The sequence below is a fragment of the Vombatus ursinus genome, unplaced genomic scaffold (assembly GCF_900497805.2).
Source record: "Vombatus ursinus unplaced genomic scaffold, bare-nosed wombat genome assembly UNPS02015255.1, whole genome shotgun sequence".
NCBI lineage: Eukaryota > Metazoa > Chordata > Mammalia > Diprotodontia > Vombatidae > Vombatus > Vombatus ursinus.
Window position 1 is genome coordinate 3,325,514 of NW_020955033.1, and position 72,089 is coordinate 3,397,602.

The window sequence follows — 72,089 nt, forward strand, 5'->3', positions numbered from 1 at the left end:
GGAACTTAATAAATTTCTATTGATTGGTCGATGTAGGATGTACTAGAGTCCCTTCCCTAAAGGCTATTCTGGCTTTTCCTAAGACTCTCCTAGATTCACACTAGCCTAATTTTTCCTTAAAAGTTATTGAAACCATCCTGAGACTTAATTGGTACAAGGAGCTAAAGCTTAAACCATTAATTAAGTTGCAGAGAAGGTATAAATTTGCATTGGCAGAGGAAATTATTCATTCACAAGGAGGTACCTATGCCAATGAAATCAATCACAGGACCAGTCCCCCAAAATCAACAATATTAATACCTGCTTACAAAGACTTTAAATGAGGGGCAGCAAGGTGGCGCAGTGCATAGCGCTCTGGCCTTGGAGTCAAGAGGACCTGAGTTCAAATTCGGCCTCAGACTTATGACACTGATTAGCTGCGTGACCCTGGGCAAGTCACTTAACCCAGATTGCCTCACCAAAAAAAAAAAAAAAAAAGCAAAGACTTTAAATGTAATGGGTTTAGGCCTTCTATGACAATAGCAATAATTCATTGCCATGGCTGTTTAAGCTTTACACGGTACTTTCCTCTCAACAAACCTCTAGGAAAAAAGGCCCAGACGTCATTATCCACATTGTACATAGGTGGAAGGAAAGTGAGATTTGCTCAGAGACACATAGCTAATATCTGTCCAGTCTAGGATTGAAACCAAGACCTCAAGGAAGTAGACAGAGCATTAATTGTGTACTTATCATGTGCCAGGACCTGTGCCATATGCTGGGATACAAAGAAAGGCAAAAACCTGGTCCTAGCTTGAAAGGAGCTCACTATCAGTAAGATGGTAAACACTTGGTAACTGGTCCTCCCCTCTACCCCACCCCCTCCAAAAATGGACCTTAACAGCCTCTTTAATTTCCATTATTAACATTTTCTCCATCCCTTTCTTAAATCTGACCAATTAACAAAACAACAGATTAAGACTTAATTTGTAGCCTTTGCCAATAGAAGGGGCAAAATGCTCATGCTTAAATTTATCTACTGGATTCAGTTCGAGCTGGCTCCAGCACAAGCCTATATGGAGAAAACATGCAAATAACTATGTATATAAGATATATACAGGGTGTTCCATTTGTCTTACTGCAGTTTTAGGCTTTAATAGTTTAAAACTACACTAACAGTTTTGGAACAACTTGTACTATTTATAGTATAAATAGAAGGGAATCTCAGAGGGAAGGGAATGGAGGTAGAGGAGCTGGGAAAAGGCCTTCTGCTTCAGAAGCTGGTATTTGAGCTGCCTGGAAGAAAGCCAGAGAAGTTAGAAGGTGGAGTTAAGAGGGGGAAAGTCAGTAAAAAGGGATGGGGAGATCCAGAGTAGCTGGATTGTAGGGTACGTAGAGGGGAGTAAAGTGTAATAAGACCGGAAAAGGAGGTAGGGATTGAGCTGTGAAGAGCTTTAAATGCCTAGAGTTAACAGAGAGCCACTGGAACTCCGAGTAGGTAGCTGATGTGGTCAGACCTGCTTTAGGAAGATAAAGGCAGCTGGGTGGAGGATGGATTAGAGTAGGGAGAGACTTGCAACAGGGATTCCAATTAAAAAATTATTGCAATAGTCTAGGGGGGAAGTGATGAGAGCCTGTACAAAGAGGGAGAGGGATGGAAAGGAGAAATATGAAGGTAGAAAAAACAAGATTTGACAACATATTCAATATATGGGGTGAATGCTAATGAGGAGTGTTATGGGGTATTTGGAGAGGACTAGAATCTCTGGTATGAGGGCTTGCTGAGCCCTTTTCAGGGCTGACCATCTACCTTTGGTGTCCACCTGTCACCTAACTCACCCCAGTAAAAACCGTCTAGGCAGACAGGCTAACCCAGGTTGAGGGAAACCGACAGGCCTCAAACCTGTGGGTGAGTTGGGGAGGGGGTGCCTACCTCAACCACGTGAAGACTTCTTTGGGCTTTGTCAGATATTAAAGATGCCAAGGTCATCCACCGCATCCTGGGCCATTGCCAGTTTACTTTTGTCTTCCCACTGACTCTGGAAGAGAGTGAGGCTGATGACTTCTGAAACTTTGCCTCACTGTAATCCAATTTACAATGGAGTTGAACTGCCATTCTGTGATGTCACTGGTCTTCAAAAAAAAAACCCAGGAGAGACAACAACATCAATGAGTAGTCCAAGAGGAATTGAGGTGATTAGGTGCCTTATTTAATAACAGGAATGGTGAGAACAGTGTAGAGGTAGAGAGAGAGAGAGAGAGAGAGTGAGAGTGAGTGAGTGTGTGTGTGTGTGTGTGTGTGTGTGTGAATGACTTCAGTTTCGAACATGTTGAGTTTGAGATGTCTAAAAAGCAGTTGGTAATGTAGAAGTGGAACTCAGGGAAAGTTCAGGGATGATTAGATTAGATGATTTATACCGAGTAGAGCTGATAAGATCTTGAAAGGAGATAATACCGAGTTAGGAGAGGACTTGATAGAGATAGAGGACTAGATAGAGCCTAGAGGGACACCTGGTTAAGATCCAGAAAGAGCCTGAGGACCCAGGAAACAGGAGTGCCTGGAAAACCTACACTATCCAGGAGCAGAGGATGTTCAGCAATGTCAAAAGCTGCAAATATCAAGAAGGATAATGACTGAGAATAGATCATTAAGAATCTTTAACAGGACTCTTAAGCTTGGGGTCAGACTATTAACTTAATGCTTACAGATATGTAAATCTATATAAAAACACGGATAACTGTTTATAAATAGTTAAATTTACAAACTGTAAGAGATGACCCAGGTCAACCACTTCTATCATCTATCTTATTAATTAGTTAATTACAAGTCCTATCTAAGAACTTCCACTGCAGCTGGAAGCGTTTCCATCACTTCAGGGGAAGCTGAGTGAGGACTTTCCAAAACTGACGTGAAACTTCCCAAAAAGCGGTGGCAGAATCGCAGTTTGGCGAACGCCGGTCCGCTCCCTCCGGGTCAGCGGACTCTCGGCGCCCTGCTGGGCAGCGTCGCCCCGGGGATGGGAGAGCTGGGGCAGCTCGGGGCCGCCCCGCGTGCCTGGCAGACGGCACGCGCTCAATCTGACACCGGTTCTACTCCTCAGGACCTCGGAGGCAGGGAAGGCAAAGCACAAACTTTAGGGGGGGCGCGCGGCTCCGCCGGGAATCGGCGCCGATTTCTGTCCCCGCGCTCCAGCCCGGCCCGAGCCTCCCCAGCCTTCGGTCCTGTCGCTGCGGGGTGCCTGGGATGCAGCGGCGCGCGCCGCAACCCCACCGGCCACCTTTCTTCCCCCTCACCCCCCTTCGCCTCAGCTGTGCTCTCCCTGGCAAGGGTTAGAGTAGGGGGATGGGGGCGGGGTCCCGCTCTCGCGGGATCTGCTAAAGACAGCCCCCCGCCACACACCCCCCCTCCCTGCCCCAACACAGACCTCGCGTTATTTGGGACTGGCAGGTTGAGGCTACTCGCGGGAGGCGGAGCTGGGGGTGTGGGGGGTGGGGAGGAAAGGGGGGCGTTTCGGCGACTTGTTGATCTCCGGCGTCACAGCTGGACCGGTGCCCCGGGGCTCCCGCATCTCGTGCGCATGCTCCGCGCCCTGGGTCGGCGGTGAGGAGGCGAGCCAGCCGGGTCCTGGGCAGCCCTCCCCCCCCCTCCCCGGAGGCCGCCTGAGGCGGCGGCGGCGGTCGTCGTTGTTGTGGTGGTGCCGACGTCACGAGGGGCCCTGGCCGCAGACGTGGTGGGCTTGGCCGATGTTTTGGAGCTGCTGCACAACCCGTTTGGAGCGAGCTGGCGACGCCAGGTCCAGGTAAGGCTCCGAAACACCTTCCTTCCCCTCAGCCCCTGGCCGAAATGAGCAGGAATGGCGAGGTTGCCCGCGGCGGTGTGAGGACGAGGGCGCCCGGGCCGAGCCCCTGCCGAGCGTGACCGGGGTGACGGGTGGGGAGGGAAACTGGGGGGATGTGCGGGGCGGGGGGGCGGTGTAAGGATGCGGAGGGGGCGGGGCTGGCTCCTCTTCTTCCCCTGCCCCTCCCACCCCCATCTCGGCTGCATTTTTGGTGCGCCACTGACTGGGAGCTCTCGACCTGCGGATGCTCCTGGTGCTGCTAGCACAGCTGCTGCTGCTGCTGCAAGTAAACAAGCAGCTGGAGGTGCTGCGAGCCCTGCATTTTGTGCACCTAAGGCATCCCGTGGGAGGTGGGGCGGGGTGTGCAAACCTGGCCAGAGGAACCTGGGGGCAGAAGCGCACTAACTAGACTGTGACCCCTCCTCCCTCATCCCCCCATTGCTATACAAAGGCTATTAGGGAGTAATGCAAGATTTCTTAAAAGTGGAAAACCGATTATTGAACGGGTCTGGGGGTGGGGGGCGCGGTTGCGGCTCAAGGAAAAGATTTAAAGGTCAAGCAAGGGAGTAAAAGAAGTGCTTGCTCAATACAGGAGTAGAGTGAAAGTTACACCAACTGAAGGTACTTTCGGACCCACTCCCCAGCATTAGCGGTAGGTAAAAAATATGTACAACAGCAATTATCAGATGTACTTGTGAGGAAGTAATACCCGTTTGTATTAGATATAGCCTTTTTGAAAATGTAAAAATTTTAAAATTGCGTTGTAAATGTGAAAACTACCGAATGTGAAATTCTACCGAATGTGAAACTAAAACGAGAAACTTTCGATATTAAGGAAATAGAGCAGAAATTCTTGAAGTATTTGGCAGAACCGGGTCTAGAACTCGTTCTGTGATCATCTATCTATACGCATATACATGCACTACATTATGTAGCTTTAACTTATGTTTCATTTCTAGTGTTAAAATAAATTTGCCTTCCATAAGCTCAGATTTGTTAGTTAAGGAAAGATGAGAAAGAACGGTAACCTTAGAAGTATATTGTATTGCAAAGAAAAATAAGCAAAGGATTGAAAATGTTTATGAGTAAACCACAGAGTTATTTGGATTTGGATAAATGGTAGTTGACTTCTGTCTAATAAACGTCAGAAAACTAGCTGATTAAGATTGCATTGAACATTTCTTAGAAGAAATGCTTTTGGAAATTGCATTGATTGATACTTCATTTGCCTAATTTTTTGTTGTTTAACATTTTATACTATGTACTGAGTACAATTTTATGCTTTGAGGGCATGTTAATATGACTGATCTTTACTCAAGCTTAGGACAATACAGGCAACACAGTCTCATTTTTTAAAAAAAAACTTAATGTTAAAAGGAATTGTAAGCCTCTAGGACAGAGGTGGGACTTTAATTAATGGACATTGTGATGTACAGAATTGTGATAGACTTGATATTCTTTTGAAATACTTCAAAATCTGTAAATAAGTCAAAATAAATGAAAATAAAGAAATGAATAATTCCATTAGACTTAATCATTCTTGTACTCTGGAGCTTTAGTCCTTTGCATATCAACCTGATTTGAAAATAAAGAAGAGAAAGAAGACTGACTAGGTAGGAAACTTAAAATCGTTTTATGGAAGTTATCAAGATTTGGATGGAGGTGAAGAAGAAAGAACAAATTAGAAACTCGTTGAAGGAAAAGGCATGGGAATTGGATAGAACAAGGAAGATGCAAAGATTGTCATGGTTTCTGCCCAGGAGAATGAAAGAATGGAGAATTAGAGAAATGAGATAATTGGAAAGAGCTGATTTCAGAAGAAATTATTTGTTTTAGACATAGAATCATATAGTAAGTGCTGTGTCTTGGTTATGGTTTGTTTTGTATACTTTTAATTTTAATTGAATTGTTATAGAAGGAATTTCAGGATCAATCCAATTCAATTTTTTTTCGTTTAGAGATTAAGAAACTAAAAGCTAAAGAGGTTAAGTGATTTAACCAAAGTGGCAGAGCTGAGTCTTTGTTTCCAAGGGATTAGCAGCTTTTTAAGAGAGAACCAACAAATTCTCTGACATTGTAAAAATAACTTTTTAAATAGCATTATTACAGGGGAGGAGAATCTGCTGCCTCCGAGGCCACATGTGGCCCTCTTAGGTCCTCAAGTTCTGCCCTTTGACTGAATCCAAACTTCACAGAGGCTATATATAAACCTTTTTGTCTGATGTGTTCTTATCTCATAAGTTAACCATAGCTGTGAAATCTTTGGCATGAATTGAAAATTTTACATGTGCTTTTTTGTTGTTCCAGACCTTTGGTGATTTCATCCAGCTGGAGAACTTCAGTATGCAAACTCCCTCCATTGATGAAGATCAGCAACTTATCTATAATTTATAGTCTTGTAGAGTTGCCCTGGGGGTACTGAGAAGTTCTATGACTTGCCCTTAGTAACAAAGTGTGTGTTTAAAGTGGGATTTGAATCTTGGTGTTTGTAATTCTAGGGCAGGTGGCCAAGTTTGCTTTTCTAGTATGCAAATACAATTGATAAATAAGCAATCAGCTATTAAATATGTATCAAGAACCTGCTAGATACTGTTCTTGGTAGGAATGCAAAGTCAAAAAAAAAATTCCCTGCTCTTAAGGAGCTTACATTTTATGGAGTTGACAACTTGTATATTATATGGACAAAATACAAGGTAATTTTGAAGGTGGTATTTGTTATTAGCAGCTAGAGGGCATCAGGAAAGTCAAAATTTAGGTGGTTAGGAGGTGCCACTTTGAAGGAAACCGGTGATTCTTTGAGTTGAGGGAGTGCATTCCATGTATGTGGGATAGATAGCCTTTGCAAAGATGCAGATAAGACTTGACATTTTATGTGAAAGGAACATCCGGAAGGCCAGTTTGACTAGATTGTAAAGTGTGTGAAGGGAAGTAATGTGTAATAAGCTAGAAAGGTAAGTTGCAACTATGTTGTGAAGGGCTTTAAAGGACAAAAAGAGAAGTTTGTATTTGATTCAAATTTAATAGGGGCCCCCTGAAGTTTATTTAGGAACGGGTGAGGCCTGTGTTTTTATATCACTGACAGCAGTGTGGAGGGGGGATTGGGAAGGGGAGACACTTCTAATTGGGCAAGCAGCTTGATTGGAGGAAGCACCTTAAATGTTCAGGTAAAAGGTCCTGATACAGGGATATGTGAAATGAGGGAGCGAAAGAGTTGAGGATAACAACAATGTTGCAAATCTGGCTGATGTCATTCCTGCATTTGATAGAAATAGGAAAATTTAAGAAGGCCTGGGGGTGTAAGGGGGGGAAGAATCTCAGTTCTGTTTTGTACACCTTGAGTTTAAGATAATTACATATGTATTTTTATACATAGCACAGGTATGCATATAAATTTTACATGCATAATTTTCAGTTAAAGTCAGGGATTTAATATAGCTTCATGTTCTGTGTATTTTAATTATATAATTTATGAAAGTTAATACAATAGAAAATTATCTCTCTGAAGACTAGGAACTGGAAGTAGAGCGCTGAGGGAGAACTTCCTTCTATTAGTTAAATAAGTTCACATACTAGCTTTTTGTCACCTTGGAAGACAAGACATGAGGAGTTCTTGTTCTGAGAGAATGAGGTATAGAATAAGAGAGAACAAAGGTGGAAGAGGGAAGCCAGAGGGGATGGACAGTGACTTAAGATGAAGCCCACTGGGACACCCTCAGTAGTATCTCTGAGCTTTGCTGTGAAGATCAGAGAGCAGGGGACATAGGGCTAATCGTAAGACTGCCAGACAGCATGAGAGAAGCTGCTGGTCTTTTAAACGATTAGAATCCATTGTTTCTAATAGTAATGTAATTTGCCTGTTATTGTGATTAGTCCACATGCACATAGAGCAGACTTATTTTATCATTTTGACTATAAGAACTTTAGGTACATTCTTAAAGGTGCTCAGAGCCGCAGCAGCTTTATGATGGTTGAAATTTTCTTTTCCCTTAGCTTCTGTAATAGAGTACTCACTTAATTTTCCTCTTATCTTTTCAATAACGTTTAATGTTTCCTTTAGTAGCTCCCCTTCCTGCCTGCTAAACTTGAGATATTCTTTATAGTCTAGACCTATTCTCTGTGTATGTTATCCTATTATTTTATTCATTCCCATGGCTGCAACTATCAAATACTATGTAGTTGGTATAAATCTGTATCTATAGTTCTGCTATCTTTCCAGAGCTACAGACCTAATGATTCCAACTGCTTATAAAAACATTTGTGTTTGAGGTGTCAGCATATTTCATAAGTAGGTTCATCTTATTTCCTTCCCAGACCTGCCCTCCAGATGATTTTCTTAAACTGCAAGTCTGACCATCTCACTGGGCTACTGCCTAAATTCCAGTGGGTCCTTTAGGGAAAAATACAAAACTCTCATTTTGTATTTAAAACTCACCAGTACCTGGTCCCAACATATCTTTTCAGCCTTATTTTATTTCATTTCAGTCCTTTTCCCAAACTTTATGTTCCTACCCTAACTGGATTTTGTGCAGGTCCTCACAAATAACATTCAGTTTTCTAGCTCCATGCTTTTGCATTGACTCTCCCCCATGCCTCAACCTCTGCTTCTAAGAAAGGTAGGTTTCTTTCCTCTGGATTCAGTTCAAGTGTCATACCATAGCTCATATTCCATCTCTTCTAAAATCACATATGTTTTGTATATGATCATTTGTGTCCATGGTGGTTGTGTCCACCAGTAGTATATAAGCTTCCTGGGGACAGGAATTGTTTCATTTTTATATTTGTGTCCCTGGCACTTTGGACAGTGTTTAGCACATAGTAGGCACCTAAGAAGGGGGCAGCTCTGTGGCCTGGTACATAGAGCACTGGGATTGGAATCAGAAAGACTCTTCTTCTTGAGTTCAAGTCTGGCTTCAGACACTTATGAGTTGTGTGACCCAGGGCAAGTCACTTAACACTGTGCCTCAGTTTCCTCATCTGTAAAATAAGCTGGAGAAAGAAATGACAAATCACTCCAGTATCTTTGCCAAAAAAACTCCAAATGGGGTCAAGAAGAGTTGGATGTGACTGAAAGAACTCAACAACAAGCGCTTAAGAAATGCTTGTTGGTTTGGGTCCATTTCTATTTCTTCATACAGGACATTTTCTAAACCTATGACTGTTATATCACCAGACTCTCCCAGTTACTTACCTTTTGACTCCTCCATGTCTTTTCCCTTACCCATATAATCATTTTCTAAGTCTTGCTGATTCTACTAAAATATCTCTTAAATAGCCTCATCACTTTTAATAATATTTCATAAAATATTTATTTTAGTCAGCCAAGATCTGCCTTCTCCCACCCCCCAAAAAAAGCCCACATAAAACAGATTACAAACATTTATAGTCAATCAAAACATCTTTCTACATTGACTACAATCATCCCACCTCAAAAAAAAAATTTGTCACATTTTTCATTTTGAATCCTTGACCTCTATCAGGAATTGTGTAGCATGATTCATCATTAGTCTTCTATAATTGAGGTTGGTTTTGCTGGTAAGAGTTTGTAGCACAATATTATTCCTTCATATTTATTTATATATCATAACTTATTTATCAGTTCACCCCCCAAAATTACTATTCCTTGCCACCTCAAAAAAGAGCTGTATTTTTGTATGTAATTAGTACAAAGTTTGTTATGCAAAGAACTAATCCCTTCCTTAACCTTTTCTCCCCCCTCCATTTCTCTTTCTCTATTTCTATGTTGAGTAAAATGTACTATAGCTCAACTGTTTCTGTATATATTCTTCCTTTTTTGACCAGTTCAGATGAGAATGAGGTTCAAGTTTCAGCCCACCCTTGTTTGTATAGATATTTACTTGTGTACCCCATTCCTTCCTATTCCTCTTTTCCCTTTTCATTCTTTTCTTAAGATTATCAAGACATTATGTCTTGGTAAGTGGTTCTGTTTGAACCACTCTCAGGCCTTGTCATTGGATTTTCTCTGTGAACCTTGAAGATGGTAGGGATCAGAAGGGACATATGTATCATTTCCACATTGTGTGTGTGTGTGTGTGTGTGTGTGTGTGTGTGTGTGTGTATGTATGTATTTGTCCTGGAAACTCTGGATTTTGATTGTGATATTCCTGTGAGTTTTCATTTTGCGGTTTTCTTCAAGTAATGACTAGTGGATTTTTTTTTCTGTTTCTGCTTTGCTCTCTAGTTCTAAGAGAACTAGAAGTTTTATTTAATATTTTTTTGTAATATAATGTGTAGGCTCTGGTTTTGATCACGTATTGACATAGTCCAGTGATTATGAAGTTTTTTCTTCTGTTTTCAGGTCAGTTGTTTTTGCTGCAATATAACTTCTATTTTTCTTCTGGCCTTCCCCCCCACCCCCGACTTTTTTGGTATTCTTGTTATTTCATGGAATCATTAGTTTCTCTTTGGTCCATTCTAATTTTTAGGGAGTTTTTGCTTGGGCAAGGTTTTATACCTCTTGTGTCATGCCATTAAATTCCCTTTGCAGTTGTTTCTAACATTGCATTCATTCTTTTCCAAATTTTTTCTCAAGTGCTCCTTTATAAGAAACAGTTAAAAAATTTTTTTAAAAATCTTGTTTCATCTCTTCTAGGCATTCCAGTTGAGTTTGTGCCCAAGCTATGTTTTTCTCTGATACTTTGTAGATATTTTGGAGTCATTCTCATCTGAGTTTGTGTCTTGAACTTCCCTGCCTCCAATAATAGCTCTTTATGATGGAATTCTTTTGTTTGCTTATTCTTCCAGTCTGCCTCCTGACTTCAGATTTGATGTTAGAGATGTTCTCTCCTCATTTCTGGAGCTACTTCTTTGGAGTATTGAGGGTTGTGTTATTCCAGGATCTCAGGGAACAGTCAGGGAACTAAAAGTTTAGTGTTCCAGGGCAAGTCTGATTGGTGCTACCCCTGATTGCTGCTCTGCAGGTTCTTGAGGTGGGCTTGGGTCTGTGTAACAAGTTTGGATTTTCATTGAAATGCTGCTAGACCCCTACCAGCCAGCTGATTCAGAGTGGCAGAATTCTAGGGGCACCCATTCTGTCGGGGTTGTTCTGGTTATTCTTTTGAATGCTGGGCTAGATGCTGGAAATGAGATCCTGTTTTGCAGTGTTCTGCACCTGAAGTCTGAACCACACCACTATTGCTACTGCTGGTTTTTGAATTTCATGCTTTCTCTACCACCACCTAGGGCCTCCCTACCTGGGACTCCCACGCCTGTGTGCAGATCTATTTTGTCAGTCTTCACAGATCTGTGACATGAAACTCAGTGCTGGGCGACAGAATTGCCACCTTGCACCTATTCTGCATAAAGTCCACTGGTTTGGGTCTGTGGATGCCCTGGTCGGGATCTGGGACCTCCTTTTGTGTCCCCGGTGCACAGCCCCACCCTGGGCTCCCTGGGGTGCTGGCCTGGAGCACTCCTGGTTTAAGTGTCTGCAGACCTCCCTGTCCTCCAATGCCAAGCTGGGCTGGACAAATAATTTCCTGTGCCTTTTTCCTGGATTTCCTCAGGCTGGAGCATTTTCTAGATCTATTGAGAGGAGTTTTAAGGAGGTGAGCTTGCTGAATTGCTTCTTACCACTCCTCCCCTTATCCCCTTACTTTTCTACCACTTTAGTTTAAGCACAGATTCTTTCCCCTGGAATATTGCAGTAATGTGATTTCAAACTGCCAGCTGCCCTTCTTATACCTTTCCTTCTGTCTAGAATGCCCTTTTACCCCATTTCTCTCTGTTGGAAATCTTTAAGGCTCAGCTTGAACGCTACATTTTCCATGATGCTTTCCCTACTACCTCCAACTACAAGTTAACTCTTTAGGCCTAAGAGTTCTTGTAGTATCATATGCCTATTTGATAGTTATTTTTATTCTATCTTATATTGTAGTTGTTTGTGTATGGGTTTTAACTTGAACTTCCTTATCCCTTCAATAAATGTGTGAATGGTATCAGTGGGTAATTCCCCATCATAGACAATAGACTTACAATAGATGCCCTTGTTGGCTATTTAGAAATAACTTGGAGATTCTAAAGAAAGCACAAAGGTGGGAAAAAGAGCTGCTAATAGAGAGCATAGGAAGTGTCCCTCCTTTTGTGTACCTCATTCTCTCAGGACCCCAGAATCTTATTTGGAGGCAAATCTGAACTTACTTTGGCTTTGCCTCTTTTTACCTGTGTGAACGTTGAGGAGTCATTTAACTTTCCTGGGCCTAAATTTCTTCATCTGTAAAATTAAGGAGCTGGCTACAAAGCAAAGAACAGTGGCTTTGGAGTCAGAGCATCTTGGCTCATATTCTGCCTATGCCACTACTTGTGTGAACCTTGACGTGTAAATTGTTCCCTAAGCTTCAGTTTCCTCATCTTTAAAGTGAGGATGTTGGACTAGATGGTCCCTCCTAATTCCGTCTGGCTCTATGACTTGTCTCTAGTGTTCCTTCCAACTTAAAAACTCTCCTATAAAATCCTAAAACATTAGGGAAAAACATGTCATATCCCAGTTTTAGACTACCAGTTCATAAATGAAGACAGGCAAGTGAGGATGTCCTTTCACAAAGCACAGTATACTTGTGCCCATGTGTGACTGCAGAAGATTTATGCTCAGGATACAAAGGAGCTTGGAATTTTTCAGGCTGATTGTCACATCATAATTCTACAATTTTGCTGCAAGGAAAAGACACATACTTGCCTGTTTCCCTCTATGTGTGTACATCTGAGTCAGAGTCACTGATGATAAGAGTTCTTAAGGACTAGAAGCTTTTTAATGATGACTAGAATATTTTTATTGTGTAATTCAAGTGTATTATTTTGAATAAAATTAGACAGTAATCTTTGGTGATATCAGATGACTCTGATAAACAATCAGTTGTAATCCAGTTGGCCATATTGTGCAGAAAGCCTAGAATCTTGGTGACCATATATATTCGGTTGCTGTTGAATTGAGTAAACATTATTTTGAGGCAAAGTGATGTAATTGCAAGAGTTGTTGGAGATGAAGTCAGGAGAGACATGTCTGAATTATTATTTGTTTTTTGACATGGTAAATTTAATAATAATAATAAATATGTAGTGTTTACTATGTGCTAGACACTGCAAAATGCTTTAACGATTATTATTTCATTTGATCTTCACAACAAATGTGGGAGATAGGTACTGTTATTCCCATTTTAGATGAGGAAAGTAAGTGCTTAATAAATGTTTATTGACTGAGTGATTGAGTGAGGCAAAGTGACTTGCCTAGCTACTAAGGGTCTGAGGCCAGATTTGAATGAATGCTTCTTGACTCTAGGCCTTTACTCTATCCACAGTACCACCAAGCTGCCTAGTTCAGAAATGTAAATTAATTGCTGGTGTAAAGGTTAACATGTATCCTTTCCCTTTTGAGTATTTTTTAGTTTTCTTCTGAACTATTTCATGAGTTTGAATGTTCTAACTAGATGATAAAGCTCCCTCCAGTGAAAGCAGGGACTGTCCTTATTTAAATTTTGTATATTTGCAAATTTTTAAGGCACTATTATAAATGCTAGCTATTGCAAAAACAGTTGCCAGATTTTGTCATTTTCCACTTCCTCATCTCTTACTTCTGTCCCAGAGAACTAACCCAAATAGAGACCTTCATTACCTCTTCCTGGGATTATTGCGGTGGCCTTCTAATTAGCTGTTGTCTCCATCGTAATCCATCTTTCACATTGCTACCCATATTTTTTTTTTTTTAACTAGGCAGTGGGGTTAAGTGACTTGCCCAGAGTCACACAACTAGTGAGTGTTATGTGTCTGAGGCCTGATTTGAACTTGGGTCCTCCTGACTCCAGAGCTGGTGCTTTATCCACTGCACTCCCTAGCTGCCCCCTACCAATACCTTTTACCTGAAGCATATTCCTGGCCGTCACTCCTCTGCTCAATAAATTTGAGTGATCTTCTGTTATGTCATACTGCTTCTTTGTTTCACAGATTTCCCCTAATAGAATAGTTTCAGGGATGGTCTTTGTATTCCCAACATATCCTCAACAGTAACTATTAGGTACTTAATAAATGCTTGCTGGGGGATTGAAGTCATTTAGCCACTCTGAATCTCAGTTCCCTTATTTGTTAAATGGAGTTGACCACATGTACATCTAAAGTTTCTTCCAGCCCTCCATCTTTGATTCTGCTAGCAAATTTATTTTTTTTTTTAACTTAAGGAGTATAACCCAGTAGAGACTGAGAAGACATGATCAGTGGATCAATAGAAGGTAAAAGAGGGGCCACTAGGTGGCACAGTGGATAGAGCTCCAGCCCTGGAATCAAAAGGACCTGAGTTCAAATCTAGCCTCAGATGCTTTATATTTACTAGCTGTGTGACCCTGGGCAAGTCACTTAACCCTTATTGCCTCACCAAAAAAAAAAAATGGTCAAAAATAAATGAACGAACTGTTTTACACCTATGTTTGACAGAATGTGGCTTCAGTTCATAATAGGTGTTCTACATACACCTTTTTAAGTTTTTTGTGTATCCTTGCTAAAGGGGTGTGTGTGTGTGTGTGTATTAAAAAAAGTTAGAAAATGCTATTTCAAAGGAAACAAGGATTGTGGGGTGGCCGTTAGTACCTTGTGCATAATCCTATAACTTAGAAACATTCTTAAGCTGTGTTTTCTGTAGTAAAAGCTTAAAATAGGTGCATAGATGGAAGACTTAAAAAAATCTTTATAGATGGTCTTTTACCACCTGAAAACTTATTTCCTTCCCACATATTCTTGGATTTCTTATTTGTTAATGTGAGTTGCCCCATACATGATTTCCTGTGGTCATGTAGATTTATACTTTGGTTCCCCAAAGTCTCATCATATCCCCACCTTTTTTTTTTTAACTTTCTTATTCCTACATCCTTATTTACTCTTGGCTATCATAAGCTCTCCCATTCACATGTAGTCCTGAATTCCCTTTCTAATTTAGTCTAGTCTTAGAGAAGGAACATAGAATCATAGATAAAGATCTTAGAATAAATCTTTTCTAATCCTCCCATTTTGACTTATCTGTGGTCACACAATAAGTGGCAGAGCCAAGATTTGAACCCAGATTTTGTGATTACGGATAGGCAGCTGCAATTGGCTTGCCCACCTTCTGTCTCCTTCCTATCCAGACCTGCGTGCTAATATTTACTTGAGTGTTGGAAAAGTCCAGACACTGACAAGTGAAGTTTGGGCACTTTCCTTTCATGTGCTCCTAATGATTTACTGGTGCTGCCCAGCAAGTGTTTTTCTGGTCGCTGAATTTTGCAGTTTTCCACCCCTAGAAAGGGCCGGGAGGGTCTATAGATTGGCAGAAAAGTCAGATCTCCTCCAGGAAGGTGTTAGGGTTGTAGTAGAATCTTTTGGCAGTTAGCATAGCAATAATGCTGTGCTGTTCCTCTGTTGTAATCTGGATTAAATTTGTAGCTCTAGGATGAGGTTTCAAATGTCAACATAAAGTATTTTTAGACTTTACTATTTTGTATTGAAGTTGTGATTGAAATAATCTTAAATTCAGATGTATGGATAAATATATAAACTTGATAATACTCAAGGCTTTAAAAAGCATTTAAAATTATTTAAAAATTTTAAAAAATTGTCTCGAAACTTATTTAAATGCATGTCTTCAAAACATATTGGGCGTTTTGCCAAACTGGAAGGGCAGCTGGGTGATGCAATCCAAGCTGATAGACACTAGCTCTCCCTGTTTGCCTCAGGCTGCTCATCTGTAAACTAGCTAAGAAAGGAAATGGCATACTACTCCAGTATTTTTGCCAAGAAAACCCCAAATGGGGTCGCAAAGAATCAGACGTGACTGAAACAACTGAACAACATGCTTATTTCATGCTTGATGATATTGGCTAACCTTTGGATTCTATTTTTGTCCTTAGCTCTGATGCCTCATTTGGGTTGTCTTTTGTGAAAATTAACGTGATTAAACTTTGACTAAAGGATAAAGTCTTTAGTGAACTGAAAAGTTTAGTTATTGATTTATGTGATATCAAACTGGTTAACTGCATAACTGCTTATTGACTACTTTAAATGTTAAGTTTGCTAACTAGACTTTTCATTTGTTTGATAAATGATCAATATAAGGATATTGGATATTCCAAATATGAAATGTTCATTTTTCTGCCTATTTAAGTTGTAAATTTTAAGTCAAAAATAATTTTTTATTTTTTGTTGAGAAATTATATTCTCAATAAAGCACTCCTAGAGAATATTTTCAAAGTTATAAAGGCAAATCATAGAAACATAGAATTGAAAGCAAAGAGTTGACTCATTAGAAATGAGTCAACTAGTGTAGTCACATTTTATAGATGATGAAACAAGTCTAGAGCGGTCAAGTGACTTGCCCAAGGTTACAAAGGAAGTAAGTAGCAGAGTCAGAATCTGATACCCAGATCTTTTGTCTCCACATTCAGATTAGATTTTCTCTAAAAGTGAATGAAAGTATAATTTTAAAATAATGAAATGAGCATATCCTGTTTTGAATGTAATACATTCCTAATTTAGCATAATTTTATTGACTGAGATTTCTAATTTTATTAAAGAAAAAGTATTTTACTATGGTCAACAAACTCATCCTTAAAGAAGGAATGAGAAAGTGGACCTTTAGCAAAGTTGGGGACTTAGGTTATATAACATTATTTATGCTGTCAGACTCAGTTGAGAGGTGGATTAGTTTTGCTGAAGTGATTTTTTTTTCTTACAAGATGTGGCTCACTGGATAAGAAAGGAGGGACATATTTGAAAAGGTGATATAAAAACTATAACAATAAAATTGCAAATTAAAAAAATAGAGAGCGTTGTCAAATGCTGTAATTGCAATAGTTTGCTTTGTCCTTTATCAATTGGTCTGTTAGTATATATACTTATTAAATTGAATTAAATTTGGACTTTTAAGCCTCTAGTTTATCATGCCTAATTAACATAGTAGTTCTTTTTTTAACTTCAGCAAGTTTAAATTCAATTTTTATTGAATTTGAGTCAGGTATTTTTGAGTTAAAAGACAACTGTGTGGTCCAACTATATCATTTTACAGACCTACACTCAGTTAAATTGCTTGCCCATGGCCACTGAGCTAATAAGTATCAGTGTCACTACTTGATCCCAAGTTCTTCAACTCGGCAACTTTATATTACCTTTGTTTCCAAAACAGTGAGGGCTTTTGCTTTATATTATGATTAAATCACTAGATACTTTGCTGAGGTACCAACAGGATGTTTATTATTATCCCCTTCTTATACTCTCTGGTCCAGCTCTTCCCATCTCCCACTTCTGGCAGTAGACATAAAATGAGTTCAAATCTGGCCTCTAGCTTTGTGACCCCTAGGCAAATCACTTAACCATGATTGCCTCAGTTCCACATCTGTAAAATGAGTTGGAGAGGGAAATGGCAAAACACTCCAGGATCTTTGCCCCCAGTGTGGTTAAGAAGAGTCAGAAATGACTGAAAAATGACTTGAAGAACAATTAAAAACATTACATACCTATTTTGTTCCAGGCACTGTAATAAATGCTGGAGATAAAAAGAAAGGTAAAAGACAGTCTCTGTTCTCAAGTTGCTCACAGTCTAGAGACATCATGCAAACAGCTGTATTAAACAAGCAGTACACAAGATAAATTGGAAACAGGCAACAGATAGAAGGCACTAGAATTAAGGGGAATCAAGAAAGGCTTTCATTTCAGTAAAAAGTGATATTTTAGCTTGGATTTGAAGGAAGCTAGGGAAACCTAAAAGGTAGCTAAGGAGGAAGAGTATTCCAGGCATTGGGTCAGTTAGTGAAAACATCAGGAGCAGGGAAATGTAGTTCTCAAGAAACAGCAAGGAGGCCAGTGTCACTGGATTGAAGAATATATGGATGTGTGTAAGATAATAAGCATCCTGGAAAGGTAGGGTGACTAATGAAGGGCTTTGAAAATTATTACATTTAATCCTGGAGGTAATGGGGAGCCACTGGAGTTTTACTGAGTTCAGGGGGTAGAGGGAACAGATCTGTGTGACAATTGCCACATTTTTCTGAGTAAAGTAGGAGATGGAGTCAATTTGCTTGCCTAGAGAGAGGAGTGAGTAGTGTTGACATTTCCTCTCAGGAGAAAAATGTTTTGAAACGGCACTCCTGGAGAGTGTGATATTCAACTAATGCTTAACAAATTGGAGGGGAGAGGGGTTTGGCCTTTGAGGTTAAATAACAAATTTTTACCTCCATGTGATTTGAGGGACATATGGGAGGCATTCGAAGGGATATTTTGTTACCCTGTACTTTCACCATGTACCCTTGAAATTACCCACTTGAATAATGTCCTGCTTGGAATACTGTGAAAGGCAAAAGTTCCTATTTTACAGTTAGAGATGTTTTAAATTGTGTATGTCCCTGGGAAAGATGATACATAGAATTGAATTCACAAGAATTTCAATATGTATAATATAGTATAATTGAAAAAACACTGGATTTTGAGTTAGACCTGAAACCCGGGTTCAGATTCGGAATTAACCACTTAGAACCTGTATGTCCATTGTTGGTCAGTTATTCATTCGTGTCCAGTTCTTCATGGTCCCATGAATCATAGCATGCCAGTGCTATCCATGGTGTTTTCATGTGACAGATACTGAAATGGTTTGTCATTTCCCTCTCTGGCTTATTTTATAGATTCGGAAAATGAGGCAAACAGGGTTATTTGACTTGTCCAGGGTCACACAGCTAGTAAGTGTCTGAGGTTGGATTTGAACTCCCATCTTCCTTACTCCAGGCCCAGCACTCTATCCACTGAGCCACCTACCTGCCTCCTGTATGACATGGACCAAATTGGTTACCATTTCATTTTCCTCATCTGGAAAATGAAGGGGTTGGATTCTTTCCCTCCTTTTCATAGTCTCTGGAGCCGGAGGACTTGGATTCAAACCCCACTACCAGTATGACCTGGAGTAAGTCACTTAACCTTCCTGAGCCTCAATTTCTTCATCTGTTAAATGAAGGGATTAGACTAAATGACTTTTCATTTTTTTAACGTTCAAAGTTTTCAGTTCCAAATTCTATCCCTTTCTCCCTCCTCCACTCCCCCTAATATTGAACCAGCCCTGCATTCCTGGTATAAATCCCACCTTGTTATAGTGTATGATTCTTGTGATATATTGCTGTAATCTTTGCTAGTATTTTGTTTAAAACATTTGCATCATTATTCATTAGGGAAATTGGTCTATAATGTTCTTTCTCTGTTTTGGCTCTTCTTGGTTTAGGTTATCAGCACCATTGGACTCCACCTATTTTTCCAAATAGTTTATATAGTATTGGGATTAATTGTTCTTTAAATGTTTGGTAGAATTCGCTTGTGAATCTATCTGGTCTTGGGTTTGTTTTAGTTTTTTGTTTTGTTTTTTTCTCAAGTTCATTGGTTTGTTCAATTTCTTTTTTTGAAGACTGGGTTATTTGAATAGTTTATTTTTCTGTTAATCTGGGTAATGTATGTTTTTGTAGATAGTCATCTATTTCATTTAGATTGTCAGATTTATTGGCATATAATTGGGCAAAATGGTTCCTAACAATTGTCTTAATTTCCTTAAATGACTTTTTAGATCCCTTCCAACTCAAGCTTTATGATCCTATGTAGCTAAACTGAACCAGTTATTATTTCTTGTATTGGTACCTATCTGCATTCACTTTAATGGAATGTGTAGAGGAATTTGGAACTTGGTAATTAGTTAGAAACCCACTAGATTTTTTTTTTTAAGTAAGGGAATGAAAGAAAGAAAGATACCTGAGGTTATTGTGGCAGATATGAAGGATTGATTGAATGGTTATGAAGGCTTTTACTAGAGTGATAGCAGTAGTAGAGAGGAGGTAATACCTGCAGGTAAACTGTCATAGGTGGAATCAGTAGGACTTGGTTGACTAATTGAATATCGGATAAGGATAATACCAAACTTTCATAGTGACAAAATCACAAAATTTCAGTGTTTGAAGAAACCTCAAATCATCTTCTTATCTGACCCTGAATTGAAATCCTTTCCAAAATATCTCTAAGTGATTATTCTACCACTGCCAGAAAACGTCTTAGTCTTTTCCTGAGAGGAAGTGTTGATAAAAATAAATAGTTGAAATTGAGAGTGTAGGGGTGTGGTAGATAGAATAAAAACCATAAACTCATCTAACATTGATGTAGGGTAGAGAAAGATTTCCAAGACTGATAAAAATATGAGACTTTAAAGTATGATAATACTGTAAACAGCCTGTACCATAGAGGCCAATGGGTGGCCTCATTTGGCTCAGTTGCCAAATTTAGAGCTGATTCCAGCAACATGGAGAATTGACCAGCCTTGGCACAGCTGACTCTGACTGGACACACTGGTATTCCAGGACAGGCAGCTCATAAAAATAAATTTTTGTTATACCTCAGATAATTGAGGCTATTTAGTAAGTGAGATGTTAATGTTGAACTCATACTAGCCATAAATGATTAGAGATAACATCCTTTGACATTGTGGGTAGCAAAAAGATAAAGCACAAAAGAAACTGTTGTGTTGTTCACTGGTTTCAGTCATGTCTGACTCTTTGTGACCCATCTGAGGGTTCTGTCTTAGCAAAGATAGTGCAGTGGTTTCTCATTTCCTTCTCTAGTTCATTTTACACATGAGGAAACTGAGGTTGAGTAACTTGCCCAGGGTCAACAGCTAGTAAGTGTCTTCAGGCTAGATTTGAACTCAGGAACACGAGCCTGGCACTCCCATCCACTTGGTCCTTAGCTTCCCCAAATGGAGACTCTAGCTTTTTAAATTTTATTTATTTATTTTTTTTGGGCGAGGCAGTCAGGGTTAACTGACTTGCCCAGGGTCACACAGCTAGTATCAAGTGTCTGAGGCTGGATCTGAATTCAGGTCCTTTTGACTCCAGGGCCAGTGCTCTATCCACTGTGCCATCTAGCTGCCCCTCTAGCTTTTTAATTTAAAATACATTTGGAAACACCCTCTTCCTATTTTAATTATACTGGTTGTTTCTGTGCCTATATTATTTAATTCATTTTTTGGAAATACCCTCCTGCTATTTTAATTTTACTGGTTGTTTCTGTGCCTATATCATTTAATCCATTTAATGAGCATTTTTAAATGCAGATCATATGTGCAGTGATGTGTAATAAATGCTATGAGGTGTTGAAAGCAAATAGAAGACATTGTCCCTTTTCCAAGAACAGTATGGTCTAGTTAAAAGACTAAGAAAACAAACTTAGTGTGTGTCATGCTTGAGTATTAACTAATTCAAACTAATGGAGTAAATAAGTTTTAAATTGAGGTATGCTTTTTGGAGAGTCTTGAATTGATTCTTGAAGGAGAGAATGGGTAACAATTGGAGGGAAAAAGGACAGTCTAGGAGGGAACAAACATGAGACATATGGGAATTACCCTTCTTTATGAATGGCCACAAAAAGAAAACAAATAGAATTTCGTAATTATAAATATGGAAGAGAGGGAATGAGGAGAGAGACTTGTGTGCTAATTAAGATTCAATCTAATATAGGAAAACTATAGTCTGGAGAATGAGATGATGCAAGTGGTATATCAGAAAAATTATCTTGGGAGCTCTTTGTGCAGGAATGACTGAAAAAAGAAGAGACTGGAATATGTCTCATATGTTTTGTTATTCTAATGGTTTAAAAATGAAGTTTATTTTTGGCTATTTTATTTCTTCTCCCCTTTGTAGATGCTACCCTTAGAAATTATTTAAAAAAGTAAAATCCGTATGTGGAATATAAATAATTATCAAAATCCATGTTCATCCAATGCTATAGATATTCTTAACTATTTTATTCTTTAGGTGACAATTGGGCTTTTCCTCCCTCCCAAAGTTGCTAACTTTTGGTGTTAAGTGAATGTTATTACATATATGATTAATGGATTTTTTTCCCCATTGTGCAAAATATTAGTTATTAGATTTGAGTTTTATCACAAGGTTTAGTCATCCTGAGCATTGCTAAATTGAAAACCCTAGTTATTACGAAGCTGATTTTGTTCTTTGTTTTTGATATTTTTCTCAGTAATATAGTATTGTAACGGTTTTGCAATTTGTTGTGTATTTTTTAAAGTACATTGATTTGAAATCTGTTGTAAAACTGAGGTTTAAATTAGACTGAAAATATATCAAATATTCCAATTTTTAAATGAGTTATTTTCATTTTAAGTACAGTTTTTACTCTTCACTAATTAATTAAACCTGTTCATTTTTTCTTTTTCTAGGATTAACTCTTTTTTGAGATTTAATGCTTTGTTGAAAGAAACAGTCAAGTCTTTTTACATTGGCTCTTTGGACATATTCTGCTAATGTTTTTCAAATTTCTAATTTAATTTGAATATCATCATGGGAGGAGCTGTGAGTGCTGGGGAAGACAATGATGATTTAATTGACAACTTAAAAGAAGCTCACTACATTCGTACTGAAAGAGTGGAGCAAGCATTCAGAGCTATTGATCGAGGAGATTACTATTTGGAAGGCTACAGGGACAGTGCTTACAAAGACTTAGCTTGGAAGCATGGAAACATTCACTTATCAGCACCTTGTATTTATTCTGAAGTAATGGAAGCATTGAAACTTCAACCAGGATTGTCTTTTCTTAACCTGGGAAGTGGAACCGGATATTTGAGTACAATGGTGGGCTTAATTTTAGGTAATTTCATTTTTGAGAATTTTTAAATATAAGCAGTCCCCCAGCTTGGATTTTATTAAAAGCATGTATATTGTTAATACTGTTGTGTATTATATGTAATATTGTATGTATATTATATAGTCATTCAATGCTATGCATATAAGATAACTTTGAAATATAAAATAACCTTCCTTTTCTCTCTCGCTTCTAGTTAAGAGGCAGATGCCACTTGCTAGACACTAACTGTACTTGTAAACCTTTTGTCTCCAATCTGAAATTTTTGTAAAAAGCTAAGGAGTATAACTGGAATCCAGGCAAATAGGATTACACTATAGTCCTCTTTTGGGGGGGGGAAATCCTTGCTGCTTATTTGAGGAGTAAAATGGAGAAACAATGTCTTGACCTTTTCTCACTATCATGACAATATTCTCTTTGTTATTGGAGAGAAACAGGTAAAGTAGAGGTAGAGAAGGTGGAAATTAGGATTTTAGAGAGACAGAAGGAAATTAGGGTTATGGGATGCAATTAGGGTTATAGGAAATCAAAATGTGTGGTTTATGGGTATAAAAATGTGAGAAATAGGTTCCTGCTGTAATACAAGGTAAGGCTTTATAAGAAATGATTGCACTAACCACAAAGAGTAATGTATTTGTTGTAGAAGATCAACTAATTAGGCATTTTTGCTTTTGGTGACTTCTAGTTTTGAAAGAAACATATATGAAGTTACCTACTATCAAATCAGATAGTGTTTGTAGAGCACTTTACAGCCCTTAAATTGCTATATAAATGTTAGCAATATTTTTGATAAGCCACCTAGATAAGTGTATATATGTATGTGTATATGTATTTTAGTAACATTTGAATCTAGCTCTGAATTGTAACTTTTTTCATTTCTTGTTATTGTCACTCTTATCCTTTGTGTTGCTGATTTAAGGCAATTGGATAAAAAAAGGTAAGCTTGGTGAAGGTCAGTGTAAGGATAGATGTGATGCTAGTATCTTGTGGGAATCATTTATAAATAGCAACTGAGACATTTGAATCTTGGGACAAGTGGATGTTTGTTACCCTTTGGTTTGGAAGAGGTTTTTCTATGTCCATATAGCTTTCCTTTATATCACAGAGATTCTTAACTTTTTCTCCTGTAAGTCCCATGATTTTGTGATTTACAAAAAGCTTCCTTTCATTTGCATAGCATCTTAAGAGGACACATTAAATACATATCAGGGTTTTGCTGGGAAAAAAGTTTTAATAATAATGAGGATAGTATCTAGCATTTCATAGTCCTTTAAAGTTTGCAAAGTACTTTACTTGTCTCAGTTGATCTTCACCTAGTAAAGTAGGGAGATAGGTGCTACTTATTGTCCAAATTTGCCCATAGTCCATACAGGTAATGTCTGAGGCTAGATTTGAACCAAGGTCTTCCTTACTCCAGGTGCTGTACTCTATCTACTGGAAAGAACTTCCTGTGAATAGAGGTCATCTAGTCCAGTGGTTCAAACTCAAATAGAATCAAAAATTCACTAAAATGTACGTCAGAATCCCTGTGGGACCATATTAACTTAGAAAACCCACATATTAACAGTATCTGTTTTATATTTAAATTTATTTTGTTAAATTTCCCAATTACATTTTATTTTAGTTAGGGGCACACTTCAGAGCATTGCCAGTAGGCCATTTTGTTTGTTACTTGTTCTAGTGTAAACTTTTTTTAATAGATGAGAGAACTGAGTTCCACAGAGGTTTAATGACTTTTCCCCAAGGTTATACAGATAAGTAATTATTAGATAAGGATTCAAACCTAGGTCCTCTGACTCTAAATCAGCCTAATTTAATGGAGTCATTTTGACTTAAGGATGATGTAAGCTATTTTCTTGGTCATACAGTCTCAGTTAACTAGCCAGATGACATCAGCAGCACTATTTTCGGTATCACACTACCTTATGGCATCTACTGTGGATCTAGTTCTCACAAAGCTAATCAGAAACACTTTAAACCAAATCTTGTGATCTTCAAATGCAACAACTCCTGTCAGCCTTTGTGCTGAGATGTAGTAGCAAACCATCAGAACACATCCACGCAAATGGTCACTAAATCAAAAGACAGTAGATGTTAACCCTCTGGAAATGGGGGCTTTTAGTTATGTACTTTTGTTCATAAGATATAAGACTACCTTATTTCTGCCTAAGAAATACCCCAACCAGGATTGATTTAACCTCTACAGGTCTTTGACTCAATGATAACTTTTTCTGTTCTAACATACAAAATTCAGTGAAAAATCTGTAACATTGTGAAAAAAGAGTCAACTATATACATGACATGGTGTCCAAATAAGGTAATGTATGATGCCTTACTAGGAAAGTGAGGGAAGTGATATGTCTCTGTATTCTACCTTGGTCAGTCAGTCCAAAATAAATGCCATGTTTTGGTTAGGACAGTGATAGATTAGAGGGGAAAGTAGACTGGTAAGAGACTTGGAGACATTAGGATTCCTTGAAGGAATTGGAGGTGTTTAGCAGGAAGGATGGGAGACATAATAGGCATGTGATGGCTGTCTTCAGGTACTTGAAAGGTTGTCATGTGGAAGTGGGACTAGACTAGACTAGACTTGATAACATTTCTGTTTTCACAACATCTCTTGCCTCCCTTTGCTTCACTAACATTACAATTATTCTGGTTCAGGCCATTATTATTTCTTATTCCTGAGTTCCCTACTGCTTCTGAAATTCTGTCATTGTCTTCCCAAGAAAACCAGTTCCTACTTCAGCAAAAGAAGTGTTTTTTTTTGTTTGCTTGTTTGTTTTTGTTTCTTAAACAGGACCTTATAAAAACCCAAATAATCCATAAGATCTGAGAGGCAGCATGTTGTAGTTCAAAAACATTAGACTTGGAGTCAGAAGACCTTCTTATCTTTGTGTCACTGGACAGGTCACTTCACTTCTCTTTGCTTCCTCATCTGCATCCAGATGGCACAGGGGAGCTGGGCCTGGAGGTAGGAAGACCTAAGTTCAAATGTGGCCTCAGACATTTATTGCTTGTGTGTGAACTTGGGCTGACTTTTGCCCCAGTTTCCTTAACTGTAAAATGGAGATAATAATAGTACCGACCTTCTTTGGCGATTATATGGATAAAATGAAATATTTGTAAAGTACTTAAACCTTAAAGTGCTTTGTAAATGCTAGCTATTGTTATTACAGAAGAATCATAAAGGCTCTGGATAATTGTCCCATGCTAGCTAAAGTGAGAAAAGAATTACACATCCAAGTTTTACCCACTAACCCTGAGTATCCCATAGGGCTTGGGCCTTTTTTCCTTCCCTAATATCCAATTTGCTTACTCATCAGCTCCCAAGGGCTCAGTTACTATCTCCATGCAGAGGATTCCCAGATTGATAATACATAAACCTGTCCTCTCTCCTGAGTTATAGTCCAGCATCACTAACTGCCTTTTGGACATCTGGAATTAGATGCCTATAAGGCATCACAAACTCAACTTTTCTCTAACAGAACTCATTATCGTCTCTTAACTTCTTCCCTACTACTGTGGAGGGCACTGCCATCCTCCTAGCCCACAATCTGACTCATTCATCTCAGTCCTATCACACGTAGTCCATTTATCAATCTATTGTCATCTTGGAGTGTGTTTTCACAAATATCTCCTTTATAAACTCTTCTCTACAACTATTCTTATGTCATATTTGGACTGTTATAATACATAATTTGGGCAACATATTTTTTGTCTTCTGGTTGATCTCCTGGTCAACTATGCTGCCCAAGTGATTTTTCTAAAAAGCATGGGTCTGACAATGTCACCCCAGTACTCATTAAACTCTTTATTACATCTCAGATCAAAGATAAACTCTGGCACTTAACATCTTTCACAACTTGGCCCCTTCCTTCCTTTCTGTGGTATTCTTTTACTTCATTGTCTTCCACACACACCCAAGCTACTTGCTGTTTATTACACATGACACTTAAGGGTCTCTACTATGTGCCCTTTTACTGGCTGTTCCTCCTGTCTGAAAACAAATGCTTTCTCTCTGTCAAGGTTTCTCTGGTTTCCTTCATGACTCAATTCAGTTCCACCTTCTGTTGGTGGTCTTTGCTATGTCTGTCCCTTTCTTTCCCCCACACCCTCCCTATTGATAGTACCTTCCTTCTGAGATTACCTTCCATTTGCAGTCACACACGAACACTCTTCTGACATACACACATTCCATATATAGCTTTAAAATTTCATTGCATGTTGTCTTCTCCTACTAGAATGTTAGCTTCTGGAGGTCAGGGACTAGACTAGGTAGGCTTTTGCTTTCCTTTGTATCCCCAGAATTTGGCAGAGTGCTAAGCACATTAAATAACCTCTGAGGATGTCAGTTTTCTCAATTGTAAAATGAGTGGGATTGGTCCAAATAATCTATAATTGATGAAGATGATACTTATTTTATAATATTTTAAATTATAAATATATATGTATGTGTATATACATATATACACACGTACACACATATATGTATATATATACACACATATATATATAAATAATTGTAATGTGGCCTATCTAGTGGTGGCGCACCTGTTTTGGGACGTGTAATCTAAATATCCTCAATATGCCCATGATGAAAGCAGTGTTTAATTGGTGACTTAAATTTTTGAATGGAGGTCTTCATTTCCAGGGGTAAAGTGAAGGAGTTGAATTAGTTGGCCTCTTAACTTTTTCAGCTCTCTAAATCTAGAATCTTATGATATACCTTAACTGTTTTGCATGTGAATTCCGTTTTAGGAGAAACCTTAGTATGCTGGCAATATTTTAATATTTATATATAAATAATATACTAATGCACAGTTGTTAATTGTATTTTAATTTAATTGCAAAAAATATAAAAATGTTCTTATTTAGTTTAATTTAGATTCTCAATATAGTAGGTTAATCATTATAAAATTAACAATTATAATTCTGTGGAATTTTAATAATTTATTAATTGGCTTCATTTAATGAAACATTCATTAATATTAACCGTGTGTGTGTGTGTGTGTAAAACATAAAGAACCATGTTAAACTTTTTTTTATGAGGAAAATTTCTTAATTCTAATAGTTTTAAATATTGGACTTTTGGCTGAATTTTGCCTTGAGTATTCTGAATCAGTGCAGGATCTAAATAAATAAAGATTTAGTTTACATAATACCTTGTCAAAGCCCTCAGAAAATGGAGCTAAATTTTGTGTCATCTTATAGCACTAAGATCCAGTGCTAAACTTAAGTAGAAATTGTTCTACTTGTATGCTGCATGTCCTGTTGTTTCTTATGATAACAAACTTTTCTATTTTAACTGTAACTTAGCTGTGGTAAAAAGGATATTAGTGACATTACATCACACTGGGCAGATAGTTTTAATGTAATATTAGTTATCAGATAAAGAAGCAACAAATTAGGCAGCAGAAAATACCAAAAGAATTAAATGAAACCACTTGGAAATTATATCAGAATCAGAAATGGAACAATTGGTAGAGAAAAATTGACATAGTAAAAGTGACTTGTTCTCTGTGGGTAGATTTAAGTTTTGGAATTTAGTCTAACAAAAGCACTAATAGATTGTATAAATAGAATTAGAGACAAAGGTGCTTCTATGAGGTTTTAGTGATCATAAGGAAATATAGTAAAAGTATATACGTTAAAGAATTAAAATATTTTATCTTTGAGTTAGGCTTGGACATAATTCCTGTTCATTTGCACTTGGATACTTTGTAGTCTTCTTGACACTGTTGAAGTCATGGACCCTGTGAAATTTCAAATTTCTCTGTTGGTGAAGCCTCATAAGCAAGGTAGCTTGCATTTAGAACCCTCTGGAGACATGCTTATCAAGTTGATTTAAAGTTTGTCACTATTTTTTCCCTATTTTTCATTCTATGCACTGATAATGTTTTCAGTTTTTCATTTGCAGGCAGCTTAATGGCTCAGTGGTTAGCATTCTGGACCTGGAGTCAGGAAGACCTGAGTTCAGATGCAACCTCAGATATTTAATATATGTGGATAACATTGGTGTACTATGATTCACAGGGTTGCAAAGACTGAGACACGACTGAACAACAGAAACTCAGATAATAATCTTATTTCCGGTGTTGTTCTAAAAGACATATTGTTCTGTCAGTCTATCAAGTTATCAGGTTTACTAATAATTTATATGAGGTTTTGTTTTTTTGTGTGTGTGTGCCATCAGATGTTATTTTTAATCCTCTTGATCATATTCTCATGGCTTGTGTTGTATTAAGTCATTCAGTCATGTCCAACCCTTGTGGATCATAGTGTACCAGTACTGTCCATGGAGTTTTCTTGGTAAAGATATTTTTTCCTTCTCCAGTGGATTAAGGCAAACAGAGGTTAAGTGACTTGCCCAGGGTCACACTGCTAGTGAGTGTTGGAGGCTGTATTTGAATTCAGGTCTTCCTGAGCCCAGTCCCAGCACTATGTATACTGAGCCACCTAGTTGCCTATTCTCATGGCTACATGGGAATATAAGGAATTTTATCCACCTCTGTATAGTCAGAACCATAAAAGAGAGCCTATCTTCAGGAACAGATGAAGGTCTGAGCTGATAAAAAAAAACTAAAGGAAAAAGTTTTTTTCGGGGAGGCAATTGGGGTTAAGTGACTTGCCCAGGGTCAACACAGCTAGTAAGTATCAAGTGTCTGAGGCCATGTTTGAACTCAGGTCCTCCTGACTCCAAGGCTGGAGCTATATCCATTGCACCATCTAGCTGCCCCAGGAAAAAGTTCATGTAGAAGTTCCACCTGCTTTAGGTGCAAGATGTTTAGAGAGATAACATATGAGTTCCAACTTTAAAAAAGGTTAGTCTTTTCTATATTGGTTTTGCATTCTGTAGAGACTTCTAAATGAAAGGAAATACTTCATAAGTGTTCCTAGGTTAAAAAACATTAAGGAGTGGGGGTCTCTTAGGTTTCTAAAACATTGTTTGAGGGGTGTGTGAGATGAAAAAGTTTTTCTACTTTTTGAAAATTAATTTTTAGTTGAGGACATGGAATTTTAAAAATTAAATCTTCACAAATTAGAGGAATTCTTACAGCCATAATTTTAGAAATAAAAATGAATTATTCTTTAAAGGTTCAATCTAGAGGGGAATAAGTATTTTAAAAAAAAAACAAACTTGAAATAACTTGGTGCAGAAGACAAAAGGAATTAGTAGAATATTAAAATAATAATTAAATGAGGTTGTTAAGGATTCACTTAAAAATGTGACCACATGAGTGTCCTTAGGAAACAACCCTGTTCTACTAGAGTTCAGGGGAAGGCATCTAAGGGGTGGGAAGAAGCCTAATCAAGCTATCTCCTGGGACCAGAAACTGCTTTCCCACATTCCTGTTTTTTTTAGTAACTTAAGATGTACTTATATGTGCATATTGAAGGGCAGTGAAAAGATTAAATTAATTCTCTCCAAAGAGAATAAGAACAACATAAAACCATTCATTTTGCAAATATTTACTAAGCATCTATGTTATATCAACCCTGGGAGGAAAAAAGTTGTATGAAATTCTGTTTTTTATTCTCTGTAGTACTGTTTTTTTTTATTCTATAAGAGTTAATTGTCTATTTAGTGAGATAGTCATAGACAACTATAATACAAGGTAATATATCAGTGCCTCATAAGTGGTACAATGTGAAATGAAAATTTAGATGTTGAAAAGATCACTAAGTTAGGATGGTCAGGGAACAGCTCACAGAGAGAAGATGTAAGGTTTCATGTGCACATGGTCTTTTTCTGATTATAGCCTGAAACTACAATGTTGGTCTTAGGCGCTTGTACTTTAGAAAATCAAGGCAAAATTTTTGTAATACTTCTCTGTGTTGTCATTGTAGGACCTTGAGTCCATAGGTATTAAAAGTAAGCAAATTGGAGCTAGTGGTAAAAGTGCAAAATTCTTATATCCTAGAGTCTCCGTTAGGTTTTAATTTTGTTAAGAATGAATGAGATAGATGACCACCTTTTTTTTTTTCTTTTTTTGGTGGGGGAGGGGGTGGGGGGCTAGGTAATGGGGTTAAGTGATTTGCCCAGGGTCACACAGCTAGTAAGTGTTATGTGTCTGAGGCCAGATTTGAACTCAGGTCCTCAGGCCTGAATCCAGGGCCAGTGCTATATCCACTACACCACCTAGCTCCCCCTAGATGACCACTTTTGGTGGAAGATTGTATACCTTTTCCTTCTTTCTTTTCCTAAGAGATTCTTTCTACTAATATTTAATAAGATGTTACCATGTGCAAACCCACTATTAGGTGTTAGGAATACAAATCTAGATGTGATACAGGGCCTGCTCTTAGAAAGCTTATCTAAGGGCAGAAAATTAATATTCATCTGTTGGAACTAGATACCAGCATATTTGAAGTCCTATTCACAGGGCTCTTGAGATAGGTAAATGAGCATGGATTGTAAAAAAGGGCTATAAAAGGTCATATCATCATCATTGTTATTTTCATAAAAACGCTGCTGCTACGATTGCAGGTCCTTTTGGAATAAATCATGGAATTGAGCTTCACTCAGATGTGGTGGAATATGCCAAGGAAAAACTCGAGAGCTTCATCAAAAATAGTGATAGCTTTGATAAGTAAGTATTGAAATCTGCAGTATTTATTTGGAGGCCACAAAACTTGCAAATTACTTCTTTATAGTGATTTATCTATTAAAAACAATATTGGTACTGCTCCATACTTAGAAGTTTTAACTGTTATTGAAGCTTTTTCTGAGGTGCTTTGAAAATAAGCTCAAATACATTGTACAGTGAGAGAATATGATGCTTTTGACTTGGTAAAACCAATTTCTCAGTTGTGAAAACTTGTTAGTGTGGTAAATATACCATATTTAAATAAAAATATATTTAAAACTCAAGTTTCCATTTCACATAAATAATACTCCCATCAAAACAATAAGGTATCTTGTGTCATGTTCATTACTAAGGCTCACACCGTTATCTTAAGTGGCTTTGTGACTGGAATTCAAGTCAGAAGCCCAGGATTCTATCCTAATCATGTGACTTACTTGATAACTTGCATTTTTTTTTTCCATTTATAAAACTAGGCTATTACTACTTATGCTTTAGCTGCTTACTTTTGGAGAATAGGTGATATAATATGTTTAAATGTTTCCAAAAAATTGTTGATGTAGAAATCATGTGTGTTCCTTCTTCCCCATTCCCATCATCATAAGCATTATTATAGATCCTCAACTTATGAGCAAGTTATTAAAAAATTCTTTAGTTTGTTATTTATTGGGAACACAACATTTTCCCATGGAAAGTGTTATACAATATTGTTTAACCATCATAGATGTGAAATACAGTGCAAATAATACTTTAGAATCTAATTACCATCTATAATAATTTTGTGATAAATGCATTCAGAATTCAGTTCTGGCCCAGTTACAGAGGTGGCCTTCCATCAAACAGGAGCTAGACCTAAGGGTGAAGAATGATGAAAAAAGTAAAAGGTTCTAGGGATAGGTAGTAACGAGGGATGAAAGATAGATTTGATCTCCACCACTCTTTCCTTTTTTTTTTGTTTTCCTGAGACTAGATAAGGCAGCATCCCTAGTGGTACCACAGTGTAGACAGTATGAGATTTAACATTTATCCTACTTCGCCTTTTACATTGCTGACTAGAATTGACTTACTGTGTTGGGACAAAGGGAGTGACGGAGGGAATAAAAGAATGTATATAAGAGAGAGCTTTTCTTCCCTTTCATCCCTTCCTCCTGTCCTCTTCTGTTCAGGGAGTGGCAGTTTTTAGTACCAAAGGGAGGGAAATCTCCAAGAATGAAAGGGGCATTCTTTCAGCTACTGAGCTGGGATGGCTGTTTGCATATCAGTTTAGGAATGCCAGATCTGCTGTTTTCAAATTCCATGAATTCTGAGCCCCAATTTTCTAAACTTCTTCTAGTGACATTTATGTATCTGCCTCTGGTAGGTGTGATTAACTAAATGTATGAAAATAATACCTCAATATTTTCTATTTGTCATTTTTTAAAAAAGCAGTTTCTATAAAAATAAAATACAAAAATGATAGCTTTGTTTTCAATCAGGGTAGTACATACTGTTTTATACATTCCAATGACTATAAGATGTATAAGGTCTTTTTAAAAATTACATCGTATGGGATAATTTTCCCAATTGTAAGAGGGCTTCATAATCTACCTTAATGCAAAGTAGAACAGGAGTTGGGATGTAACTTGAACAGTACAGCATCCTCCTATACAAGTTTTTATGGAACTCAGACTTCATTCTGTCAAGTGGCAGTAACCCTGTCTTTCTTGATCACCAAAGTAAAAAAAGGCATAATAATGCATAAAATAGACATCAGGTTATTTTTTTGCTTTTTAAAAAATGTTGCGTGTCCCATTTGATTTTTCAAACTTTGAATTAGCAATGCATGTTTGGCTCAAAATGAAAATTGTCAGCTTTCCTCTACTTTGAGTTTTATGTGTTTTTATAAGTTAGTTGAAATGTAGTAAATACAAAATACATTTGGTTATGAGATTTAAAAATTTCTTGGAATTTTTGTTTATGAATATTTTGCCCTAAAAGATTTTTGTTTTTAATTGGGTAAACATTAGACTGTAGGATAATTCTTAAGTATTATAACTTATTTTGAAACAATTCAGTCTTACCCTTGAATAAACTATGGAAGAGTTAAGTTCAATGTTTTGAAATTTGTTAACTTTTAGAATTCAGAATGTTATCCTAAAATATAAATTATAATGTTCTTAAAGCTTAACAAAAATAATCACCTTCTATAAGGTGACTGGCTTTTTTAACCAGTTAGTAGGTATAGGAGTATGTTCCCTTTTTTTTTGTTAATAACAACAGTAACAACAACAGTAGTTGGGATTGATTCTATTTAACGGTAGATGAATAATTATATTGAGATGTTTTCAAGAATATTTTGGGATGGAATAGGTTCATAATCCATAAAATAGAGATAATGTTAGAGATAATACTTGCATGAACTACCTCACAGGAATAAGCTACAGAAATATAACTTATTTCATTTTCTGGTTTTCTAATATGCTTAGGGAAGGAAAATCTTTATATCAGCGTTCTGCCCTTTTGTCTCTATGTTCCTACAAGCCAAACTGAAGCTATATATTTCAGATTAAGATTATATATTCAAAATGTTGACTCTAGTATGCATGTCTTTCTTTATTGAAGATAAAGGGATCTCAAGAATGAAAACATGCCTAATATCTGTTGGTCTGTGTTAAAGAGGAACAGGAAGAAAATGGATAGTTGAACATCAGATGAGGCTTTTTGATTGCTTTAGGCATTTAATTTGTGTATATATTTTTCCTTAATAGACTGTACGCTTCTTGAGGGTAGGGACTTTTTCATTTTTAGTTTTGTAAACCCAATGCCTGGCACATACTAGATGCTTAATACATGCTTGTTGACTGATTGAACAGAACCCCCAAATTTTAGTTTCAATAAAACTTTGCACATGAGGTAAAATAAAAACTACTGTACAAATACTGAATGCGGGAGGGGAGATATGGCTAGTCAACAATTCTTGTGGGAAAGTACCTGGGAGTTTTAGTGGACTACAAGTTCAGTCTGAGTCAGTAGAGCAGCTTGACGGCCAGAAGATCTAGCAATGTTTTAGACTACTCTATAGTGTTTGGAAAGTCTAGATAGATAATAGGGTTCTTAGTGGGGTCTATGAACTTGGTTTAATTCATACATGTATACAATACATATATGTGTGCGTATATATGTGTGTAATATTTATTATTCATTTTCTTTTTAATTCTATGTATTTTATGGATTTAAAAGTATTTTGAGGAAGGGCTCTGTAGGTTTCACCAGACTGCCAAGAGTTAGTGTATAAAAGTCCATTATAGTCTATACTGAAGGAGGCAGTGATAATCCCAGATAATTCTGTCCTGGCCAGATCACATCTGGGTCCAATTTTGGGTACCAAATTTTAAGAAGAATATGGATAATAAGTACTAGAGCCAACCAGGATGGCACAACCAAACTAGTAAGAGGACTAGATATGTTTAGGTTTGTTTTTGTTTGTTTGTTTTTGATGCTGTGAATTGAAACACTAGGGCTTGAAGAAGAGAATACTAAGGGGGTGGTGTAATAGCTATTCAGAAGTCTTTGAAGTTCTCTCACCTGGAAGAGGGTGTAGTCTTGTTCTGACTGGCCCCAGAGGGTAGTAGTAGGAGCAGCGGTAAAGATTTCGTCTTCTACTAGGCATTTATAATTTGAAATAAGGTACAGTATCTATGTACACCCAGTTATTTGGACATATTTTATTTTCCTAGATAGAATTTGTGTTACTGTTAGGGTAAAATACGAAATCCTCTGTCTGGCATTTAAAACCTACCATACACATCATTCCTACTTTTCTAGTCTTAATTCATACTATTTTCCATTTACTCTTTTCAGTTAGTTTGACCTGCCCTCTATTATCCTCAATGCATTCTGCCTCCTGCCACTATCTTTGCCTTTTAACAGTTAGATGGTCCTGTGTTTCTGGGATGTACTTAGTCTTCCTGAGCCTCAGAATCCCTAACTTCAAAGCACGTTTCAGGTGTTGTTTCCTATAATGTGTTTTTCTTGATCCGTACTAGTGTATTATAATGCTCTGTCCTTAAAATTGATCCTTTGTAAGACTTTGTTTTTAGTCATGTGTACATGCAGTATCCTTGCAGTGGACTATAAGCTCCTTAGAGCAAGGCTTGTTTAGTTTATCTTTGCAGCCCTATCTAGCACAGTGCTTTATATGTAGTAGTCTTCGTAAATTTCATAAATGAGTTGAGCTCATTTGACTAGGTAGTAATTTGAGGGCATGGACTATGTCAGTATATACTTGTATCTCAGAGTTTGTTGTTTATAGCAGACTCTTAATGAGTTGACTGATTAATAATACATGTTTTAAAATGTCACTAAAAAAGAAAAACAGCTGCTCATGGGAAAAACTCATCCTTAAGATTCAGAAAATTTATTATTGTATAAAACTTTAGAGTTTTTTTCAAGCAAGAGTTGAAATGATTTAACAATTATCTGGTAAAAGCCTAGAAATGAGGAAACCTGAGTTTAGTCTAGGTTCTACCGCTAAGATCTCTTTTCTATCCTCAAAGTTCAACAATTGTTACAACTAAAATACAGTTTGTACTACTTTGTATGGACTTCCACTTCTGGCTCTATATCTAAGATCCTGTGAATTTCAGGGAAAAAAATAACTTATAGGTAGGGGAAAGAGGAGAGTAGATATGGATGGAAACCAAGATGTATTAGCTTCAATTTCATTTCATCTTTCCCTTATAGTCCACATTTGTTCAGAAATATGCAAAGGTTTTTTTTTTTCTCTCCAAATGAGTTTAATGAAAAACTGGATTTATCATTTACTTTTTGGGTTGATGACCTCATCTTGTCTCATTGAGATTTCTTTGTATTTTTTCTGATGTATGATTTCATGATTCCTCATGTAAATCACAACTGAACTCTATAAATTGTCTCAAAAAATTACCTTGACCATTGACAGGTTAATCAACTTGCCTGTGTTCACACAACTAGGTAATTGAGGACAGAGATCTTCCTTGGCTCCAAGGCTTTTCCTCTATCAAGCTATGTTTACTCTCATTATTAACTTAATAAATATATTTAATAAAGTATATTTATCACTCCATCTATTCTGGAATTACCTAAAATACACTGGGTCTTTTTTACCTAATAAATTCATATGACCATGCATATGGATTTCATTTTTAAAGTGAAATAAATGTGGAAAAATATAAGCAGAGTTGCTTATCAGCAGTTTCTAGTGAATGCTAGGATCAGCAATAAATACTCTTATTCCTTAGGTTTCTGTGAAATATTAAATGAAATATTGAAAACTTGGTTTTAAAAAGCATTCAAGGGGCAGCTAGGTGGAGTAGTGGATAGAGTACTGGCCCTGAAATCAGGAGGACCTGAGTTCAAATCTGGCCTCAGGCCAAACACTTGACACTTACTGGCTGTATGACCGTGGGCAAGTCACTTAACCCCAATTGCCTAAAAAAAAAATAAATAAAAATAAAAAATAAAAAAACATTCAATATTTGAGTGTAATCTTCAAAATAAAACTTTTAGCTTTAATTGGAAACATTTCAGTATATCCATAAAACCCCCCAAAACTATTTGTGAACGTAATTGTCCAGAGGGTTGGAGGAGGGAGGTAAAGGGAGAGTCAGATTCTCTGGGGTCTTGTCTGAAAGGCTTGCTTGTAAGGTTTTTTTTGTTTTTTTTGTTTTTTTTGTTTTTTGGTTTGTTTTTAAATTACATATAACTTCTAGGGGAAGTGAGCAGTTTTATGCTGTGCTTTAAGTGGAAAGGGGATAATCCCCTGGGAACCAGGATTGATGGAGGAAAATCAATATTTATTTTTTCCCTTTATCCGTATTTTTCTATTACCTGTTGGTTGCAAGTTTCTCTGAAGTTACAGTGGTGTAAATGTTTTTGGACATTTAAGAATTTATCTGCTTCTCTTTCCACCCTCAATTTTTGAAATTTTGAACTTTTATAAGAGTTCCAACTAGTTTTTTTCCTTCAAATACGTTAATTGATAAAAAATGTTTTAAGAGAAAATAGTTTAATAAATTAGTTAATGGGCTTTTAAAAAAATAAACAAATATATCCCAGATGTAATGACATATTTCTGTGGCACATTGTGAAATAGATGTGCAAAATGCCAAACCCCACTTCAACAGTATATTGAAGGGGAATGTTGTTTTTTCTACTCTTGGTCAGCTCCTAGACCTAGAATGTCCATCTAAGAGGGAAGCTGCAGGGCAAGGCTAGGTCACCCTGATCTCCTAGCAGCTTATCAAAAGAATTTTATGGGCAAGTTGGCAAGGTTCCCAGCTGTGAAAGAAATCACCTGTCCATCTCACGATCAAGATATTACAACATTCACATCCCAGTGAAAACCACAGCAAAGGTAAGTGATCAAGATCCTAGTGTTATTCTTAGGAAAATGTTTTTCCTGAAAGTTATTTAAGTTGATGTATCATTTTCCATTTTCACTAAAGAAAATGCTAAGAGATAATTTTTAATTTCAAACATTTATTGAATGTTTATTCTGTGTAAGGCACTGTTAATATTCACTTGATGATACAAATCCCCAGAAAGTCCTTCCTGCCTTCAAGGAGCTTGCATTCTACTGCGAGATTACAAAATTAATCTAGAGAAATAAATACCAAGTAATTTCTGGAGGGAGAGAGCACTAATACCTGGGGGAAATCAGGAAATACTACATGGAGGAGATGGTATGTGGGCTGAGCCTTCGTAGAAGCTAGGGAGCTTGCATTCCAGGTATGGGGAAAAAAAGACCAATGGGAATATATTGATACTGGACTTTGAAAAGTATTTTCATTATCTAATTGTAGTCATTAATATTTTCAGAACTATGTTGTCAGTAGATCACCATAAACAGAGTACATAATGGAACCTCTGGTTAATGCAAAATATTGCTGAACTATTTTCCTCTAGAATGGCTTGCCATAGCCCTCTGATTTTAAAGAGAACTTTGATTCAGGAGGATGTTAAAACACTGTAGGAAAAAAAAATGGTCACAATGTTTTTCCTTCAAAGACTAGAAGTTGTCTTTTCATTTCACTTACATTTGAAAAAGGAATTGTTTCAACTGACATTTGGAGACTAAAAACCCAAAGATTTCTGAAAAGCATGATGCCATAAGTAAAATTAGAACCATATGGAGTAATATCACTTTAATTGTTACGTTGTTTCAGTTATATCCGTTTCTTCATGACCCAATTTGGAATTTTCTTGCCAAAGATACTGGAGTGGTTTGCCATTTCCTTCTTCACCTCAATTTTACAGATGAGGAAATTGAGGCAAGCAGGGTTAAGTGATTTGTCCAGCGTCACAGCTTAGTGTCTGAGGCTGCATTTGATTCATGAAGATGAATCTTCCTGATTCTAAGCCCAGTGTTCTTTCCATGGTGCCATTTACCTGCCCTTACAACTTTAGAGTCTTTGCCGGTTTTTTTTTTTGTTTGTTTGTTTTTGAGAGGTGTAATTTCCTAGATCATATTGTCTGCTTGAAATAGTTTGTCAAGGCCTTCTAGTAATATATGTCTGCATACACACACACACACATTTGGTATATGTAACATGATATTTGTGATTTATATGTGCATGTCTATCTGTGTATATTTATCTAGGTATGATTTGGATATATTGATAATTATAATCACAGACTTCTAAAAATCACTCTCAACCTAATTTTTATCACTCTACCTCCAGATTATAAATTATCAAAAAGATTCCTCAAGCCATATGCTCATGCTTATTAATTCATGAAAACAGTTCAGTGATTTTTTTCTAGAAATTCTCCCATCCGGAACACTTAGATTTTCAGTTTTAATTGTTTGTATTTTAACTGTATAACTTCACAGATGCCTAAAAGTACAGTTGATATCCCATTGGTCTTTATGTACAAATCTGATACCAGTTCTGTAGCACTTCTGTTTTTCGGTTTATGATAATGGATTGATCTCAGCATTATAATTGATGGAAAATGTTCTGTCATATCCACAAATGTTATGGCTGATTAAATTAGCTATGGTGAGCCATCTAAGTAGGCTCTAGCATATTATCAAAATAAGTTAACGTTGTCTAGACAATACTAAATATAGCCAGCACTAGCTCTTACTCAGGGATTGAGGATATTTGAGTACTCAAGCACTACCCAGTAGCTGTTACTATTGTGTTTTCCGGAGCCTATGAAAGGAAAAATTTTAGTTTTAGCACAGTAATTTATTGTTGAATGAAGATGTGAATAAGTGTACTATGAAAGATACAGTGTTATTTAATTTTTTTTTCTGTGTCTGCATTTAAAATCATGTCCTTTTTTGCTAACAGCTACACTGTTACAAGCATACAGCTACACTACATATGTGTATGGGAGGTGGGGGTGTGTGTGTGTGTGTGTGTACACGCATATACATATAAAGCTAGCAATCAGTCACTGGAGAAAAGAATAGAATAGTGTGTGTACAATTTCATGGACCCAGTGGACACTGAAAAAGCAAAAGACAACTGCTTTTTGCAGTCTTACCAGATGACATGTTGAGATATGTTTTGAAATAATTATAGGATTGAAAGGAACCTTGAACAATCTGGTGTGACTACTACATTTCATGCAAGATAAAATTTCTGGAGCTGACTTGTAATAGGTACTGAAGGGGGAAAAAAAATGGTAGTTAAGATAAACAAAAAGGAATATGAGTTGATAGTGTAGTACTGTTATGTGAAAACAGGATACAGTGATACTTTGTTGTATTAAGAGGATTATTATGTATAAGAGTCAGAAAATCTCTTTGGGTTTAGTTTTACGTTTGAAAACAGATACATTCTTTTTACAGATGATATTAAAGATGTCAGGTACTTTTCAAAATATATTAATTTTGATAAAAGGTTTTAAGAGAAGATAGGTTAACAGATTAGTATGCTTGAACGTTTAGGGTTGCTTATGGAAGAGAAGTCTAAGGAAAGACTTAATAACCATCTTAAGTATGTAAAGGATTTTACTTAGAGCTATATTACAGGTCTTGTTCATGTGCCTGAAGAACTAAACAAGAAGAGAGAAACTTAAAGCAGGAGAGAATTCAGTTTGACTTCAAGAACTTCCTAACAGGATTTATCTGTATTTTTTCAGCTTCTGAGGAAGAGGAAATATCAAAAGCATCAGAGTTTGGCAGAAAAGGTTTAAGTAAGATATGGCAGATGTCCGTGGTAATACACAGATATCCATAGGACCAATGAAAATACTGTAAATCTTTCTTCAGATAGATAATTTGGAATGTTAGCTGGTGAATTAAATTTAGATAAGTGGGATAATTCTGAAAATTTAAACGTGAAGAATATGTCTATTAAATAATAAAAATGACATCTGTTTTAATCTTTCAGTGTCAAATGGAAAAACTGATGCTATTTGAGGAAAATAGTAATTGGTGATTTAAAAAAAAATGTGTCTTTCCAATATGACTCAGAAACAAAGTGTTAAAGTCTAATGAAAGAATTTAGCGTTACTTTGAATCATAGGATTATACATTTCACATGGTCAAAATCAGAAATAAATTTATTTTCATTATCTCAAACAAACATTTATTAAGGATCTACTATGTTCAAGACACAGGGTTTAGGGTATAAAATACCAAGAGCTGGGGATGCAAAGTCTTGGGGAATTTATATTCTAATGGAATGAATTCAGGACAGGCCAATTTGGTTTTTGTTTTTTGCTTCAACCTCAGTTTCCTTAAGTGTAGAAGTTGAACAGTAGACTAGGGTACCCTATGAAGTCTCTTCTATCTAGATCTGTGAGCCTATGAGTGCAGTTATTTATGCAAAATTCAAAATACAAAGTGTTGTGGCTTTCTGATCACCTAAGGGTAAATAGAAAGTCTCATCTATGTGGAGTCAGAGGCCAGTCTTACTTAAAGCTGTCTGAAATCACCATACCTTGCAGGTGTCGGTAGACAAGAAGGTCAGTGTCTATAGAAGCCACTGCATTCTTGTTGCATTTCTTTGCTGGGTTAGAACAAAGTAAACCTTTTGTTAATTGGTCAGTGACATATATACAAATTTCATTTTGTCCCCAAATCAAACCTAACCTAATCGTTCTGTTGTCAGGTCTGAAAAGGTCAAACTAGCAATTGGGCTTATGGTACTAAGAATACTGAAGAATTTGATATTCTTTTGCGTTGCAAAAGAAGATAACTATGGTCATTCAATGCCTTTGCCCCCCTTTTTAAATCATGCCAGTATTTCAACTCTTGGTTCACATTTTTCTCAGAGGATTTTGGGAAAAAATTATGTTACTCAATTCAATCATCAAATTTAATTACAATTTACAGATTTAAAGAGTTGCCTCGGCACAGACAGGTTGAGTGATTTACTTATGGTAAGAGCTATTATCTATCAAAATTATAATATAAATATAGGTCTTCAGGACTCTCAGGTTTAGTGCCATGATACTTCTCAAAAATGTTATTTTTATTTAATTAAATAGAAACTTATTTGCTCTGAGTGTATTAGAATCTTTAGTTATATTTTAAATGACTGGAGACAAAAAATGCTGCTACCAAACCTGTAACAAAGCTATTTGAAACTGTACACTGAAAAATTATTTACTGTGATTTTGTACTTTATGTAATCTTTTAGCCTAGCAACTAAGGATGTTCTTGGTATATTTTCATTTTGATATGGAAGTTTTCTAAACACTTGCAAAATATATTTGATTACTGATGCTTTTGAGTGTTAATAAAAAGTGAATTGCATTTTATTTTTTCAGTTAAATTTCATATAACCACATAAAATATGATATGGTTGCATATTCAGTAGACAAAATCATTTATGAATTATTTTAAGTAAAGATTGTTATTTTGAGGTAAGGCAAAATAGCAAAAGAGATTTTAAACATGTCAAAATAATATGGGGTAGTCACAGGGTTCTAGTAGACTGCTGTAAGGTTTAGTCCTGGGCCTATGCTGTTGAACAATTTTATATAAATTCAAATTTAAGCAGATATCTCAAGTGTATTACTAGATACAAGATAAGATACAAAAGTAGTGAATAGAAAACTGGTCTCATAATCAGGAAGGCTTAGAGGTCAAATTCCAACCCTGACATATACTGATAGTGTGACCTTAGCCATTTCAACTTCTGCTAACCTTGATTAGTAGTGGTACCCCTACCATCACCTCAGTACAAGGCTCTGAAAGATACTCTAGAAAGTCCTAGAAATGCAATTAAAAAAGTCATAACACCTTGCTTTTAAGTACTTGGATAAAGTAATAAGTGGAATACTTACTAAATATATAGGTAACTCAACTTAGCAGACTAGCAAAAATGTTGGAGGATAACATTGGAAAACATCTCAGCTCAAATGATGGGTAAAATCTTGAAGGGATGTATTAGAATTAGATGGGATATAATAGTATACTTAGCAGTTTTAGGGAAAAAATCTGGGGTATTTAGTGGATTGAAAGCTAAACATGAGAAATAGGAAATTCTGAAAAGGGGATATTGGTTTTGTGGGAATGATGTTCTTTTCTGGACATGTTGAATTTGAAATTTCTATTGGACATCTAGTTTGAAATGTTAAGTAGGCAGTTGGTGATGTGGGACTGGAGCTCAGGAGAGAGACTGATGTTAGATATATAGATCTAGGTCTTGTCTACATAGAAAGAATAATTAAAACTCATGGGAGCTACAAGGTTACTAAGAGAGAATGTGTAGTAACAGAAGAGGAGAGCCTCACAGACTAAGAAGAATTGGTTAAATAGGTTACAGGAAAAATAAGAGAGAGCTGCAGTGTTATGAAACCCAGAGAAAAAAGTATATCCAGGTGCAGAATTTGGTCATGTCATATACCTGGCAGCTAGGTGTCACAATGGATAATACTCTGGAATCAGGAAGACTCTTCTTCAAAACTGGCCCCAGACACTTACTAGCCGTGTGACCCTGTGCTAATCACTTAACCCTGTTTGCTTCAGTTTCCTTATCTGTAAAATGAGCTGGAGAAGGAAATGACAAACCACTTCAGTATCTTTGCCAAGGAAACTCCAAATAGGGTCATAACTGAAAACAACAAATACTGCAAAGGTCAAGAAGGATTAGGTGTGAGAAAAGGACCTTCATATTTGATAATTAAAAGGTTGCTAGTAATTTTGGAGAGAGCAGTTTCAATTGAGTCATGAAGCTGAAAATTAGATTATAAGGGATTTGGAGGAGGGGAAGCAGAGGCATGAAGAAGAGATGGCTTTTTTCCAGGAGTCTGGCTAAGAAGGGAAGAAGAGAGAAAATGAGAGGGTGGTAGGATTTAGTGAGAGTTTATGTTCTCCAGCATGGAGAAAAGTTGATTATGTTTCTTGGTCACAGGTTGAGTAACTCAGTAAATAGGAGGAGATTGAAAGATTAGAGAGAGAAGTGATGGTAGAGAAAGCAATATGCTGGAGAAGGTGAGAGGGGGCCTTGGTGAGATGGGACCTCCAGCATCAGATACTGGAGTAAAGGAGGGATATAGGAGAATGAGATAGGGAGTTTGGCTAAGAGAGAAGAAGAGGGAACTCTTGGTGATCGTTATCAATAAAGTCATTTTGGAGCAACAACTTTGCTGAATGGGCTAAAGCTTCAATTAAAGTAGAGTAAAAGGGATTACACTGCTGCCCTGAGGGCTCAGTTGAGATTAGACACTGTATATTCTAGACTGAGGGAGACTTTTTTTGTTCCTGGTCACCATATCTAGCTAGAGTCTCATACAAAGCAGTATGCAACAAAATTGCATGTTAAGCACCTACTTTATTTATGCTAGGCACTGTGCCACATGTAGGGTATATAAATACAAAAATTAAACAATCCCTATTCTCATTCAAGTTGTATTCTAATAGCATGCACTGATTACTAGATCATGTCATTGCCATAGGTTTATATTATAGATGAGATTATTTTTTATGTAGAAGATTGTTCATAGACTTGATGATTTCAGTAATTTGGGATTTTTAGTAGGCATGAAATACTCCGACACTTTGAGAGGTATTAACAGCCCCATGGAGTGATTGTCTTAGTTTGTGATTGATATGATTCACACAGGTTGTTGTGGCTCATTGATGTTCGTATAAAAGAAAGCATACAAATTTGATTGGTAGAGGAGAAATCCATAGACTGTGCATAGACTAGAAATTAGAGTTCCAAGAGCTGACCTGGGTCCCGGGGGAAATAAAGCCTGCATACCTCCACCATTGAGAGAGCTCCTTCAGATTTAGCAGTGGCAGTGTCTGAGGATATGTTTTGGAGGTAGTTTGAGTTTTTGAACCAAGCATGTGGCCCTGGGAACTGAAGGAGCAGCAATGGAGCACAGTAAAATGTGGACGAGCAAAACCTGACTACTGCTGTGAATTATTTGGACTTTGCAGAACTGAATGGAAGCTTATTTCCCTTCTTCAAAGTATTTACTCCATAAGGATACTAAACTTAACTGAGACACAAGAGGACAGGCAATGTAGTCCTAGTGGATAGAGTTCTGGATTTAGAATCAGAAAGACCAGGGTTCACATCCTTCTTCCTGCACTTAATATAGATTTGGTTTTGTTTTGTTTTTGTTTTTTTTTTGGTTTTGGTTTTTGGTTGGGCAATAGGGGTTAAGTGACTTGCCCAGGGTCACACAGCTAGTAAGTGTTATGTGTCTGAGGCCAGATTTGTACTCAGGTTCTTCTGAATCCAGGGCCGGTGCTCTATCCGCTGTACCACCTAGCTGCCCCCCTTAATATAGATTTGTGACTGAGTAAGTTACTTACTCTGTATGACTCAATTTTGTCACCTCTAAATAAGTATGATACCTACAGTATTTACTTGTGATTATTTTAAGGTTCAATTGTGATCAAACTTGTAAAACATTTTTTGAAAATCTTATTGTTGGCATAGGAACTGGATTTGTGATTTTTCACGTGATTTCATTGGTTTAGAGGATTTCAAATGAGAAAATTCCTACTAGAGAAGGTTAGTACCTTCTCTGCAATTTATATTATTATAAAGTTGTCAGTGGTGTCATTCAAATATGCAGCCTGTAAATACTTACTTTAGAATACCATAGTTAACATCTCTGTTGCATTTTGCTTTTATTTTCATAAACACGTCCCAATAACTTTATGATCTGGTTCAGGCAGTTTTGAGGGTGACCTGTAGCTTGTGAGTTTGGTACCTCTTGTCTAGAGGACTGAGAAGTTATTTGAGTTGTCCAGGGTCACAAAGCCACCATGTGTCAGAGGCTGTATTTGAGTTCATGTCCATCTGGCTTTAAAGCCAGCTCTCTCTCCTCATTTTTCCAGGTTACTTCTTAATATAAATCACAGTTATTACTATTTTTATTTTCAGTTGAAATTCTTTATACCTATTAAATCAATCATCCATGAGAACATGAGACTTAATCATTCTGGGGGCAGAGTATATTCAGACACCAAGAAGACATAACTTCATCAGATTGACCTGTCTTAAGGCCAAACTTATTCCTGGTCCATCCTTTACATTTAAAAAGATAGCTGTCAAGTAACTTTGCTTTCTTGAAATTTCTAAAATGGTTCCATGAAATGTAAGATTTTGGCTATAGCAATATGAGTGTTCCATTCTGATAGAATAGGTTTTCTTAGAAGCCTATGTTTTAAGTATTGAAAGGGGTGTTAGAGATCTTGTAGGCCAATATGTTACTAATTGAAGAGATGTTATTAATAGTAGGTTCTCTGCTTGAATACTTAAAATTGTTGACTCTAGTTTTTAAGTAGAAGAAATCTGCTTCTCTATATAACTCCTCATCCATTGATCCCAGTTCTGTCCCCTAGAATATGGCAGTCCTTAAAATATTTTGAAATTTGTTGTAATATCCTGTATGTAAGTCCTAATTTTTAGAGTAAATATATTCCCAGTTCATTTTGCTATATCACATAGGTTCAAATCCCTTCACTGTCACGGTTAGTCTCTCCTGGATATATTTTAGTTTGTTGATATAAAACACTCAGAACTGAACACAGTATTCTAGATGTGGTCTGATGAATGCAAAGAACAGTAAGTAGAACTGTTACCTCCTTATTTTGGACACAAACTGCAATTGGAAAGTTAGGAATTGCTTTTTTTTTCCCTACCAGATGCCCAAGCTTTCCCTAAAAATTATTTTGCTTCCAAGTAATGTCTTGGCTTTGTAATGCTATCTTTATCACTCTTAATTCTACATACTTTATCACTCTTCACTTAAAAGCTGAAGAATTTTAGATACCAAAAACTGGATTCCATATTATGCCACTGGCTTGTTTTTCTTTATAGGTAAATGTTTTGCCAAGTTTTTAGTTATTTTGGATGTATGTACTGTCTTTTATAAAGTAACTCAACATAACAGTTAACAGAAACCAAAGAAAATATTTATAGTTTAAACTTTATGAAGACTTTAAAAAGGTATCTGTTTCCCCCTAGAGGCTGTTTTTGTGTGTTTGATAGAACACAGGCAGTTGAGTTATTCCAAACCATATTGTAGTTAGAAAGAGTTGGCAGGGTTAAAAGGCACCTGATTTATGATCCAATTATTTTCTTCCTATTTATGTCTGGCAGGAGGGCAACAAGCCATGATACCTCAGGGTATTCCTCTTATTCCTCTTCAGTGTAGTATCTTAGTTTTGAAATGTTCCTCAACCTAAATTTAGCAGGAATATTCTCAGTCCTAGGGGCTCATAATGTTGTACTAGTGTGCAGTGATTATGGTAAACAAAATGGAAATGACTTCCCATGTGGTTAAAAGTTATTGCTGTTTAATAGTAGTGAGATAAATACTCTCTAGAGCCTTCCTAACTTCATTTACCCATGAATATTTTCCTTTTCATTGGGAAGGAATTTGCCCAAGTCTTTGTTTCCCTGAATTCTAGCTTGCATTGCAAATTATTTTGGCAGATGATGAGACCAAACTTGTAGTAAGATTTCATTAGATGTAGTTATTTACTTTAATAATAGTTTTTAGATATATCTAAGCGTAAGTTAATATTTGATTTTCTTTTCCTTTGATAATGAAATAGAACCCATTTGGTGTTCAAAATTTTATATTAAACTTGGATAGAATAATCTAATAGAATCCCAGACTTTAAAGTTAATAATATTGCTTAATGAATGACATTAAAATTTTTTTTCTAGATTAATCTTTCTTGAAAGAGAATTGTCCTGAAATGAATATTTACACATGCACATTATTTTCCTTACAGATTTGAGTTCTGTGAACCAGCATTTGTGGTTGGTAACTGCCTCGAGATAGCATCTGATAGTCATCAGTATGACCGGATTTATTGTGGAGCTGGTGTCCAGAAAGACCATGAAAACTACATGAAAATATTATTGAAAGTGGGAGGTATTCTTGTCATGCCTATAGAAGATCAGGTGACTTTCACTAATCTTTTCCCTTAATGGTATCAGAAACATACATGTGAATTTTCTGTTTCATAGGTTATAGTAATAGTTCTTTATAAGTTTGTGTGTATGTGTGTGTGTGTGTGTATAAAATATATTTGTAATTTTTAACCAATAGATGAGTATCCTTTTTATGATCACCTATTATCAAGATGAATTTAATAAAGAAAAGAGAAGCTGAAAAGGAAGGAAATAAGAATTTCTGAAACTCATGTGACTAAAGTAATAAAACTTTTATTTGAAGAATGTAGTGTTGTATGAAGTTTTGAAAATATTTGTTTATTCTAGAAAATGTGTAAATCAAAAGTCCCTATTTTGGATGCCATAATTAAAAAAACATTCTGGTAATGCTGTAAGTATCCAAGTTCACTGACATTACTTTATACAACTCGTGTCATCCAAAAATGTACTAAAGAGAATAACAGTCTTACATTTGGCCAGTAGCAAAAAAAAAGACAACATAATGATTTAGGAGATAGGAAAATAGGTCTTTACATACCATCACGTTTTCTCAGTCCTATTTTTCAAAATAATTTTAAATATTTAATAAGTACCCCTACTTTCTTCCCAGCAAAAAAAAGTTTTTTTCCCAACTATATTTTAGAAATGGTGTATTTGGATTACTTTGGAATGTTAGTAAGGATATTTACTTTTCAGATTTTGTTGCAAATATGCATATTTTTGTAGTTGAAAAAAATCATTTACCTAACAGTCATAATATCTGATTCTAGATCTAACTCTATGATTTTAAATAAATACTTAACCTTTCATCTGCGAAACAAAAGATCTTAGATCACAGAGTAATTTATAAGATCCTTTCCAGTATGAAAATTCTGTATTTCTGTTGAGCTCTGACCAAAGATTTTGCTTTGAGGTTTAATTTGCATTATTGGTTGTCTGTATTAATAAAATTATATAGTTAATAAATATGTACTTGGATGGTATGATGAATGTAATAAACATTAATTCTCTAAAAAATACTTGTAAGAATAATCAGAGAAATTGATTCAAAAATATTTTGATGAAATTAAACATTAACAGCAATTATCAGTATGAACAGGGTAAAAAATCTGGTGTTGAAGGTATCCTTATGTTCACTGATATTAGTTGCATTTTAATTTTAATTACAATCCTTAGGACATTTAACAAGGATTTCAGTTAGTTATTACTTAGTGCATTAATAAACATTTATTTTACATTGACATAGGAACATGTGATTAGTCACATAACATGCAAAAGTGGCACTACTGCCTAATGTGAGTGTTAGAGGCACCTGGTGATTTTCCAATACTAGCTTTGGGTTTCTGCTGATCTTTAACGTTATTTACTGGTCTGTCTGTTGACTCGCAGAATTTATTGTGGATATAAGTGGAATGTGATGAAGTTAATTAACAACCACAATGATTAAAGCTTTATTAATACTTGTTTTTAACCAGCTAAACTTAACCAGAGATAAATCTTTTTAACACAGGCTGAGAGTTTAACTCTTACATAGTGGCGTTTCCTCAAATTGAGCCCTTCTAAACCTTCTTTTTTATATTTACCTATATAGTATTAATTTAATTTTAAACTAAAAACTTAAACCCGCTATATACAGTACATGGTAATCGCATCTATCATAAAAGTAACAAAAAAGACACTTTTTATTATTTATTTTATATCTGATTACTTTTTTGTAAGGCTTGTCAATTTCTGATTACCTCCCCTAAATGATCAAGTAAAGTGATGCTGTAAATCTAATTAGATTATTACAAATATTGGGCAGCCTGCTTTCCTAGATTAAATTGTTTGATTTTTTTCATTTAGTTAACTCAAATTATGCGAACTGGACAGAATACCTGGGAAAGTAAAAACATTCTTGCCGTTTCGTTTGCTCCATTAATACAACCAAATAGGAATGACAATAGCAAACCAGATTCAGTGGGATTACGTAAGTATTTTTGTTCTTTAAGAGCAAAGAACTGCTGTATTTAAAATATTTTATTTTTTTCTAGGTAGATCAGCATTCACTTATAAATTGTGTTCTTAATTTACATATGAAACTCATGGATTATTTTGCTAAATATATGATAATAATGAAGTTATTTTGCTGCAAATAGAAACTTCTATAGGGCTGTGTTCCAAGAATGCTTGAACCTTTTAAATTTCATAAAATTCTAAATCTGTGCCAAAACTAATTGAGACCCTGTTTTGTCTTTTAGTGAACTGCTGTATTATAATAAAATAACAAATTAGCAGAATTGTTTTGAAAATGTTTTTTCCTCTGTATACTTATTTCAACCACATTATTCCCTCCTTTCTTTTTTAGCTTTGATTTTTTGTATAATTATTGAGTATATATAGTATAACTTTTGGCTGCTAAAAAGACTTTTTAAAATTGATTTTGTCTATCTTTTTCCTAGCCTTAATCAACTGTACATTTCTGATATTGGGAGCCATGTGAGTTAAAGTAGATGGATGAAAAGGAAATGAGAAAAGAGAACTCAAGAAATGATAACCTCATTGCACAGCATTAAAAATTTGACTTTATAATTGCCCAACTGTAAGCATTATGGTAATCAAACATAAGTGGATTGTTGGAGTCCACAGGAAATATCAGTTAAGAAAGCATTTGAGTGCCCACTACACCTATAGCACTGTATAAAAATAAAATCACAAATAATCAGCACTCATATTCATTCCTATTTTACCTGCTCATTTTAGTGTTGTATTTTAAAAAGTAGAATTGAATCTAGTTTTTAAAAGGTGTAATTACTGTAATTATTTAGGTAATATTCCCTATAAGTATTATAACTAGTGATATAAAGCATGAGTGTCAAGTACAAGTTTTTGGTCATATCAACACATTTATGAAATAACAAATTTGAGATGTTATTACTATTATATCTATCATAGTGCTATGGCATCCCAAATAGGTGCTTAAACAAGCACCATTATGATAGGTATGAAATAAGACAAAGTATTTTTGCATGGCAAAATCAGTTAATCAGAAATATCTCAAAAATATGTCCTTTTGGCAGTTCTCACTGTAAGCTGATTTTTTAAAAATTCTTGAAACTAAGAATATCCCATTAATCTGTTTAATCAGTCATCTTATAGTAACACACAAAAAAAGTCTTGGAATTTAGAATTAAACATTATATGAACAAGTCTCCTTTTCCTAAAACTAAAATGACTTTCTCACCAGAGAACATTCTAGTAAATAGACTATAATAGAAGTGTCAAAAACCTAAAAATAACATGAAAATATTGTCCTGATCATACTATTTTTAAAACCTCTAGCAAGTTCCAATAAGTAAACAACTTTTTAAAATATAATCATAACACTTTTACCTCCTGTGGGTTTGTCACAAACTTTAGTTGTACATCAATACTTCTTTTGGTATAATGCACTAAAAAAATGAGAATTCTTTTGTTAAACGTTATTAGCAAAGAATTTTTAAGTCTCTTTTAGTAGAGGTCAAAAAAGCAATTTATTTTTTTGTAACCAATATGACTTTAATGTGGCGTAGTAAGATGGTAGAGGGGAAATAAATTTAAAAAGAATGACTCTAAGTTTAATTATTTTTAGAATACTGTTTCTCATATTATGTATTTATACTATGCCATCAGGAATTATCTTTCAGTTAAAGGCACTTTTTCTTCTTTACCTTACCCCAAGTGAACAACCACGTGCATAAATGAAAACCCCAAAATACATACATAGTTTCTTTATGGGTATTCCTTCTGGCATAGTATAAATAAAATGTGTCATAAATAGTTAAATACTTTCCCTCCTACATTTGGAATGGCTAGAAGTGCACAAAGATTGATGTCTCATGAGTTATTATCAATAATGTAAAAAGGAATACTACTTTTGTCAAGAAGACACTTCCATGATACAGTCACACATATACACAACTTTTTCTAATAATATTACAATCATCATGATTATATTGCTGTATGCACCCTACAACATTATTAGTTTGATGTATGAAGCTCCCTTTTAAGGCAATCTGCATGAAATTGTATTACAAAATACTTGTTGTATAAAATTGCAATTAAACAGGACAAAACCAACAAATTGACATATTACTGATAAGCACTAAATCTACAGGAAAAAAAAGCTTTCTCAAAAAGCAATTTAGTTAATAATATGTACATCAAAAATATGTACATCATCCTATTTATCTTTAAAACTTTATACCTTGCTAATACAATAAACTGTGCTTCAGTTCAAAGATATAATTTTAACTGAATTTTGATATATGAAATTGAATTAGAAATCGACTTTGAACAACCTAGATTGGTGTTGTTTCATCTTTTATAAACAAGGTCCCATCCTGAAGTAGAACAAAAACAAGTATTAAAGAGTAGGTATAGTGCTATGGGAATTCCAAAATATTTAGCAGCTTAAACCTTTTTTTCCATCTTTCTAGAGAATATTCAAAGAAGCATGCTGATATTATTTTAAGGTCTCTTAATGCTAAAAGGTTGCCAAAGTGTAGTTATAATTCTCCCTCTGCCCAGAACTTAGACAGTGATTTGTTAGGTTTGTTGGCAACTCAGGATTTTATGGACTATGGTAGAAATATCCCTTGAGCATAGAATATGCTCAAGAAATATCCCTTGAGCTTAACATAGAAATATACACATTTGGGGAAATCACACGAAGAAGATGGATATAAGGCCTCAAGAGCTAAGGGGCATATGTTATGAGAGAAGGCTACAGAGCTAAGCTACTCCTTAAACACCCCAATTTGGCAGCAGTACATTCCCATGTGACTTAAAGGATGTGTTTCTGTTTTGTTAAAAGACTAGCATGAGTAACATAAGAAATAACAGAAGGGCTTTGGTACTTCTGCAAAGGCGTTTTCTCCCTCTTGATTGCATTCCTAGGATTCTGTGGATTTGAAGGGCTGCTGTTCTTAAAAGTTGGTTCTCAACTCTTGTTATCTCTTTTGTGCTATAGGCCAGTTATGTCCAGTCTCAGACAGAAAGGAAAAGGGGCACTGAGCCATACATAAGGTTCTCTGCAGGCAAATATTGACTTAAAAAAATCGCATCAACAACTGTGTTTTTGCCATATCTTTATTTGTTAAATATTTCCCATTTATGTTGTAATCTGGTTCAGCAAACTCAAGAGTATTTGAGGGCATATTTAATCAACATATTATCCAGGGAAGAGTGAAGAGAGGAGAATAAGCAAGGTACTTTGATCAAGAAAGAATTAAGAACATTGGTGATGAGATAGTTTCAGAAGAAGGAAGAACAGAGATAGATAGCATAGTGTGTTCTTTTCAGTAAGCATCTACTAAGCACCTGTCATGCGCAAGGCACTATACTGGATGCAGGAGATAGAAGGGTAAACTTTAGCTTCCAGCCCTTACTAAACATGCTCCAGATTTGAATTTGACCCTGATATGGGTAGCAGAGGATTAAAATATTTTAGCCATAGGAACATTAGAAAGTCAGATAGGTGAGATATAGTAGGTCACTCGATCACTGCTTTACTTCAAAGGTCATTTTAGTTTCTTTTGAGCTTTAAAAATATTGGGTTCATTTTGGATTAGGACTGTAGTTTTAGGTGTCCTGGGTATCTTGGCCTTATTTTAGTTCTATTCGAGGACAAGTATGTGTGGCCTACTGATTCTGTTCATTCCTATTAACCTTTTCCACCATTCACCTTTCTCTTCTATGATTGATAGTATGTGTTCTGTCCTTTGTCTCCCTCTCCTCCCTCCTTCATTTTATAGGGGTCCTTCCAGATTCCTTTTTATTTCTTGTAATTTCTTTTCAATCTTACGTATTCTTTTTGTATTAATATGCCACAGCTTATTTAATCATTACCTTATTGTTACTCATTTATGTTGGTACCATTTTCTTACTTTGCAGTTTCTAGTTATAAAATTAAAACTAAAAGACCTTAAGTACCTTCCAAATGTGATTCTGTGAGTCTCTGAAATGTTTTTATAAAGGTCCTTGAATATATAGCACCTTTGTTTTGTTTTTGATAATGCTCTCAGGTTATACTATGAACAATGGAATTGCTAGGTCATTATTTTTTTTTAAAGTGTTTATTGCTTACTGCCAGATAATCTTCCAAAAAGATTCTGCCTGTTTATAATTGTCTTCATAATCAATTTATAATTCCTTTTACAAAAAATTTGTATAGCTAGTTTTATAACCCTCCACCTCCCTGCACTAAGTTGGGTTTTTTGTTTTTTTGTTTTTTTGTTTTTCTTTTAATTATTTTTACCAAGTTGATGTTAATTAGATGGTACCTGAAAGTTTTAATTAGTATTTCTTTTTATTATCAATGAGGTTGAGCATTTTGTGTTTTTTCTTACAAAAATTGTTCATATCTGTCCCATTGTGGAGCTTTTGTAAATGTTTAACATCTATCATATATAATATCATAAATATTTTCCCCCATCATTAATTTTCAAAAAAATTTTGGTAGTAAGAGACAACATCAGAAGGTGGATAGAGTAATGGACTTTTGGAGACCTATGTTCAGATCATTTCTTTGACATTAGCTGTGTGACTCTGGCTAATCACTTAACCCCTATGAAGTAGGAATAATAACTGCAACACCGACCTCACAGGGATGTTGTAAGGTTCAAATGAGATGATGTATTATGAAGCTCGTCGCAAATTTGAAAGTGCAAATTTGAATGTTGATTATATTTTTTTGGATTTTATTATCTTGTGTTAAAGAATTTCTTCTATTTCTTTAACGGAAAAATCAGCTCTGCAATTGAGATAAATACATTATTTCACTTTCTTCCATCTTTTCAGTTCCTTTAAAAAATCTTTATCATATGATTGGTATTCACTGAAGTATGAGATTAACTTTTTGCAGTATTTTTTTCAAGAAATAAACTTTATTTTAACCTTTTATCTTTTTCTTTAGCCCCATGTGCTGTCAGGAATCTACAAGACTTGGCTAGGATTTACATTCGGCGTACACTTAGAAACTTCATAAATGATGAGATGCAAGCCAAGGGTATTTCTCAGAAGGCTCCTCCCAAAAGAAAAAGGAAGAAGGTTAAACAGAGAATTAACACATACGTATTTGTGGGCAATCAACTTATTCCTCAGACTCTAGACAGTGAGGATGAGGAAAAAATGGAAGAAGATCACAAAGAAGAGGAAGAGAAAGACCATAATGAAGCCTTGAAGCCAGAGGAACCACCTCAAAATCTATTGAGAGAGAAAATCATGAGATTACCCCTGCCTGAATCTTTAAAAGCATACTTGACATACTTTAGGGAAAAATAACTCATGTGAAGTAGAAAGGATGCCTACTGATAATTCCTTTATTCTTGAAAATGTAGCATTTGTTATAAGTAGATCAACAGATACAATTGTGGCTTTCATTAAGACAGAATTACAATGAAAAAGCATCGCCAATTTCTGTCTTAGAATAAGGAAGACTTAAATTTAATAGTGAAAATCCCTTTTATAAAATCTATTTTTCTTTAAATTTTGAAAAAAATGCTGTTTTAACCTAGAGAGGTATTCCAAACTAATCAAGATTTTGTGCATGGTAAAAAAAAAAAAAATTAATCCTAACAAATTTGTATTGGGTGAAGGGTAGATGAAATTTTATATCTGCTTAAGTAATAATTTGTTTATGTATTCTGGTTTGAGTGGCTATTGTTGGCATTTTTTTCTAGGAAAGATTTTAAAACGTGAAGCCCTACTTCTAATAGTGTCAGCAAACTCTTTGTAGACTTATTTACTATACTTTTGTTGCAATCATTATTGCTGGGTTGTTATAGATGTATTCAGGGTAATACATAAGTGCAATAACTGAGTACAGATACTGAATAAGTTGGCTTTAATAAAAATACAGTGTCTCTGGTACAGACAGCCCTGCTACTTTTGTATTTGTAGCTACTGCCAAAAGATACAGGGGGTGGGAAATTACTGTTTCTCTCATAGAGACAACTTATGGGAACATCATGCTAATATTAAAGCAAATAATAGAGTTAATGTAGCTCTTAGTTTGTATGAATATGCTACAGTTTTAAAATGAGATCCAGTTCTTGAGAATTTTAGAAGATCATATTGAGTTCCTTTTTAGTTCATGGCATAGTTATTACACATTTGATAAAGAAAAAGTGATTGTTCTACATTTAATATTTTAATAGAGTAGGAAATGAAGAAATATTAGCTGTTCTTTATTAGATCATTGTAATAGCAGGGCCTATTAGTTTTGTTAAGCAGATGCACTTTAGTAAGTGGAACTTAAACTTCTGAGTATTTTTATTTTACAAGGTAGGGCTACGTGGGCGTTTATATGCTTCTGGACACAACTTTCAAGTATAAAACAATTTTCACAGAGATCTTAATACATTCATTTGTTTTTTGCTTTTGTGTATGTATGTATGTGTGTGCGTGCAAATTTAGGTTAAGAGCCATAGGATAACTTGGGACCTACAGTGTGCTCATTGGACTCCTTTCCTTTTTTTTTCTTTTTATTTGTTTGGAAAAGTTATTGGAATTTTCACCTTAGCTTATGGATTGCCCCCCCCCCTTTTTTTTAGCCTGCCTGATGTTGGAATCTTAGTTGTGGCATATCAGTGAAAAATTAGTTAGAAAATTTAGTAAAATGTGTTGTAAAAGCCACTATGAACAGAATTATTTTGTATATTGGGCCCAATGGAAGTCATTCCTTAGCAGGAAAACTTGCATGTTAAGTAATTACTACTGAAATGATAGTATTACATCAATTTTATTTTTAAATAATGAAACACAGTACATTGCCCTGTTATTACCACCAGCAGCATCACAGTTTAAATATGTACTGATTTTATTTGCTTAAGGAAACTAGCCAATATGAACATGGTATAACAGGTTTATTATCTGCCTATAAAGTTTCAAACATTAGTAATAACACATAAATATACAAATTTAGCTCTACTGTACATAATCTAAAATTAAGTATGTAGAGTTTTAAGTTTCACTTGCCTACTTCACTTGTTTCACTTATAAATAAAAGTATCTTAGTGATACTTAAAAGGTAATTTCCCGAAAGATCTATGTTTTGTATCTGTGAGGGAATATAGATCTTCATGGTCTTTCAACAAAATTGAATAAACTATGTAAATGCTATTGGAAAATAATATTCTAGCAAATTTTATTTACTAGAATTACACTTACAGTTTTTTTTAAATAGGCAGTTAGTTGCATTTAGAAGTTTTTATAAGCAGTAGTATATTAGGGCAAATTTTGAAATATTGCTTAGTTATCGGGTCTTTTCATTTGGATATTTTATTTCTGATAAAGTTTAAATCTTAACTTCCAGTTGCCCACCTATTTTCTAGATGATGTGGGGAAATTTACATTTTGATCCTTATCTTTTTTTTGGAGCCCGAAGCCAATATGTAAAAGTACAAAGATGTTCATTTTAATGATCACCTCTTCAAGAAGAAAGCTTTCTTAAAGGATTGCATGTGAAGACTGACTTTTTTTCATTGCATTTCATTATGTTGTATACTTGATAAGATGGATAATAGATAAGCAGGATTACTCTGTGTTTAATGTTTGTCATTGAAATTTTTTTAAAGGTGCATTCATTTTACATTTGCAAATTTATTGCCTTTAAATAAAGACTTAGAAATACAATATTAAAATTAAAATGAGATCTTTTCCATTTGTTAATGACAATTGTAATAAATAAATTTTTTTGTGGTTTGTGCTTAACATTCTTTTCATGTTTACAATGGAATTGTAAATTATACAGAGACAGTAGGATGCAAATGATAATTCGTTGGAATTTTAGAGGAGACATTTTGGTTTAGTGAAAAGAGTGCTAGATGTGAATTTTCAAGTCCTGGACTCAAGCCTTGCCTTACCATGCAGCCACTGTATAACTCTGGACAAGTCACCTAACTTCGGAGTTTTTTTTTAATCTGTAAAATGAAAGAGTGGGACTAGATGACCTCAATCCTCTGTGATCTTTAAATGGAAGAGATGGGTCATGTAATTCTATAATTTTAAAGCTGGATAAGACATGAAATTCTTGTCTGCTTCATTTTACTAGAAGAGGAAATTATGCCCAGTGACATAGTGTGATGCCCTAGTAATAATACCTAGTTGGTGACATAGCCAGGACTAGTATGTACACTGGTTTCACGATTCATAGGTAAGTATAATTTTAATTGTTGTGGATCATGATGAATTTTATTAAAACTCATTTTATGAATATTTCATATGGAAAAGAACACATTACCTCCCATTTTTTATGCATCTATCAAGTGCCTAGGCATTATTCTAGAAACTGGAGATACAACAACAGAAGTGAGACATTGCCTGCCCCTCAGGAGCTTACATTTTCTTCAGAACATAAAACTTCACAGAGGATGTAGAAGTGATTTTTTGTAGGGGATTCAATTGGAGGAAGAGTCTTTTCAAGAATGAGGCACTTAAGCTGAAGGGAGGTAGAGCTTCCAAGAGATTGGACATAGTAGGCACAGGGAACAACCTGTTTATAGGAAATGGGAGAGAGGAAGGTTTTGTACGGGGAACAGCAAGGAGGCCAGTTTGGGTGAAGATCAGTGTAAGAAGCAAAAGGTAATCAGTTTCACAAGGTAGACTGCAATCATTGGGAAAGGCTTTAAGTTCCCTTTATCCTTCCCTTATCGTAGAGGCAACAGGGAGTCACTGGATCTGTCATGGTTAGACATTTAGAAATACTAATTTTGAAACCAGTGGATTGGACCAGTGGGAGGTATTGGGTATATGAAGACCAATTAGGCTATTACAATAATCAGTACAGTATTAGATGATGAGAACCTGAATTAAGGTCACTGGTATGAGTGGGAAAAGAGCAATGTGTAAGAATGATGTCAAGGTAGATCGGTGAAGAGTTGACAATTTGTGAATTTGGGTGATAAGAATTATGGTACTTTCAAAAGGAGGGATGGGTTTGCATGTGTAAGTGGGAATTAGGTGTGAATATCTAAGAATGTATAGCTCAGGAGAGATTTGAGTCTTGATTTAGGAGAAGATAGCTGAGTCCATGAGTGCTAATGACATTTGTAGTTGAGGACCCTACCCAGGGAGTCTTGGTGTGTACTCATATTGCAGGCGTGTTGGGATACATGAGATCCTTTTAGGGAGGAAGGTGAATAAACATTAAATGCCTTCTACATAGTGGGCACCACTAAGCTGGGAATACAAAATGAGGTCAGAGACAGTCCCTGCCCTCAGGGAGTTTAACATGTTAGGAAAACCCAGGCTGGAGAAAGTACCCAGAAGTACATCAAAGATGGCAAATGGAAAGATGGTAACAAGGATCAGGATTGAGAAAGACTTTGGGTTTAATGATAAAGAGATCGTTGACCAGAACACTAATGGTAACCGCTAAGCAATGAGGTTACAAAAAAGCAAAAAGTTCCTGCCCTCAAGGAGCTCACAGTCTGTTTAGGGAGACAAAAAAACTGTACAAACAAGCTGTGTTTAGAGTAGATGGGAAATAAAAGAGGGAAGGCACTAGAGTTGAGATTGAGAAAAACTTCTGTACAAAAGGGTATTTTAAATTGGGGCTTGGAAGCCACGGAGAACGTTTCAAGCTTGAGGGACAGGTGGAGAAAATGCTCTGAACCTCTGAAACAGCAAGGTTGTTACGGGCTCAAAGAATATATGGAAAAGAGATGTGAAAAGACTGGAAAGGTGGGGAGAGGGGGGGTCATGAAGGGCATTGAACACTAGAGCAATTTGTCATTGGTCATGGGGGCCATAAGGGAGCCACTGAGGTTTATTGTGTAGAGATGTGGGTATGTACTTTAGGAAAATGACTGGTGGCTGAGTGGAGTAATGTATTGGAATACAAAAAAAAAAAAAAAAAGGCAGATATACCTGCCAGAAGGGTGTTGGAATAGTCCAAGCATGGTGTGATAAGGGCTTAAACCAGAGTGGTGGCAAATTAGAGAAAAACGTGACTTTAAGAGAAATCACAAAGTTGAAAAAGCCAATCCTTGGTAACATTGGATAAGGGGGGAGGGGGCGAGAGTGAGGATTAGAGGATGATGCCTAGGTTGTGAGACTGAGGGATTTGGAGGATGGTATTACCCTTGAGAATAAGGAAGACAGGAGAGGGGTATGGAGTTAAGGGGAAAATAATTTTCAGTTTTCAACATACTGAATTTCAGATGTCTACTGGACATAGATTTCAAGATGTGTGAAAGGCATAGAGAAGTGAAACTGGGGCGGGGGGGGTCAGCAGAGAGATTAAGGCAGAAAAGGTAGATTTGGGAATCATGAGCGTGGGGAAGATAATTAAATCCATGGGAACTGATGAGAACACCAAGTTCAGTCAGTGTGAGGGAGAAGACAGTCCAGGTTAGAGTGCTGTGAGACACCTGTGATTGAAGAGCCTGACCTGGATAGAGATCAACAAAGAAGGCTAAGAAGGAGCAGACAGGAGGAGAACCAGGAGAGAGTAGTGTCCCAAAATCCTAGAGAAGACAATATTGAGAAAAGGGTGATTGTCAGAAGCTAGAGAGAGGTAAAAAATTATTAGGATTAAGAAAACGTTATTGGAACTGCCAATCAGGAGATCATTGGTAACTTTGAAGAGCAAAACATTCCACTTCAGTGGAATGTTGAGGTCAGAAGTCAGATTGTAAAAGGTTAAGAAAGTGAGAGGAGAGAAAATGGAGGTGTGTTGTCAAAGGCCTTCTCAAGGAGTTTAGCCACAAAGGGAAGAAGAGATATAGTATAATAGTGGGGATGGAAGGATCAAGTTAGGCTTTTTTTAAATAGTGGGGAAGACATGAGTATGTTTGTAGGCAGTAGGGAAGAAACCAGTGGTAGATTAGAGAATAGGAATGATGGAGGGGATAATCTGTTGGTGACAGGATGAAACAGGCTTGCTTGTGCACATAGTGGATAATGAGTATTGGTAATGATTAGGGCCATCTTTTCATGTAAGACAGGTGAAGGAGGAGATAATGACAGAAGGCATATGAGTGATATGAAGAGAAGAGGAAAAGAGGCAGCTCACAGAGAATGGTCTCATTTTTTTTTTTTTTTTTTTTGTGAAATAGGAGGCAAGGTTCTGACCTGAAAGGATTGGGAGTAGGGGAAGCCACAGGAGGCTATAGAAGAGACAAAAAGGTTTGGAAGAACCACTATGTAAACTAGGATAATAAATTGATAAAGAAGGTATAGAAGAATTGCCAAGCAGCAATGAGGGCCTAGGTATTTGTGTAGCATTTCTAGTGGACCCAGTCAGAATGGTTGCTTGATTTTCTCCACCTTCATTTCAGCAATATACATGTGTAGGAATGAAGACAGTGGATGGTTGGAGTGATCTGAGGCTAAGCTTGGCAAAGCTTAATCAGCAATATGATAAGGAGGTCAGGGACTCAAGAGAAGAGAACAGTGTAGAGTTGAACTGGTTTACCAAATGCTCAAGAAGGGGAAATAGGAGAAAGTGGCTAATGCAAAGATGCAAAGGGATCAGGGGGTTGGAGGATAAAGAGTAGATTTTGGTAAAGGAAGGCTGAGAGAGCGGTAGAAAGACAATAGATTGTGGTCAGAGAGTTTCAGAGTTAATTTATTATTTTTTAGCATTCTTTTCTTTTTTTTAATTTTGAATTCCAAATTCTGTCTCCCTCCTTCCCTCCCAGCTCTCTCTTCCACCCAAAGAAGGCAAGCAATATATCAATTACATATGTAAACTCATGAAAAAAAATTTCCATATTAGTAATTTTTCTTTAAAAAAAAAACAAGAAAAATAAAGTGTGAAAATTACTTTGTATTCAGTGTTCATCAGTTCTCCCTCTGGAGGTGGATAGCATTTTTCATTATGATTCCTTTGGTATTGTCATGGATTATTGTTTGATCAGAGGAGCCAGGTCTTTCACAGTTGACCATCATTACAACATTGCTGTTGCTGTGCATAATGATCTGGTTCTTCTCACTTCACTTTGCATCAGTTCATATAGGTCTTGCAGTGTTTTTCTGAAACCATCTTCCTTGTCATTTCTTATAGCACAAGAGTAATCCATCACAATCATATGCCACAACTTGTTCAGTCATTCTCCAATTGATTAGCATCCCCTTGGTTTCCAATTCATTGCCACCTCATGTAGATCCTTTTTGTTTTTTCTTTGATCTCTTTGGGATACAGGCCTAGTAATGGTATTTCTGGGTCAAAGGGTATGCAAAGTTTTATAGCATTTTTGTTATAGTTCCAAATTGTTCTCCATTCTGGAGAACATTCCGCCAGCAGTGCATTAGTGTACCTATTTTTCCCTCATCCCCTCCAGCATTTGCTATTTCTGATAGGTGTGAGGCAGTACCTCAGAGCTGTTTTAATTTTCCTTTCTCTATTTTTTCATATAGGTAGCTTTGATTTCTTCATCCAAAAACTGCCTGTTTATATACATTCAACATTTATCAATTGAGGAATGACTCTTATTTTTATACGTTTGACTCAGTTCCATAGTCATTATATATTTGAGAAATGAAGACTTTATCAGAGAAACTTGCTATAATTTTTTAAAATAATATTTCATTGTCTAGGGTATCTTTTAGTGTAATGTAGTTTCCCTGATTATCTGTTTTAATTAGGTCTATTTTTGTTTTTGCTTTGTCTGAGATCATGATTGCTACCTCTGTCTTTTTTTAGTTTAGCTGAAGCATGTTAGATTCTGCTTTAACCCTTTATTTAATTGTGTGTCTTTTGCTTCAAGTGTTTCTCTTGTAAGCAATGTATTGTTGGATTCTGGTTTTTAATCCATTCTGCTATCTTCTTCCATTTTATAGGTGAGCTCATCCCATTCAAATTCACAGTTACAATTACTGTGTATTTCCTTCCATACCATTATTGTCTGTTTCTTCCCCTCTCTCTTTAGCCTGTCCTTCCTCAAATGTCTGTTTTGCTTCTAAACACTGCCTCCCTTAATCCACCTTCTCTTTTACCATTCCCTATCCTCTCTTCTCTTAGCCCCTTTTCCTTTTATTTCCTTATTAGATAAGTTACATTTCTATATACAACTGAGTGTGTATATATATTCTTCCTTCTTTGAACTAATTCTGAAGAGAGTGAGCTCAAGTATTGCCTGCCATCCCACCCCACCCATTTCCCCTTCCAATGTAAAAGCTCTTCCTTCTGCATTTCTTCTATGTGAGATAATTTTCCCCATTCTACGTCTCCCTTCTCCCAATGCATTCCTCTTTCTCACCCCTTCATTTTTTTTGGAGATCTTTCCAACATAATCAATTCACACCTATGTCCTCTGTATATGTAAACTCCTTTTCACTGCCCCAATAATGATAAAATTCTTAGGAGTTACATGTATCACCTTCCCATATAGGAATGTAAATAGCTTAACTTTATTGAGGCCCTTATAATTAGTCTTTCATATTTACTTTTTTATGCTTCTCTTAAGTTTTGTGTTTGAATGTCAAATTTTCTATTCAACTCTGGTCTTTTCCTCAGGAATGCTTAGAAGTCCTCTATTTCATTAAATATTCATTTTTTTTTTCCTTTGAAGGATTACACTCAGTTTTCTTTGGGTAAATTATTCTTGGTTGTAATCTTATTTTTTTTTTTTATGAGGCAATTGGGGTTAAGTGACTTGCCCAAGGTCACACAGCTAGTGTCAAGTGTCTGAGGTCAGATTTGAACTCAGGTCTTCCTGATGCCAAGGCCAGAGCTTTGTCCACTGCATCACTTAGCTGCCCCCAATCCTAGCTCTTTTGCCCTCCAGAATATCATATACCATTTCCTTTTGGAAAGGGAAATAAGTTGTCCTGTGATAATCACGGGGGGTGGGAGGGGCTCTCTCTTAGTCATTGATGGCAAGATTCTTGCCAGAATCCTTAATAGGCTTATCCTTCACTTGAAAGATGGTCATCTACCTGAGAGCCAGTGTGGCTTCAGAAAGGGCCAAGAAATTGTTTATATCGTGTTTGCTGCCTGACAACTCCAAGAGAAATGCCAGGAATAGAACAGAGGTCTGTACACAATGTTTGTCAATTTGACCAACTGTGCCATCAAATTGGCCTTTGACATTGTCAGTCATGAGGGTTTGTGGAAGATCATGGCAAAATTTGGTTGACTGCAGAAGTTCATCAGTATTGTAAGCAAGTTCCATGATAGCATGCTTACACAAGTTCTGGATACTGGATAATGTTCTCATGCTTTCTTATCCATTAATGAAATGAAGCAGGGCTGTGTGCTTGCTTCCCCAGTTTTAATTGTGATGTTTTCAGTAATGTTGTTGGATGCCTTCAGTGAGGATGAAAACAGCATCAAGGTCAGCTGCTGCACTGATGATAAATTATTTAACTTGAAGAGCCTACAAGCCAAGACTAAAGTAGAGGGAGAGTTAGTGCATGACTTTTTGTTTGCAAATGATCGTGCACTCAATACAGCCTCTGAGGTTGAGATGCAATAGAGTATGGATCAGTTTTCTGCCACCTGTGTTCATTTTGGACTGATAATTAATACCAAGAAAACAGAGGTTCTCCACCAGCCACCACCAAACCATCCATACATGGAACCATCAATTACAGCAAATGAAGAAATTTAGAATTCTGTGGATAAGTTCACTTACCTTGGCAGAGATGTACATATAGATGATGAAGTTGACGCATGCATTGCCAGAGCTAACTCAGTGTTTGGAAAGCTCTGAATGAAAGTGTGGGAGAGAAGAGATATTAGGCTGCATACCAAACTAAAGATCTATAGAGCTATTGTACTCATCTCATTGCTGTATGCTTGGGAAAGCTGTGCAGTATAGCAGTGTTACGTCAGGAAACTGAATAACTTCCATTTGAATTGTCTTAGGAAGATTCTGAAGATCACCTGGCAAAATAAGGTACCAGACACTGAGATCCTTTCTGAGCTGAACTGCCAAGGATTCAAACTCTACTGCAGAGAGAGCAACTCCAATGGGCTGGTGATATTTGAAATTTTACAGAGAACTCACACAAGGCAAGCACTCACCTGGAGGTCAAAAGAAGGTATACAGACAATCTCAAGGTTTCTCTGAAGAACTTTGGAATAAGTTGTGAGACATGGGAAACACTGGCACAGGATCTCTTAGCATGGCATATGCACATCAAAGAATATTGTGTTTTATGAGCAAAACAGAATTCAGCAGCTCAAAAGAAATGTTAAGGTGTGCAAATTTAGAGATGTCTCCACTCCAAATGTTCATATGGACTATTTGTACCCAACCCATCCATGGTAGAGTCTTTTGAGTTCATATTGGTCTTATCAGCCACAGTTGAACACACTGTACCTTGACCCCAACATAGTTATATCATTTTGGTCCTCTTTGAGTACAAAGCACAACAACCAACTAATCATATTCCAAGCCCTTTAACTTGGAAACTACTAAATCTTGTGTTATCCTGACCATGGGTCCATGATATTTGAATTGTTTCTTTCTGGCTGCTTGGAATATTTTCTCTTTGACCTGGGAGCTCTGGCATTTGGCTATAATATGCTTAGGAGTTTTCATTTTGGGATCTCTTTCAGGAGGCGATTGGTGGATTCTTTCAATGTTCATTTTACCCTCTGGATCTAAGAGATCAGGGCAATTTTCCTTGATAATTTCTTGAAATACAATGTCTAAACTCTTTCTCTTATTGCTTTCAGGTAGTCCAATAATTCTTAACTTTTCTCTCCTTCATCTGTTTTCAGATAATTGTTTTTCCAATGAGATTTCAAATTTTCTTCCATTTTTTCATTTTTTGACTTTGTTTTATTGTTTCTTGATGTCTGATGGGGTCATTAGCTTTCACTTGCCCAATTCTAATTTTTAAGGAATTATTTTCTTCAGTGAGATTTTAAACCTCTTCTTCCATTTGGCCAATTTTGTTTTTTAAGGTGTTATTTTCTTCAGGTGTGTGTGTGTGCATATGTGTGTTTTACAAAGTTGCTAATTCTTTTTTCATAATTTTCTTGCATCACTCTCATTTCTTTCCCCAATTTTTCTTCTATCAATCTTATTTCTTTCTTTAACTCTTCCAGGAATTCTTGTTGGGTTTTGGTCCAATTACAATTTTTCTTTGAGATTTTGCTTGTAGCTATTTTCACATTTTTGGTTTCTTCTGAGTTTGTCTTGGTCTTCCCTACTATCATAATAGCTTTTTATGGTCCAATTCTTTTTTATTGTTTGCTCATTTTCGTAGCTTATTTCTTGACTTTGAACTTTATATTAAAGTTGGGCTCTGCTCACCTGAGGCTGGGGAGGTATTGTCCCAAGCTTTGGGCTTTTTCATGATGCTGTTTTCAGAGCTAGTTCTGGGAATTTGCAAGTTTTTGGTGCTTCCAAGGTGGTGTGATCCTGGGAGAGGTATGGGCACTGCTTTCTTGGTCTGCTCTCTGGTCTTTACCCAGCAAGGGCCCCTGGTCTCCTGCAGCTACGAGTGCTAGTGCTCCTCTTTGCCTTGGAACTATGACCAGGGCCTCTGTTCCCTTACTACTAACAATTACTACTAGCACTCTTCACCCTGGAACTGTGACCTAGAACTGTATGTGGGGCAATTTAGTTGCCAATCAGTGTCAGTTATACCCAGTACCAGCAAGGAGTCCCCTGTCATCTCTTTCTGACCAGTTGTCTGACCCCCTTACTGTTTCTGTGCTGAGAGCTCTGGAAGCCACTACTGCCTCTATCATTTTGGTATCACAAACTTCTGCCAACCTCCTAATTTTTTTAGGCTGGAAAAATGTCTCCCTGCAATCTTTTGTTGGCTCTGCCACTTCAAAATTTGATTTGAGGCATTATTTTAGACTTGTTTGTAGGGGAATGTGGGGAGAGTTCAACTGGGTAGCTGCCCTTAATCTGCCATCTTGGCTCCACTCTACATCACTTTTTTTTTTTTGCAAGACAGTTAGGGTTAAGTGACTTGCCCAAGATCACACAACTAATAAGTGTCAAGTGTATGAGGTCAGATTGAACTCAGGTCCTCCTGACTCCAGAGCGGGTGTGCTGTCCACTGAGCCACCTAGCTGCCCCTCTCCATCACTTAAAAATAATTCGGCCTTCTTTGACATGAAGGTGGTGCTTTTGTGGGTAATAACAAGATCAAGGGCATGATCATCTTTGGGTGTGGCTGAGATGGGGTGGAGAAGTAGGTTACAGGAAGTAGGTTGAGGAACTGAGTGATTAGAGTGTGTGAATGTGTCAATGACTGTTGAAATCCTCTAGTGTGAGGTCAGGAACTGGGGAGGGGAGAAAAAGTTGAGCCATTTATCAAACTCACTGAGTTAAAGATAGTGCCTTGGAAAACTGTAGGCAACAGCTACCAGGATTTTGATTGAGTGGTAGATATGGATTACATGAACCTCAAAGGAAGAGAGGTTACTGAATGATAGAGGTCGGGGGAGAACCTTAAAGTAGTAATGGGGAGCAAAGAGTATTCCAACTCTGTTACCTCTAGTGAGTTGAAGAGAATATGTAAAGGTACAGCCAACACTTGAAAGGCTGGCCCAGAGGCCAGTGGTTAAGCAGGTCTTGGTTACTGCTCAAAGATGGAAGGAGTTGGAGAGGAAAAATTTAGAATAAAGGGAAGTTTGTTGCCTATGGAACAGACATTCTAAAGGCCATAGTGGTCGGGATGTTACCTTTTGGTGGGGTGGAAGTATTTGGCATAGATAGAAGTTGTATCTGGTCTCTAACAGCCTTCTCTTTGGGAGCAAGAGCAGTAGAGGATAGCAGACTCCCATCAGAGGAAGGTTTTACTCCACTCTTCTTAGCTAGTGCTGGAGGTCAGGCAAGTGCAATAGTGGGTGGAAGTTTCAGAGAGGGGAGATGAAAGTTTCCAGGCTTCTACTTGCCTTCCTTCCGAGGACACTCTTTGGCCACGCACAGTAAGAGATAGAAGATGTGGTCAGAGGAACTCCTCTTCTTAGTAGTAATGGGAAGGAAAGCCAGATTGCAAGGGATTGGGAAGTGAGTTGGAAGTGAGAAAGTATAGGCAGCAGGTGTTTGGAAGTTTGACTATGAAAGAGACTGTTTAAAGAGTCATAGCTTGAGGGCATGGAATGGCCAAGTTTTTTTAAATTTTGTTTTAATGGAAGAGATCTGTATATTTTTGTAGGTAGTAGAGAAGGAGCCAATGAAAAAGAGGCTGAAAATTAGGAAAGGAGGGGGAAATCTGATGAGATGGGGATCAATGGCACAAGTAGAGAAGCTGGTGTTTCCAAGGAGAAGCGCCTTACCTTTGAGGGTGCAGCAAAGGAGAATAGTGAATGATATTGAGATGAATTAAAATGTGGAGATGACGAATAGATGGAGCTCCCATTGGATTGCCTCCTTTTTTAAAAAAAAGTATGTGAAGAGGTCTTCTGCTGAGAAAGAGGAGATGAATTTGGAATAAATACTGGGGAGTGGCATAGTCAATCAGGAAAGAATAAAAGAATTGGTGCATAGTCATGAGGGTCCACAGGGCTTATAAAATCAAATCGGTTTAACTTATACATGTACATTTTCTTTGTTTCTTTTTTTTTTTGGCTAGGCAATGGGGTTAATTAACTTGCCCAGGGTCACGCAGCTAGTAAGTGTCAAGTGTCTGAGGCCAGATTTGAACTCAGGTCCTCCTGACTCTAGGTCTGGTGCTCTATCCACTGCACCATCTAGCTGCCTCTATGTACATTTTCTTTAGGGCTGCTAGGTGGAAAAGTGGACAGAATGCCAGTTCTAGAGTCAGGAAGACTCATCTTTGTGAATTCAAATCTGGCCTCTGACACTTACTAGCTGTGTGACTATGGGCAAGTCACTTAGTCCTGTTTGCCTCAGTTTCCTCATTTGTAAAATGAGCCAGAGAAGGAAATGGCAAATCATTCCGGTATCTTTGCCAAGAAAACCTCAAATTGGGTCATGAAGAGTCGGACATGATTGAACAACACACATTTTCTTTTGACTAAGACAAAAATCTCCCATATAGATAGTAAAAACTAAACACAGGCTTTATTTATTTATTTACTTAATAAGTAAAAGGATACCTTGAGTAATTTTAGCTAATATTGCTATTTGTTGAAATTTACTTCTGCTTGGCATGAGTACAGAACACCTGCACTTCAAGTGAAGGGTTTTTGTGTGTATTTTAAATACTAAGTAGAGCAATTCCTCTCCTACCATCGTGTATCACTCTGTGCCCCCAAATCTTTCCTTCCCTAGGTTAAAGATCCCTAGTTCCTTCAACAGATCATCATATGTCATCAACTTAAAACCCTTGTTATCTTTCCTTCTCTGGAAGCTCTCTAGCATCAATATGTTTCCTAAAATAGGGCGTTCATATTGAATACTGTGCTCCAGATGTGGTTTGAGTAGCGCGGAGTATACTGGGCTTATCAATTCCCTAGTCCTGGATATTATGCCTCTCTGTGAAGTTTAATATTATGTTAGTATTTTTTTGGCTGCCATATTCCACTGTGCCTCACAGGTTACATGTATCTATTTCTTTTGTAACTCTACACAATTCTATCAAGTCTGTACTAGCACATGTTAGATGCTTGATGTATTTGATTTTTTTGTTTGTTTGGTTTTTTTTTAGGCAATTGGGGTTAAGTGACTTGCCCGGGATCACACAGCTAGTAAGTGTCAAGTGTTTGGTTTGAGGCTAGATTTGAACTCAGGTACTCCTGACTTCAGGGCCGGTGCTCTATCCACTGAGCTACCTAGCTGCCCCTAGATGCTTGATGTATTGATTGACAAAAGAGATTCCTTAAAGGGATGGATTTCTCCCCTTCCCCCTCCCCCAGATAGTTGGTATATTAATGCAAAACAATATTAGTTGGTTTATTAATCTTGAAATTAACATTCATAGCATTCATGCATCTTTTCCATGCACAGAACAGCTGTGCAAGTTGGTGACATTGGCTCTTATTTATGTGATTGTAGACAGGAGAAGTTGGTTCCTTACCTCTCCTGTCTATTCCCCTCATTAATTTGTAAACTTATGTAATAAAATCAGTTTAGATAATAAACCATGAAAATTTTCAAACTTTGAAATTCTACTTTTGTTTTTTCTTCTCTTGTTAGTCAAGTAAAATAATCTCTCCTTGAAATTGTGTGCATTCCTGCCCCGAAAACATAACACCAAAAAATATTTTAAAGACTAAAATAACCTATTTAAACATTTTGCCAAAAGAGGGCAGTATTGACCAACAGTAGACTATAAGGGCTAGACAAACTGCATTTGAATTTATAAAGATGATTGTCAATAGTCAGTACTCCACTTGGTTTTTTTTTCCTGATATAGCTATACATATATATATATTCATTTATCTTGTACTATTACCTCAATTTGAATATATCAGTTTAATTTTTTTTTTAATAATGGTCATGTTTTGTAAAATGTACTATTGTAGAGAAGTGGTGCATTTGAATTTATATTCTTCAGATTAAAACATAAAAAAAGTGTTGTTTAAAATAATGGATTTCTGAATAGATATTTCCTTTAAATTTATCCTGTATTAACTCACATTTAAGGTTTAACTTTTGTAAAGCACTTTACTCATTATAATACTGTTGGTAGGTAATTCAATTATTACTTTCCTCATTTAAATGTTTTTAATCTAGTTTTCATTTTAACTAATTGATTTTTAGTTTTCAGCATTCACTTCTGTAAGTTTTTGAGTTTTAAATTTTCTCTCCCTCCATCCTCTCCTCCCTTCCCAAGATGACGTGCAAGATATAGGTTCTACATATACATTCCTATTAAACATTTTTTCACATTAGTCATATTGTAAAGAAGAATTAGAACCAACAGGAGGAACCACAAGAAAGAAGAAACAAAGGAAAACAGAACAAAAAAAAAAGCAAATATTATACTTCAATCTGCATTCAAACTCCATAGTTCTTTTTCTGGATGTGGATATCATTTTCCATCATGAGTCTTTTGGAAATGTCTTAGATCCTTGCATTGCTGAGAAAAGCTTAGTCTATCAAAGTTAGTCATCAAACAATGTGGCTGTTACTGTGTACAATGTTCTCCTGATTCTGCTCACTTCACCCAGCATCAGACCATACAAGTCTTTCCAGGTTTTTCTCAAGTATCCCTGCTCATTTCTTATAGCACAATAGTATTCCATTATATTTATATACCACAACTTGCTCAGCCATTCCCCAATTGATGGGCATCTTCTCAATTTTCAATTCTTTGCCACCACAAAAAGAGCTGCTATGAATATTTTTGTACATGTGGGTCCTTTTTCCATTTGTATGATCTCTTTGGGATATAGCCCTAGAAGTGCTATTGCTGGGTCAAAGGATCCTGTTTTTTTTTGTTTGTTTGTTTCTTGTCAATAAGTTTTATTCTACATATTTTTATTAATTTATTTATTTTGATTCATCAATAATCACTTCCATAAGCTTTTGAGTTTTAAAATTTTCTCCTCCTCCCCCCCCTTCCCCAAGATGGTGCACAATCTGATGTAGGCTATACATACACATTCCTATTAAATATATTTTCACATTAGTCATGTTGTAAGGAAGAATTAGAACCAATAGGAGGAACCACCAGAAAGAACAAATAAAACAAAACAGAAGGGAAAAAAAAGAGCAAATAGAATGCTTTGATCTGCATTCAAACTCCATAGTTCTTTCTTTGGATGTGGATAGCATTTTCGATCATGAGGCTTTTTTTATCCTTGGTGAGGCAATCAGGGTTAAGTGACTTGCCCAGGGTCACACAGCTAGTAAGTGTCAAGTGTCTGAGGCTGGATTTGAACTCTGGAGCTCCTGACTCCAAGACCAGAACTCTATTCCACTGCACCACCTAGCTGCCCCCATCATGAGACTTTTGGAGGTGTCTTAGATCTTTGCATTGCTGAGAAGGGCTAAGTCTATCAAAGGTAGTCATCAAATAATGTGGCTATTACTGTGTACAATGTTCTCCTGATTCTGCTCACTTCACTCAGCATCAGTCCATACAAGTCTTTCCAGGTTTTTCTGAAGTCTACCTGCTCATCATTTTTTAAGAATTTTATTTTATTTTATTTGTTTTGTTTTGTTTTCTTGGCTAGGCAATGGAGTTAAGTGACTTGCCCAGGGTCACACAGCTGGTAAGTGTCAAGTATCTGAGCCGGGATCACTTAACCCCCTTGCCTAGCCAAAAAAAAAGAAGACAACTAGTTTTATGGGACAACTAGGTGACACAGTGGATAGAGCACCAGCCCTGGAGTCAGGAGGACCTGAGTTCAAGTGACTTTCCCATCATCATTTCTTATAGCACAATAGTGTTCCATTAAATTCATATACTACAACTTGTTATTTTCCTGTTTTGTCATGTTAGCCAATATGATAGGTGTGATGTGGTTTTGATTTGCATTTCTTTAATCAATAGTAATTTAGAGCCTTTTTTCATATGACTATAAATAGCTTCAATTTCTTCATTTGAAAACTGCCTGTTCATATCCTTTGACCATTTATCAATTGGGGAATGACTTGTATTCTTATAAATTTGACTTAGTTCTCTATATATGTTAGAAATGAGGCCCTTATAGAGACACTGGTTGTAAAAATTCTTTCCCAGTTTTCTGCTTCCTTCCTAATATTGGTTGTATTGGCTTTGTTCGTACAAAGACTCTTCAATTTAATGTAATCAAAATCATCCATTTTGCATTTCATAATGTTTTCTATCTCTTGTTTTGTCATAAATTCTTGTGTTCTCCATAAATTTGGCAG

The 72,089-nt window shown here is 36.4% G+C and overlaps 1 protein-coding gene across 6 annotated transcripts; it reads left to right on the top strand.

Annotated features, from left to right (window-relative positions):
• Nucleotides 1–3,668: 3,668 nt before the first annotated feature.
• LOC114031830 (protein-L-isoaspartate O-methyltransferase domain-containing protein 1) lies at nt 3,669–57,071 on the top strand. Of its 6 annotated transcripts, XM_027846975.1 has the most exons (7): nt 3,669–3,779; nt 4,411–4,470; nt 22,039–22,466; nt 30,952–31,054; nt 47,241–47,412; nt 49,249–49,372; nt 54,338–57,071. In XM_027846975.1, the coding sequence occupies exons 3-7, from the start codon at nt 22,160–22,162 to the stop codon at nt 54,703–54,705; spliced, it is 1,074 nt and encodes a 357-aa protein (XP_027702776.1). In that variant the 5' UTR covers nt 3,669–3,779; nt 4,411–4,470; nt 22,039–22,159; the 3' UTR covers nt 54,706–57,071. The 6 variants fall into 6 exon arrangements, with proteins under 6 accessions (XP_027702776.1, XP_027702774.1, XP_027702775.1 ...); XM_027846973.1 differs by lacking the exon at nt 4,411–4,470; XM_027846974.1 differs by lacking the exon at nt 3,669–3,779 and having other exon boundaries at nt 4,079–4,470.
• Nucleotides 57,072–72,089: the final 15,018 nt, after the last annotated feature.

Excerpts from the sequence above, each read along its gene's own strand:
- LOC114031830 (XM_027846975.1), top strand. The coding sequence starts at position 22,160 with ATGGGAGGAGCTGTGAGTGCTGGGGAAGACAATGATGATTTAATTGAC. Across the intron at positions 22,467-30,951 it reads AATGGTGGGCTTAATTTTAG|GTCCTTTTGGAATAAATCAT; the intron begins GTAATTTCATTT and ends CTACGATTGCAG. Across the intron at positions 31,055-47,240 it reads AATAGTGATAGCTTTGATAA|ATTTGAGTTCTGTGAACCAG; the intron begins GTAAGTATTGAA and ends TTTTCCTTACAG.